Source organism: Spinacia oleracea, chromosome 6 (assembly GCF_020520425.1).
Source record: "Spinacia oleracea cultivar Varoflay chromosome 6, BTI_SOV_V1, whole genome shotgun sequence".
Classification (NCBI taxonomy): Eukaryota; Viridiplantae; Streptophyta; class Magnoliopsida; order Caryophyllales; family Amaranthaceae; genus Spinacia; species Spinacia oleracea.
In genome coordinates this window covers 60622659-60694747 of record NC_079492.1, presented here as the reverse complement: position 1 = coordinate 60694747, position 72089 = coordinate 60622659, and the positions used below count along the sequence as shown (strand labels likewise).

Genomic DNA, 72089 nt, shown 5'->3' with positions numbered 1-72089 from the left:
AGTCTAACCTCAAGATCACAAGATTGGGATTGTCCTCCCATAAATCGGGATGAGATGCCGAAAGTTGTACAAGGCCACTCGGAGAACTAGAAACTGTAAAATGTATGGCCGTGCTCAGATGAATCATAGGCTATGATTATTTGATCAGTTGAACTCTGTCACCGAGAAATACCTCTGGACATAATAAGGATGACTACTCTTACCTTATGTTCATGAGCAGGCATCAAGCGACAAAAGAATTAGGAAATGCACACTTGTCCCTAAGGACAAGCGGGAGATTGAAGGAAATAATGCCCTTGGTCCAAGTTTGCATTTAATGCATTTAATGTTAAGTCTAATAAATGCGATTCAAAATTAATTAAACAAGTTAATAATTCAGTGAGATCAAGTGATATGATTTCCTGGCTAGAGGTTGCTTCAGTTCAAGTGGAATTAATAATATTAATCCACAACCTACTCTTGACTGAACCCGTAGGGTCACACAAATAGTGCGTAAACGGATCAAGTATTTAAGTGAATATAATATTCATTAAGTACTCTATGTATGGTCATTCAGAAATGATGGATCTTGGTTCCAGTGGGAGCTAAAATCATCAAAAGGCAAAGAAAAAATATTTCCCGGAAAAGGAAATATGGTTCATAACGGAAATATAAATATTATCCATGACAAATATATTGCCGGAAATGGAAATATGGGTTGTATCGGAAAATATTACCGGAAATAGAAATATTGCCGAAATCGGAAATATTGACGGAAATAGAAATATTACCGGAATCGGAAATATTGTCTGAATCGGAAATATTGTTCAAATCGGAAATAAATTATGGAATCGGAAAACGAATTGGAAGCACGACGAGCGACTGCTCGACGAGAAAGCCCGCGAGACGCAAGGCCCAGCGCAAGCGCAATGCCCAGCGCCCACCATTCTTGTGCGCGCCATGCAGCGCCCAGCGATGGGCCGTGTGCTACGACTGGGGCGGCAAGCCAGAAGCAACATCATGGGCCTCAAGCCACGCGTGCCACAACGCTGGCCTAGTCCGCGCGCATGGCTTGTGCGCCAAGCAAGCTTAGGCGCCAAGTCTACTTGCGCGAAAAGTAGCTTGGTACTCAAGCCTTGTTTCCCTAATCCTACAATTGTTGGAGTTATATTCTAGTATAATTAGAGTTTATTTATTTCTAGAATTCTAAAGAGTTTGCGTTTAACTAAAAGCCTAAAAGCTTTAGTTATTCGATTCCTAGTAGGATTGTAATTCCATATTTCCCAATTTTTATGATGGTTTTAATCACATGATCCAATTAAATTATCAAATAATTATGAAAATCAAAACAAAATCTAAATTATTTGAAATTCAACAAATTAATTAGGAAAATTTGGTAATATTAATCCAACCTTTGACCGATTTTCTTTTATTAAGCCCACCTACGACATATTTTTTAATAATCCCACCTTTATTACCTAACAACTTTTATTGGGCCCAACAGGTCATAAAACTGTTGTAAGCGACATTATTTCTCTACATGGCAGTACTCTCTCTCGATATATTCAGTCATCATCATCAATTCATCACCATCTCGTTGACTTTTTCACCGATTACCGGCCACTTAGGCCCAATAAAAGTCGTCGGGTAGTAAAGGTGGAATTATTAAAAAATATGTCGTAGGTGAGATTAATAAAAGAAAATCGGCCAAAGGTTGGATTAATATTACCAAATTTTCCAATTAATTATAATCACAAATTAGGTTGTATAATTAACAAATTTAGACCTTAAAATTGTTAAACATATACAGTAGGTCAATTATAAATTCAAGATTTACATACAAGATTCTCAAATATTTAATTTAACATCATAAAAATTACAAATTTTGCATTCGAAAAACTAAAACTTCCGAAACGTCATAGGTAGACTTCGAATTTGGGATTTTTGGGTTCGGCCACAAATCTTTGTTTTTTGTCAAAATTTTAAAACGTCGTTTACATGCGAAATTCACTATAAAAACATAAGATTTCGACCAATAATGACAAAACTGCCGAAAGTCCTGCAAACATATAATTAAATAATCGCACGAATGTGCAATTAATTACAATCACGAAATTAATCACCCCTTAAATTCATTGCAAATTTATAAAATTTAATCCATGTTAACTATAATTGATTATGGAATTAATTAGAGGCTCGTGATACCATTGTTAGGTTATGAACAATATAATTCATGCGGAAAAACCATAAAAGCCAGAAATCTAAATTAATTGTCACATAGGCAATCACCATAATTTAGTATATAGACTATGTGATGCGTGCCTTCCCTAACTGCTCCCGAACCGAACAAGAACTAGTAAAGGACTCCAAGTGTTTTCCCTCCGTAGCAAATCCACAGCATGTCCGGATCCGCCTTAGATTAAACCGACTAGAATATTCTCTAAGGTTTTTGTGCACCCGGGAAACTCACAAATGTAATAGGAAAATATTAAACTCTCCCTTGAATTTAATGTATTGTATGTGATGAATAAATTGTGATCATGAACCACATATTTATAGGGTGGGAAATAGAGAAATGTAATCCTACTAGGAATCAAATAACTAAACCTATTAGGATTCTAGTTACCTATTTCTATTAGAATTCTAGGAATAATTAAATACCTAGAAGTCTAATTGTTGTAGGATTAGGAAAACAACTTACTTACGGCCCAAGTAACTCGGCGCCTAAGTAAAGCGTGTGGGCAATAGGCCTTGACACGCAAGCCATGCCTGCCGCCCACGTTCCCTTGCAAGCGCGTTGTAGGCCACGCTTGGGCTTAGCCCATCGCTGCTTGTCGTTGGCCCATTGCCAGCCTCGCTGCCTTTGCTACGCGCTGGGTCTAGCGCTGGCGCTGGGCTTCGTGTTCGGTGCTGGCGTTGGTCTTTGTGCCTGGAGCTGGCTCGCGGGCCTTGATCATCGAGCGATGGGTTGACTCGCTTGACGACCTATCGCTCGTCGTGTTCCCGATTCGTTTTCCAATTCCGGAATTTATTTCCGATTCGAACAATATTTACGGTTCCGTTAATATTTCCGTTTCCGATAATATTTTCCGTTTTTGACAACATTTATGATTCCGGTAATATTTCCGTTTCCAGCAATATTTCCGATAATATTTTCCGATACGAACCATATTTCCGTTTCCGGCAATATTTTCGACTTGGAAAATATTTATATTTCCGTCATGAACCATATTTCCGTTTCCGGTAATATTTTTATTTTCAGTAATACCCTTTCTTTGCCTTGTGATGATTTTAGCTCCCACTGGAATTAGAATACTTAATGAATATTGGACGCTTCTGTAAAGGTCGTCGACTAATGACGACTAACTAATCACATAAAATCTGAACCGTTAAATGTTTAAACCAAATCTAAACCATCCAAATTTTAAAAAATAAAATTATTTTACGAGGGGACTGTTTGTTTGCCTAGTAACTTAAAACTTATAGTAATTTCTTTTAAGGCACTCCTCCACTTCCGAAATTTATTCCGAAGTACCCGTGAATAATCGATGAATTGACAGAGTCTTTTGAATCATCTACCCTAAAATATCATCCCGCTCAATAATGTGATTCTTTTGTGGTTATGTTCTCTGTTATCCCACTTTATTGGACTAACCACATAACTGCTTTGACGTCTGATATTGTCGTGCCATCCAGGTATCATCATGTCGCAGGTGGCGTCGTGTCAAGTGAGCCTGTCAAGTGAGGCGACAGACGACAAAGCCTGGGCGACGTAAGACCAGCGACAGGGCTCTGGCGACAAGAGAAGATAGGTCAAGTTCCAAGCCCAGAAGCCCAACATGGGCCACGCCGTCATAAGATGGGAAAAGGTCCAAGCTTTGACCGAAGACTAGGGAGTTTGTTGAAGACGTGAGCAACGGCCAAGGAGGAATCCCTATCTTCCAGGGATCTTCCCAACCAATAGAACCGTTAGCATTTGGCATATAAAAGCATAAAGAACGGCATGATGAAGGGACACGTTCACTCAAGCACTCAAACTCTTAAGCTATCAACTGTCTTTAGCGTTCATTATTGTACTTTAGATTTTCAATATCAATTCTCAGAAAAGAAGAGCATAAACAATCATATAGAATACTTAGTGGATTGATAGCCTCATAGCTATCCGCGGTTTTTTACCTTATTCCTGGGTTTTCCGCGTCAACACTTCTCTGTGTCGTGTCTCCTTTATTTGTGTTATTAATTCTTTGCTTAGTTAGTGCCGATCCTAGCCGAAAGTCGCCTCCATACGAATTTTGGCATAAACAGTTTGGCGCCGTCTGTGGGGACATTAACTAGGTTTTACACAAAAGCACCCCTTTCACCATGGCTACTGGAGAGATGACGATCGCAGAGATGAAAGCGGCTTACGAGAAAGCCCAAGCCGAGCTAGCCCAAGAGAGGGCATCCAATGAAACCCTCCAGAAAGAGCTCGAATCTGTGAAGAGCAACAAGCACCAGTCCCGCTACAAAGTGTTAGGTTATGATACATATGACATTTACATAAATCATGCGGAAACAACCATTAACCCAGGAATCATATTATTTACACATAATCATATAGCATAATTAGATGCATACTCTTTGTTGCGTGCCCTCCCTAGCTGCGCCCGAACCGAACAAGAACAAGTCTTTTAGGACTCCAAGTGTCGTCCCTCCGTAGATAGTCCACAGCACGTCCGGATCCGCCTTAAGATTGACCAACTAGAATCGCCCTTAAGGTACTAGAAAATTTCGGCACTTTTGAGCAAGATGTGTGTTTGATTTTCTCTCAAAAAACTCACTTTTGAATACTTTGAAACTTGTATATAAATTATGACCCCTAGGCCTTTATTTATAGAGTTATGGAAAAGGAATCGTAATCCTAGTAGGATGCGAATTAATTGGAATTAGAATCCTACATGAATTCTATTTAATTAATTTATCCAATTAGGAATAGACATTTAATCATACACTGACTCTTGCAGATTCAGGAATCACGCATGAGCACAAACTCACACACACACGGCAGCCACAAGGACTGCCCATGCGTGCGAGCTGCAGCCCACGCAGCAAGGCCCACGCATCCGTGGCCTTGGCGCGCGCTGGGCTTGTGACGTGCGTGCTTGCTGGGCGACGGCCTGGCTTCGTGCTGGGCCTTCGTCCGGCAGGCCTCGTCCGATGCTAATTCGTACGATACGCTTCCGATTAAATTTCCATTTCCGGAATCTATTTCCGATACGAACAATATTTAATATTTCCGATTCCGGAATTAATTTCCGTTTCGAACAAATATTTAATATTTCCGTTTCCGGAATTATTTTCCGATTCCGGCAATATTTCCGATTCTGACAATATTTCCGTTTCCGGCAATATTTCCGATTCTGGTAATATTTCCATTTCCAATAATATTTTCCGATACGTACCATGTTTCCGTTTCCGGCAACATCTACGACTTGGATAATATTCATATTTCCGATACGATCCATATTTCCGTTTCCGGCAATATCATCGTTTCCGGAGTATTCATTTCTTGCCTGTGACGATCTTAGCTCCCACTGAAACCAAGATCCGTCGGTTCCGAATATTCATAGATGGAGTATTTAATGCTATTTAAATACTTGATCCGTTTACGTACTATTTGTGTGACCCTACGGGTTCAGTCAAGAGTAAGCTGTGGATTAATATCATTAATTCCACTTGAACTGAAGCGGCCTCTAGCTAGGCATTCAGCTCACTTGATCTCACTGAATTATTAACTTGTTAATTAATACTGAACCGCATTTATTAGACTTAACATAGAATGCATACTTGGACCAAGGGCATTATTTCCTTCAGTCTCCCACTTGTCCTTAGGGACAAGTGTGCATTTCCTAATTCCTTTGTCGCTCGATGCTTGCTCTTGAACATAAGGTAAGAGTTGTCATCCTTATTATGTCCAGAGGTGTTTCTCGGTTTCAGAGTTCAACTGATCAAATAAACAGATAATCATAGCCTATGATTCATCCGAGCACGGCCATGCATTTCACAGTTTCTAGCTCTCCGAGTGGCCTTGTACAACTTTTAAGCATCTCATCCCGATTTATGGGAGGACAATCCCAATCTTGCGATCTTGAGATTAGACTTCGTTTGATAGGTGATTACCTGAGCGTTGCCTTTATAGCCTCCTTTTACGGTGCGACGGTTGGTCAACGTCAAAGCAACCAGTTCTCAAACAAGTAATCTCAAATCACTCAGGTATTGAGGATTTAGTGTCTAATAATTTAATGAAATTTACTTATGACAGACTTTCATCTCTTACAGTAAAGTTTCATAGGTCTTGTCCGATACTAGTCTTCCCAAAGTAAGTATCTATGCAAATGATTATGACATTGCCATGTCCACATAGTTCAAGAAACAGAACTACTAGTCATCTTGCATTCTAATCGTCTAACGTTTTCTATGCGTCCAATTTTATAGAAAACTCCGATTAGGGACCATTTTCAACCTTTGACATTCAAGTTCACTTGATAGACATTTCTTAGTCACAGGACTGGTCCTGACAGTCTATCTTGAATATATCGTCAAGTTGAAGGGACTCATCATTTAATAAACCACGAATTAAATGGAAAAACGAATTCCTTTCATTTATTGTGAATGATTAACCAATAATGTTTTACAAAGATTTAAACTCTAAAACTTTAAAACATTAAACAGAGACATCAAAGCCATTCTCCAATATGCTTGATTCCCAAAGCTGCAGTGTGCGAGTTGTGCTTCGCTTGCGGCAGAGGTTTAGTTAATGGATCTGATATGTTGTCATCAGTTCCAATTTTGCTTATCTCGACTTCTTTTCTTTCAACGAACTCTCGTAGAAGGTGAAATCTACGAAGTACATGCTTGACTCTCTGGTGGTGTCTAGGCTCTTTTGCCTGTGCAATAGCTCCGTTATTATCACAATACAGGGCTATTGGTCCTTTAATGGAGGGGACTACACCAAGTTCTCCTATGAACTTCCTTAGCCATATAGCTTCCTTTGCTGCTTCATGTGCAGCAATGTACTCCGCTTCAGTTGTAGAATCCGCAATGGTGCTTTGCTTAGCACTTTTCCAGCTTACTGCTCCTCCGTTGAGGCAGAAGACAAACCCAGACTGTGATCTGAAATCATCTTTGTCGGTTTGGAAACTTGCGTCCGTATAGCCTTTAACAATTAATTCATCATCTCCACCATAGACCAGGAAGTCATCTTTGTGCCTTTTCAGGTACTTCAGAATATTCTTGGCAGCAGTCCAATGCGCCTCTCCTAGGTCTGACTGGTATCTGCTCGTAGCACTGAGTGCGTACGCAACATCCGGGCGTGTACATATCATAGCATACATTATTGAACCAATCAATGATGCATATGGAATCCCATTCATTCGTCTACGCTCATCAAGTGTTTTTGGGCACTGAGTCTTGCTTAGAGTCATTCCATGAGACATGGGTAGGTAGCCTCGCTTGGAGTCCGCCATCTTGAACCTATCAAGCACCTTATTGATATAAGTGCTTTGACTAAGTCCAATCATCTTTTTAGATCTATCTCTGTAAATCTTGATGCCCAATATGTACTGTGCTTCTCCTAGATCCTTCATCGAAAAACATTTCCCAAGCCAAATCTTGACAGAGTTCAACATAGGAATGTCATTTCCGATAAGCAATATGTCGTCGACATATAATACTAGGAAAGCAATTTTGCTCCCACTGACCTTCTTGTATACACAAGATTCGTCCGCGTTCTTGATGAAACCAAAGTCACTGACTGCTTCATCAAAACGTATATTCCAGCTCCTGGATGCCTGCTTCAATCCGTAGATTGATTTCTTTAGCTTGCATACCTTTTTAGCATTCTTTGGATCCTCAAAACCTTCAGGCTGTGTCATAAACACAGTTTCTGTTAAAACGCCGTTTAAGAAAGCAGTTTTGACATCCATCTGCCATATTTCGTAATCGTAATATGCAGCGATTGCTAACATTATTCGAATAGACTTTAGCATTGCAACTGGTGAAAAGGTTTCATCGTAATCCACACCGTGGACTTGCCTGTAACCTTTTGCAACCAATCTAGCTTTGAAAACTTCAAGTTTCCCATCCTTGTCCTTTTTCAGTTTGAAAACCCATTTGCTTCCAATGGCTTGGTAGCCATCTGGCAAATCGACCAAATCCCATACTTGGTTTTCAGACATGGAGTCTAATTCAGATTGCATGGCTTCTTGCCACTGCTTGGAGCTAGGGCTCGTCATAGCTTGCTTGTAAGTCGCAGGTTCATCACTTTCAAGTAATAGAACGTCATAGCTCTCGTTCGTCAAAATACCTAAGTACCTTTCCGGTTGAGATCTATATCTTTGCGATCTACGCGGGGTAACATTTCTAGATTGACCATGATTCTCACCAGATTCTTCTAAAGATCTCTGAGTTTCATCCTGAATGTCATCTTGAGCATTCTCTAGAGTTTGTTGTTCGACTCGAATTTCTTCGAGGTCTACTTTTCTCCCACTTGTCATTTTGGAAATGTGATCCTTCTCCAAAAAGACACCATCTCGAGCAACAAACACTTTGTTCTCAGATGTATTGTAGAAGTAATACCCCTTTGTTTCCTTTGGATAGCCCACAAGGATACATTTGTCAGATTTTGGATGAAGTTTGTCTGAAATTAATCGTTTGACGTATACTTCACATCCCCAAATCTTAAGAAAAGACACATTTGGAGGTTTTCCAAACCATAATTCGTATGGAGTCTTTTCGACAGCTTTAGACGGAGCTCTATTTATAGTGAGTGCAGCTGTATTTAGTGCATGTCCCCAAAATTCTAATGGAAGTTCGGCCTGACCCATCATTGACCTGACCATGTCTAGCAAGGTTCTGTTCCTCCGTTCTGACACACCGTTCCATTGTGGTGTTCCAGGAGGAGTCAATTCTGATAGAATTCCACATTCTTTCAGATGGTCATCAAATTCATAGCTCAGATATTCACCGCCTCTATCAGACCGCAGTGCCTTAATCTTCTTGCCTAATTGATTCTCTACTTCACTCTGAAATTCCTTGAATTTGTCAAAGGATTCAGACTTATGCTTCATTAGGTAGACATAACCATACCTACTGAAGTCATCAGTGAAAGTGATAAAGTAGCTGAAACCACCTCTAGCATTTGTACTCATTGGTCCACATACATCTGTATGGATTAAACCCAATAGTTCATTTGCTCTTTCTCCAACTTTAGAGAAAGGTTGCTTTGTCATTTTGCCAAGTAAACATGATTCGCATTTACCATAATCCTCTAAGTCAAATGGTTCTAGAATTCCTTCCCTTTGAAGTCTTTCTAAGCGTTTCAAGTTTATATGGCCTAATCGACAATGCCACAGATAGGTGAGATCTGAATCATCCTTTTTGGCCTTTTTGGTATTTATGTTATATACTTGTTTGTCGTGATCTAATAAATAAAGTCCATTGACTAATCTAGCAGATCCATAAAACATCTCTTTAAAATAAAACGAACAACTATTGTCTTTTATTATAAAGGAAAATCCCTTAGCATCTAAGCAAGAAACTGAAATGATGTTTTTAGTAAGACTTGGAACGTGGAAACATTCTTCCAGTTCCAAAACTAGCCCGGAGGGCAACGACAAATAGTAAGTTCCTACAGCTAATGCAGCAATCCGTGCTCCATTTCCCACTCGTAGGTCGACTTCTCCCTTGCTTAACTTTCTACTTCTTCTTAGTCCCTGTGGATTGGAACATAAGTGTGAGCCACAACCTGTATCTAATACCCAAGAAGTTGAATTAGCAAGTATACAGTCTATAACGAAAATACCTGAAGATGGAACGACTGTTCCGTTCTTCTGATCTTCCTTTAGCTTTGGACATTCTCTTTTGTAATGGCCTATTCCATCACAATAAAGACAGCTTGATGTGGACTTGTCCTGCTTTGATTTAGCATTGCCCTTGGACTTTCCACCTTTCTTGAATGGTCTCTTTCTAGCCTTGAGTAAATCTTTGGCTTCACAGTCCAGTACTATTTCAGCCTTTCTGACAAGGTGAATAAATTCTGCAACTGTTTCTTCTCTTGGTTCACTTAGGTATTGTTGCTTGAAGCGACCAAACCCACTGTGTAGTGAATTGAGCAAGACAGAGACTGCCATCCTTTCGCTTATTGGTGTTCCTAGTAGACTTAGGCGATCAAAATATGAACACATAAGATCCACATGGAACCTCAGTGGGACGCCTACCCTCTGTTTAGTGCGAAGGAGCTGAACATGTGTTTCTTGGACCTCCATCCTATAACACCTGTTGGGAGAACTAACCTTTAGCCCAGACATTGATTCAATCAACTCATGGACGTTCAGGTCCCTGTCCTCCGTACTTCCACGACAGATATCCCTCAGATTCTTGATGAGCGTAAAAGGTTCATAGGCTACAAACCTTCTAGCCCAATCATCAGGGATATTGTTCAGCATGAGACTCATAACCTTTTTGAGATCCGCATCCCAGGCGTAAAATCTCTCAGGGGTCATGTCTCTGGCATAGTAGCTTGGCATGGGATGTGATAGTACATACTCAAGTCCATTGAGTTTGACTATTTCAACTAGCTTAGCTTCCCATTCAAGAAAATTTGTCAGGTTCAGCTTGACCATAAGCTCAGAACCCATGATGATGTTTTGATTGTTGTTTGCCATATTAAAACTACAATTGAAAAGAATAAACAAATAAATAACCATTCACAGTTTCTCTTAATAAACTTAAATTCTAGCATACATGCATAATTCAATGTTTATTAAGCATTTTATTCAAGTTATGTGTTCCGGCAGGTGTGAATAAAATGATTCCAAGATCCTAAAATCATTGAAGAACTAAGCACAGTTTGTCGACTTAATCCTAGAACATCTTAGGTAAGCAAAAGCCTTTTGCTAATAGTCTAGAAACTATTCTTGGTTGATAGGTACGTCTAAGAACTTATTAGGTAAACCTATCGAATTTGCCACGACATAAAAGGACTCCTTACTTATATCGTTGAGTTTCACCAAAACTAACATGTACTCACAATTATTTGTGTACCTTGCCCCTTTAGGACCAATAAGTAACACCTCGCTGAGCGAAAACTATTACTAGATTGATGTAAAGGATATCCAAGCAAGTGTATATTTTGGCATGGCACCTTTTAACTCAATTTTTAAGTTTGGAACTTAAGGCTCTTACTATGTTGGTTAGATTTTAAGTGAACTAAAATCCTTAATCATGCAACATAATCAAGCTTTTGATCTCATGCATTTTAAGACATATTTAAAACAATAAATAACTTAAAACATGCATAAGATATTTGTGATCTAGTATGGCCCGACTTCATCTTGAAGCTTTGACTTCAAAGTCCGTCTTGAAAATCTCCGTGGGAGGCACCATTTTCTTCAAATAGGATAAGCTATAACTAATTACAACTATTTGATGGTACGCAGACCATATTTGAATTGAAAAATAACTTTGGTGCTTTAGACCAATTACATTCAAATTAATGGTACGCAGACCATATTTTCTATCCTATTTGGGTCATACTAGTCACTTCATAACCTGCATAACAGTACATATACAATATATACCATTCACCCATTCATTATCATGAATGGCCCACATAGCTGGTTAGTAAAACACATTATGCATCACGTAAACATTTGCAGCAATTAATCAAGGGCACCAATAATCTACCAATTATTCAGTCCTTATTAATTCTAATCGAGTTGTTTTAACCTTAAGGATTTGTAGACCTAATCAAGAGTTTATGACTAAAAAGCGCTCCCACTCAAACCAATAAATTCATATGCTTTACTAATTTTAAACATAAAATTGTATTTCTAGTCTAACCGGAAACATACAAATTTAATTAAAATTTAAAGCTCATATAAATTTATAATTGAATCCAAAAATTTAATTTAATTTCAGTCGCATTTAAATTAATTCATGATTTTAATTTTAGTAAAATAATTAGAATAAATTTCATTTATTATAATTATAATATTCAAAATTAAAATCCAAGAAATTAATTCAAATTATTAATTTTAAAATTAATTAAAATTTCGTGAACTGAAATTTTCAAATTAAACATTCAAAACGATCTAATCGTAACGCAAACACCCTACGCGTTGCATGCCCATGGGCCGCACGCACACAGCCATTGCTGGCCATGTGCGCGCAGCCCATGCGCTCGTAGCATAGCTGCTGCTGTCCCAACGCAAGCCTCCGCATAGCGCCCATCGCACGCGAGCTATCGCTCGCAGCGCGCGCGCGCGACATCGCTCGCTGGCGCGCGAGATCGCTCGCTGGGCGCGCAAGCTCGCTCGCTGCGCGCGCGAGCCATCGCTCGCTGGGGCGCGAGATCGCTTGCTGCGCGCGCGCGCGAGCCATCGCTCGCTGGTGCGCGACATCGCTCGCTGGGCGGGCGACATCGCGCGCTGTGCGCGCGAGTGATGCTGTGCGCAGCGCTCGTGGCACGCGAGCTTGCGCTCGCTGCGCGCGAGGCTGCGCGCACTTGTGCGAGGCAGCGCGCGTTGTGGCGCAGCTCGCTTGCTGCCCACACGCGACTGCCTTGGCTCGCCCTTCGCCCATGCCCATTCGTTCATTGCTCGTGGCACACGACACAAGGCAGGGCTGCTGCCTTGCGCTCGTGCACTACGCCCTTGCTCATTGCATTCGTGCCGCACGGGCGACGAGCTCCCTTGCTCGTCGTCGCATGCCCGCATTATACAACACCCCTTAAGGGTAACACGAAGCGTCCATTGCTTCGTGCGTGCAAGTTATTTGAACGAATCGCATAAAAATTTAAAATTTATATTTAAAATTAATGACAAATTAATAAATATTATTAATTTCATAATTTTAGGGCGAAAAATCGAAAATTTATTATCCAATTGATTTCCGATTGATATGGATTCAAGTCTAGGTCATAAAAATTTAAAATTTATCGTAAATTTACAATTTTTATGGTGGTTTTTAATCATATGTTTCTAATTAAATTACAATTAATTATGAAAATCAAATTAATTCTAAATTATTCTAATTTTCAACAAATTAATCATAATTACAAATTAGATTGCATAATTAACAAGACTAGGCATTCAAACTTGTTAAACATATGCAGTAGGTCAATCAAAAATTCAAGATTTATCAACAGGAATAGCAAATATTTAATTTAACATCTTAAATTTACGAAATTTTGCATTCGAAAAACTAAAACCTTCGAAAAGTCATAGTTAGGCTTCGAATTTGAGAATTCTGGGTTCGGCAGAAAAATACTATTTTTGTCAAAATTTTAGAATGCCTTTTACATGCGGAATTGACACAAAAATCACTCAATTCGGATGAGTAACGAAGAAACTGCCGAAAAACTGCGTACATATAATTAAATAAACGCAATTTGCAATTAATTAACAATTACGAAAATTAATCACCCCTTTTAATTCTTGCAAATTTGTAATATTTAACCATGTTCATGCAATTTAGATTATGAAAATAATAAGGGGCTCGTGATACCACTGTTAGGTTATGATTCATATGACATTTACATAAATCATGCGGAAACAACCATTAACCCAGGAATCATATTATTTACACATAATCATATAGCATAATTAGATGCATACTCTTTGTTGCGTGCCCTCCCTAGCTGCGCCCGAACCGAACAAGAACAAGTCTTTTAGGACTCCAAGTGTCGTCCCTCCGTAGATAGTCCACAGCACGTCCGGATCCGCCTTAAGATTGACCAACTAGAATCGCCCTTAAGGTACTAGAAAATTTCGGCACTTTTGAGCAAGATGTGTGTTTGATTTTCTCTCAAAAAACTCACTTTTGAATACTTTGAAACTTGTATATAAATTATGACCCCTAGGCCTTTATTTATAGAGTTATGGAAAAGGAATCGTAATCCTAGTAGGATGCGAATTAATTGGAATTAGAATCCTACATGAATTCTATTTAATTAATTTATCCAATTAGGAATAGACATTTAATCATACACTGACTCTTGCAGATTCAGGAATCACGCATGAGCACAAACTCACACACACACGGCAGCCACAAGGACTGCCCATGCGTGCGAGCTGCAGCCCACGCAGCAAGGCCCACGCATCCGTGGCCTTGGCGCGCGCTGGGCTTGTGACGTGCGTGCTTGCTGGGCGACGGCCTGGCTTCGTGCTGGGCCTTCGTCCGGCAGGCCTCGTCCGATGCTAATTCGTACGATACGCTTCCGATTAAATTTCCATTTCCGGAATCTATTTCCGATACGAACAATATTTAATATTTCCGATTCCGGAATTAATTTCCGTTTCGAACAAATATTTAATATTTCCGTTTCCGGAATTATTTTCCGATTCCGGCAATATTTCCGATTCTGACAATATTTCCGTTTCCGGCAATATTTCCGATTCTGGTAATATTTCCATTTCCAATAATATTTTCCGATACGTACCATGTTTCCGTTTCCGGCAACATCTACGACTTGGATAATATTCATATTTCCGATACGATCCATATTTCCGTTTCCGGCAATATCATCGTTTCCGGAGTATTCATTTCTTGCCTGTGACGATCTTAGCTCCCACTGAAACCAAGATCCGTCGGTTCCGAATATTCATAGATGGAGTATTTAATGCTATTTAAATACTTGATCCGTTTACGTACTATTTGTGTGACCCTACGGGTTCAGTCAAGAGTAAGCTGTGGATTAATATCATTAATTCCACTTGAACTGAAGCGGCCTCTAGCTAGGCATTCAGCTCACTTGATCTCACTGAATTATTAACTTGTTAATTAATACTGAACCGCATTTATTAGACTTAACATAGAATGCATACTTGGACCAAGGGCATTATTTCCTTCACAAAGGTGGGAAGCCAAAAAAGCTAACGTTCGAGATGCCCGATGACTTTGAAGATGTGACCGACGATGAGGAGGAGACCCGTGAGGAAGAAGACAAAGAAGCTCCCGATCCGGTGACCCAACGCCTGAACAAGATGGATGCACGCATGACGAAGCACTATTCCCGCCTGATGAAGTTGATGACCAGGTTCCCCGGGGCACCTACACCAGTGGAGACCGAGCCGACCGACGGGTATGCAGCGTCGCCGTTCTGCGAAGCGATCGCTAGAGTGACAGTTCCGCACACACTCCGGCTCCCAATCTGGACCACCCTGTACGACGGGACATCCGACCCCTATAGGCACGTCAACTTCTACAAGCAGTGCATGTGGCAGATCGGGATTCCGCACGACCTAGTGGAACCTGTTATGTGCAAATCTTTCGGCGGCACCCTTGATGGAGCAGCTTTGGAATGGCTCACGAACGTCCCCCCCAGATCCATCTCCTGTTTGTCCGATCTCATCAACGCCTTCTACCAACAATTCGCCAGCAGTCGCCAGTTAGAAAAGCAAACCAGTGATCTCTATCGGTTGGTTCAAGGGCCAACCGAGTCGGTACGCGATTATTTTAACCGTTTTAATTGTGAAAAAATTGGTATAAAAAATTGTGATGTCAGGACTGCTATTGAGGCGTTGAAGAGAGGCCTCATCCCCAATTCGGAGCTATACCGGGAAATAACCAAATACCCCTGTGCAACTTTCGAAGAGGTGCGATCAAGGGCCACCGCCTAGATGCGAATCGAAGACGACGAGGTTATCCGAACAGCATCTCAACGATCGATAGGGGGCAGCAGCGACAGAAGATCGTACACCCCGAGGAACAACAATTGGCGACACTAACCATATGTTCGGCAAAACCAGGTACAAAGTGTCAATCAGTATTATGATACTAACAATGTTTACAGGAACGAGCGGGTCGAACACCCTAACATCTCCGACTACGGCTTCAACGTCGACATTGGAGGTGTGGTGAACGCCCTTCAAAATGTAGGTGGAACAGTCAGATGGCCCCGGAAGAACGACAGACCGGACTCCATGAAGGACATGAGCAAATGGTGCGACTTCCACCGCGACAACGGACACACAACCGAGGAGTGCATCTCCCTCAAAAAGGAAGTCGCATACCTCCTGAAACGGGGGCATCTAAAAGAACTGTTGAGCGACAAGGGAAAAGAAACATTTTCCAAAGAGCAAACCACCCTGCCCGGCCCAACGACAAGCAGCGAGCGACCAGACCCACCACCATTCAATAAAGTGGTAAATGTTATTTCCGGTGGTTCAGATATTTGTGGACTAACCTCTTCTGCAGCTAAAAAAATTAACAGGGGAGAATCTGAGACCGTAGAAGAGGGACAAACCGAAGACGAGGTCGCACTACACAGGTCCCTGACCGCAATGGCTATCACTTTCGACGACTCAGATTCTGTAGATACACAGCGGGAGCACCACGACGGGTTGGTAATATCGCTCCCAATAGGGAACGCATTGATCAAAAGGATACTGGTCGACAACGGAAGCTCAGCCAACGTACTGTTCTTGGAAGCACTACAAGAAATGGGATTAGAAGAGAAAAACATTGTAAGGAGATCAACAGTTCTGGTAGGGTTCAGTGGAGAAGCACTACGGACGGTAGGAGAGATATCGCTGCCTACATACGCAGAAGGCGTCAACATGATGACCAAGTTCAACGTCGTCGATTGTCCATCAGCATACAACGTCATCCTAGGACGACCATGGATCCACAAAATGAAGGCAGTGCCATCAACATATCACCAATCAATCAAGTTTCCAACCAAGTGGGGGGTCATGGAAATCAAAGGGCAGCAAAGAGATGCGAAGAAATGTTATGAGACAGCACTGAAGCCATCCAAGTCACCCATCTAGCAATTACAACCAGGGTCGACATCAGACGACCCCGACGACCAACAAATCGACGAGATAGTACTAGACCAGACAAAGCCAGACCAAGTCGTAAGGATCGGAGCCTCACTGCCTGACAACATCAAAAGTCAGATAGTGTCGTTTCTAAGAGAAAACTCAGACTGTTTCGCTTGGTCGCACGAGGACATGACAGGAATCAGCCCAGACGTGATCACCCACAAGCTCAACGTCGACCCCAGCTTCAGACCGGTAAAACAGAAACGACGTAAGTTCGCTCCCGAAAGGAATAAAATCATAGACGAAGAAGTCCAAAACTTGATAGATTCAGGGAAGATCAGAGAGGTCAAATATCCAGACTGGTTAGCAAACGTCGTCGTCGTCAGTAAAAAAAACGGAAAATGGAGAGTCTGCATCGACTTCACAAATATCAACAAAGCTTGCCCCAAGGACCCATTCCCTCTGCCGCACATCGACGCCCTGGTCGACGCCACAGCCGGACACGAGCTACTCACATTCATGGACGCCTACTCAGGATACACCCAAATCCTTATGCACCCAGACGACCAGGAAAAAACGTCTTTTGTAACGGATAGAGGAATTTATTGTTATAAAGTCATGCCTTTTGGTCTTAAAAATGCAGGTGCGACATACCAAAGATTAGTCAACAAGATGTTTAAAGACCAACTCGGAGACACAATGGAAGTATACATTGACGACATGCTGGTGAAATCGAGGAAGGCTGACGATCACGTGGAACACTTACGACAATCCTTCGACATACTAAAAAAGTACGGTATGAAACTTAACCCGACTAAATGTTCTTTCGGAGTGTCCGCAGGAAAATTCTTAGGTTACATCGTCACCCAACGAGGAATCGAGGCCAGCCCCGACCAAGTGCGCGCGATCATCAACATTCAATCCCCCAGGAACATAAAAGAGGTACAGCGCTTGACAGGAAGAGTGGCGGCACTAAACCGTTTTATATCACGGTCGTCGGACAAGTGTCGATTATTTTACGACGTCTTGCGCAAAAACAAAGGGTTTAACTGGTCCGACGACCACGAAGCAGCCTTGCAAAACCTCAAAAAATACATGATGTCGCCACCCCTCCTATCCAAGCCAAAAGAAGGAGAAGTCTTACAACTCTATTTAGCCGTTAGCTCGACGGCAGTCAGCGCGGTCCTAGCTCGAGAAGACGAAGCACAACAACTACCCATTTATTACATCAATAAGTCACTACTGGAAGCAGAGACCAGGTATTCCTCCCTCGAAAAACTCGTTTTAGCACTCGTTACCGCAGCCAAAAAACTAGGGCATTATTTTGAAACTCACCAAATAGTGGTGATGACTAACTATCCAATCAAGTCTGTGATGCGTAGGCCAGAACTGACAGGTCGAATGGAGAAGTGGACAATGGCACTAGGAAGGTTCGACATCAAGTATCAACCAAGGACGGCTATAAAATCGCAGGCCCTAGCAGATTTTGTGGCAGACTTCAGCCCCGACTTAGAGAGAATAGCAGACGACGAAGTCAAACTCATCAACAACATAGAAGGAATATGGACACTCTTCGTCGACGGCTCATCTAACTTTCGTGGTTCAGGTTTAGGCGTCGTACTGAAGTCACCACAAGGGGACATGATAGCACAGGCAATCTGCTGCGATTTCAAGGCAACTAACAACGAAGCAGAATACGAGGCGCTAATCGCCGGAATGAAATTAGCTATGGAATTAGGGGCAAGCGGACTCAACATCTTCAGCGACTCACAACTAATCGTCAACCAGATTAACGGCGACTACGAAGCTAAAGACTTAAAAATGACCTTGTATCTCGAGAAAGCAAAAGAATTAACTTCCAAATTCAAACCCTTCTCCATCAAACAAGTCCCAAGAGACCTAAACACACAAGCCGACGCCCTTGCCAACCTAGGATCCGCACTCAGAAAATCACCATTCTCGACCATACCTCTAGTACACCTACTGTCACCCGCCGTCGAAAAAGACATACCACAAGACGCCAGCCTCGTCCTATCAACCTTAAACACAGACAGTTGGACCAAACCCATCTTCGATTACCTAAAGCACGAAACTCTACCCGACGACAAGCTAGAAGCCAGAAAGATACTTTTCAAAGCTTCACGATATGTTATTTTGCAGGACGTACTGTTTAAGCGATCAGCAAACGGAATGTTGATGCGATGTGCCGAAGAAATCGAATGGGAAATACTATTGAAACAATACCATTAAGGAGAATGCGGAGGACACGAAGGAGAACGAAGCTTATCAACCAGAATCAAAAGAAATGGATACTATTGGCCAGCAATGCTTAAGGACGCCACGAGGTACGTATCCAAGTGCGACAAGTGCCAACGACACGCAGGTATGACGCATAAACCATCTGAATTCTTGCACCCAACCCTAACCCCGTGACCTTTCATGAAATGGGGGATGGACATCGTTGGCAAACTGCCCGTCGCCCCAGGACAAAAGGTCTTCATGTTAGCCCTAACAGATTATTTTTCCAAGTGGATAGAAGCAGGTGCATTCCAACAAGTAAGGGACAAAGAGGTATGCTCGTTCATATGGACTAACATAATATGCAGGTTCGGAATACCGTCAGAAATCATCTGCGACAACGGATCACAATTCATCAGCGACAAGACAAGAGCTTTCTGCAAAACATGGAACATCGAGCTAAAGACGTCGACGCCCAGATATCCCCAAGCAAACGGACAGGCGGAATCCAGCAACAAAACGATCATCGCGTCGCTGAAAAAGCGGTTGGACAACAAGAAGGGGCGATGGGCGGAAGAACTGCCGTCCATCCTATGGGCCAACAGGACGACGCCTAGGACGGCGACGGGACAAACTCCCTTCTCACTCGTTTACGGGTGCGAAGCAGTACTTCCCCCTGAAGTGACGCTGCCCAGTGCACGATATGGACTCATGACGCCGGAGCAAAACGACGTAGAACTCAGCGAAAACCTCGACAACACAGAAGATCTCAGGGAAGCAGCGTTGATAAGAATGGCGTCACAACAACAGATCGTGGCAAAATGTTTCAACAAAAATGTCAAAGTGAAAATGTTCAAAGAAGGAGATTGGGTACTGCGCAAAGTATTTCAAAACACGAAAGAATTAAACGCAGGTAAATTAGCACCAGCTTGGGAAGGACCGTACTTGATCGACAAAATCGTCGGAAAGGGGGCATACAGACTCATTACCAAAGATGGCAAGACGGTCCCCCGAAGCTGGAACGCAACACATCTTAAACTCTACCATTTTTGAAACCTCGTCGTAACCAATTTTATCAGTTATCGCATTATCGTCTTTATCTTCCTTTATCATTTTACTTTCGTTTAAAAACCATTACTGACTTAAGCATCGGAGGGCCGTTGGCATCCCCAACGGCCAATCCTCCTAGCGACCCATGTTTTCTTTTGCAGAGTGCAAGACGCACGACGAATGATAGCCAGAAGCAACAACGTACGACGCAGGACGAGATCGCAAGAAACAACGAACAAACAGCGCAGGTATGATTTTACACATCAGTCGATCCAATACTTATTACTTGACAGCTCCACTTGGTTGCAAAGCATCTACTACACGACGAGGTAACCATAAGGAACAAACGACTAAGGAAAAGAAAAACAAACTTATCATACACAACACACAACGCGCGACTCCAAAGGACACGACTTCCACATCACCAAGCGAAAGCACAAACACACAAAATATCCAAACACCTCGCCGCCGCCATCGACGACGAGTAAAAACATCCAAAATAAAAAAACAGAAAATAAAATATCCATACCACTAACTATGACATAAACATCAACCAGCCATTACATATGTTCGTCTGGAAGGGGGGTCGAGGCAACTTGATCCAGTATCGGGGGCATGTCAACGTTGACCGTCGCGTCTGCCAAAGCCACGTCTGGAGGGGCGACGACGGAAACATCTCCCTCGCCTTGCTCCATGGGCACTTCCCCCTCTCGATCAACGGGAGAAACGTCCTCGACCAGAGGAGCGACGTCGGCGTCAGCTCCGTTGGTACCAGCAGTGTCGGCTTCCATCGCCAACTCATCCGCGTCCACCACCGGCACCGACAACTCCTCAAGGGTACCACCATTAGCAAGGTAGTCATCCACCTCTTTTTGGCATGGCCAGAGGCTGACCTCCCCCTTCAAACACGAGAACATCATCTGCGCCCTCGTCCTCCACACAGCCAAAGCCTCGCAATCCTTAAACTCCTCCTGCAAAGCGTCGTATAAAATCCTTAACCCTTGCATTTCTTCCACGGTCGACGCCAACTCCCCCTTTTGTTAGGTTATGATACATATGACATTACATAGATCATGCGGAAACAACCATTAACCCAGGACAACATATTATTTACACATAATCATATAACATAATTTAGATGCATACTCTTTGTTGCGTGCCCTCCCTAGCTGCGCCCGAACCGAACAAGAACAAGTCTTTAGGACTCCAAGTGTCGTCCCTCCGTAGATAGTCCACAGCACGTCCGGATCCGCCTTAAGATTGACCAACTAGAATCGCCCTTAAGGTACTAGAAAATTTCGGCACTTTTATGAGCAAGATGTGTGTTTTAATTTTCTCTCAAAAAACTCACTTTTGAATACTTTTAAACTTGTTATAAATTGTGAGCCCTAGCCTCATATTTATAGGGGTATGGAAAGGGAATCGAAATCCTATTCAGATACAAATTAATTAAACCTAGAATCCTACAAGAACTCTAATTTAATTAATTTATCAAATAGAATTAGGAATTTAATCATTAACCGAATTCTGCATGTTTTAGGAAACGTGCACGAACACAAACACTTGCACACACACGCACGGCTGCCACGATGGGCCCCATGCGTGCGCGCGAGCAGCAGCCCACGCAGCGCCCGCGCGCGCTGCGCGCTACGCGTGCTGTGCGCGCTGTGCGCGCTGCGCAGCCTGCTGGGCCTGGCCTTGCGCTGGGCCTGGCGTGGCTGTTTGTGCGGCGCGCTTGGCTTGCTGGGCGATGGCCTGGCTTCATGCTGGGCCTCGTCCGGCAGGCCTCGTCCGATGCTTATTCGTACGATGCGCTTCCGATTAAATTTTCCGATTCCGGAATTCATTTCCGATACGAACAATATTTAATATTTCCGATTCCGGAATTAATTTCCGTTTCGAACAAATATTTAATATTTCCGTTTCCGGAATTATTTTCCGATTCCGGTAATATTTCCGATTCTGACAATATTTCCGTTTCCGGCAATATTTCCGATTCTGGCAATATTTCCATTTCCGATAATATTTTCCGATACGTACCATGTTTCCGTTTCCGGCAACATCTACGACTTGGATAATATTTATATTTCCGATACGATCCATATTTCCGTTTCCGGCAATATCATCGTTTCCGGAGTATTCATTTTCTTGCCTGTGACGATCTTAGCTCCCACTGAAACCAAGATCCGTCGGTTCCGAATATTCATAGATGGAGTATTTAATGCCATTAAATACTTGATCCGTTTACGTACTATTTGTGTGACCCTACGGGTTCAGTCAAGAGTAAGCTGTGGATTAATATCATTAATTCCACTTGAACTGAAGCGGCCTCTAGCTAGGCATTCAGCTCACTTGATCTCACTGAATTATTAACTTGTTAATTAATACTGAACCGCATTTATTAGACTTAACATAGAATGCATACTTGGACCAAGGGCATTATTTCCTTCACCTTTACCCTTTCCAACTCCTTCGACGCGTCAGCAATCTGGTCGTCCTTGCCCTTTAATTGTTCGTCTTTTGACTTAACCACCGCAGCAAGATCGACCAACTTCTTCTCAGAAGCCACCCACTTACCTTCCCAAGAAGCCGCCGCCTTCTTCGCCATAGCCACTTGGTTCTTTGAGGAAATAAGCTCGTCGCACAACAAGGAGCACTGCCTACGCACGGCCAAAGCAGCAATGTACTCCGCTTCAGTTGTAGAATCCGCAATGGTGCTTTGCTTAGCACTTTTCCAGCTTACTGCTCCTCCGTTGAGGCAGAAGACAAACCCAGACTGTGATCTAAAATCATCTTTGTCGGTTTGGAAACTTGCGTCCGTATAGCCTTTAACAATTAATTCATCATCTCCACCATAGACCAGGAAGTCATCTTTGTGCGTTTTCAGGTACTTCAGAATGTTCTTGGCAGCAGTCCAATGCGCCTCTCCTGGGTCTGACTGGTATCTGCTCGTAGCACTGAGTGCGTACGCAACATCCGGGCGTGTACATATCATAGCATACATTATTGAACCAATCAATGATGCATATGGAATCCCATTCATTCGTCTACGCTCATCAAGTGTTTTTGGGCACTGAGTCTTGCTTAGAGTCATTCCATGAGACATGGGTAGGTAGCCTCGCTTGGAGTCCGCCATCTTGAACCTATCAAGCACCTTATTGATATAAGTGCTTTGACTAAGTCCAATCATCTTTTTAGATCTATCTCTGTAAATCTTGATGCCCAATATGTACTGTGCTTCTCCTAGATCCTTCATCGAAAAACATTTCCCAAGCCAAATCTTGACAGAGTTCAACATAGGAATGTCATTTTCGATAAGCAATATGTCGTCGACATATAATACTAGGAAAGCAATTTTGCTCCCACTGACCTTCTTGTATACACAAGATTCGTCCGCGTTCTTGATGAAACCAAAGTCACTGACTGCTTCATCAAAACGTATATTCCAGCTCCTGGATGCCTGCTTCAATCCGTAGATTGACTTCTTTAGCTTGCATACCTTTTTAGCATTCTTTGGATCCTCAAAACCTTCAGGCTGTGTCATAAACACAGTTTCTGTTAAAACGCCGTTTAAGAAAGCAGTTTTGACATCCATCTGCCATATTTCGTAATCGTAATATGCAGCGATTGCTAACATTATTCGAATAGACTTTAGCATTGCAACTGGTGAAAAGGTTTCATCGTAATCCACACCGTGGACTTGCCTGTAACCTTTTGCGACCAATCTAGCATTGAAAACTTCAAGTTTCCCATCCTTGTCCTTTTTCAGTTTGAAAACCCATTTGCTTCCAATGGCTTGGTAGCCATCTGGCAAATCGACCAAATCCCATACTTGGTTTTCAGATATGGAGTCTAATTCAGATTGCATGGCTTCTTGCCATTGCTTGGAGCTAGGGCTCGTCATAGCTTGTTTGTAAGTCGCAGGTTCATCACTTTCAAGTAATAGAACGTCATAGCTCTCGTTCGTCAAAATACCTAAGTACCTTTCCGGTTGAGATCTATATCTTTGCGATCTACGCGGGGTAACATTACTAGATTGACCATGATTCTCACCAGATTCTTCTAAAGATCTCTGAGTTTCATCCTGAATGTCATCTTGAGCATTCTCTAGAGTTTGTTGTTCGACTCGAATTTCTTCGAGGTCTACTTTTCTCCCACTTGTCATTTTGGAAATGTGATCCTTCTCCAAAAAGACACCATCTCGAGCAACAAACACTTTGTTCTCAGATGTATTGTAGAAGTAATACCCCTTTGTTTCCTTTGGATAGCCCACAAGGATACATTTGTCAGATTTTGGATGAAGTTTGTCTGAAATTAATCGTTTGACGTATACTTCACATCCCCAAATCTTAAGAAAAGACACATTTGGAGGCTTTCCAAACCATAATTCGTATGGAGTCTTTTCGACAGCTTTAGACGGAGCTCTATTTATAGTGAGTGCAGCTGTATTTAGTGCATGTCCCCAAAATTCTAATGGAAGTTCGGCCTGACCCATCATTGACCTGACCATGTCTAGCAAGGTTCTGTTCCTCCGTTCTGACACACCGTTCCATTGTGGTGTTCCAGGAGGAGTTAATTCTGATAGAATTCCACATTCTTTCAGATGGTCATCAAATTCATAGCTCAGATATTCACCGCCTCTATCAGACCGCAGTGCCTTAATCTTCTTGCCTAATTGATTCTCTACTTCACTCTGAAATTCCTTGAATTTGTCAAAGGATTCAGACTTATGCTTCATTAGGTAGACATAACCATACCTACTGAAGTCATCAGTGAAAGTGATAAAGTAGCTGAAACCACCTCTAGCATTTGTACTCATTGGTCCACATACATCTGTATGGATTAAACCCAATAGTTCATTTGCTCTTTCTCCAACTTTAGAGAAAGGTTGCTTTGTCATTTTGCCAAGTAAACATGATTCGCATTTACCATAATTCTCTAAGTCAAATGGTTCTAGAATTCCTTCCCTTTGAAGTCTTTCTAAGCGTTTCAAGTTTATATGGCCTAATCGACAATGCCACAGATAGGTGAGATCTGAATCATCCTTTTTGGCCTTTTTGGTATTTATGTTATATACTTGTTTGTCGTGATCTAATAAATAAAGTCCATTGACTAGTCTAGCAGATCCATAAAACATCTCTTTAAAATAAAACGAACAACTATTGTCTTTTATTATAAAGGAAAATCCCTTAGCATCTAAGCAAGAAACTGAAATGATGTTTTTAGTAAGACTTGGAACATGGAAACATTCTTTCAGTTCCAAAACTAGCCCGGAGGGCAACGACAAATAGTAAGTTCCTACGGCTAATGCAGCAATCCGTGCTCCATTTCCCACTCGTAGGTCGACTTCACCCTTGCTTAACTTTCTACTTCTTCTTAGTCCTTGTGGATTGGAACATAAGTGTGAGCCACAACCTGTATCTAATACCCAAGAAGTTGAATTAGCAAGTATACAGTCTATAACGAAAATACCTGAAGATGGAACGACTGTTCCGTTCTTCTGATCTTCCTTTAGCTTCAAGCAATCTCTCTTCCAATTCCCCTTCTTCTTGCAGTAGAAGCATTCGGATTCAGAAGTGGGTTGACTGACCTTCCTCTTTGCAGATTTGGCGCCAGTTTGCTTAGTTGGGCTGGCCTTGTTGCCACCTTTCTTAGCATTCCTCTTCTTTCCAGATTTCTTGAACTTGCCCCCACGCACCATAAGCACATCCTGCTTATCACTTTTGAGCGTCTTTTCAGCGGTCTTCAGCATACCGTGAAGCTCAGTGAGCGTTTTGTCCAGACTATTCATACTGTAGTTCAGTTTGAACTGATCATACCCGCTATGAAGAGAATGGAGGATGGTGTCTATAGCCATTTCCTGAGAAAATTGCTGATCCAGCCGACTCATATTCTCAATGAGTCCAATCATTTTGAGAACATGTGGACTTACGGGCTCGCCTTTCTGAAGCTTGGTCTCAAGAATTTGCCTATGAGTCTCGAATCTTTCGACTCGAGCCAGATCTTGGAACATGTTCTTCAACTCACTGATGATTGTGAAAGCATCTGAGTTGATGAACGTTTTCTGCAGATCCGCACTCATGGTGGCGAGCATTAGACATTTCACATCCTTGTTGGCATCAATCCAACGATTGAGGGCTGCCTGAGTGACCCCGTCGCCTGCAGCTTCGGGCATCGCCTCATCTAGGACATACTCCTTTTCTTCCTGCATAAGAACTATTTGCAAGTTCCTTTGCCAGTCAAGGAAGTTTTTCCCGTTCAACTTCTCCTTTTCGAGAATTGATCGAATGTTGAATGAATTGTTGTTTGCCATATTAAAAACTACAATTGAAAAGAATAAACAAATAAATAACCATTCACAGTTTCTCTTAATAAACTTAAATTCTAGCATACATGCATAATTCAATGTTTATTAAGCATTTTATTCAAATTATGTGTTCCGTCAGGTGTGAATAAAATGATTCCAAGATCCTAAAATCATTGAAGAACTAAGCACAGTTTGTCGACTTAATCCTAGAACATCTTAGGTAAGCAAAAGCCTTTTGCTAATAGTCTAGAAACTATTCTTGGTTGATAGGTACGTCTAAGAACTTATTAGGTAAACCTATCGAATTTGCCACGACATAAAAGGACTCCTTACTTATATCGTTGAGTTTCACCAAAACTAACATGTACTCACAATTATTTGTGTACCTTGCCCCTTTAGGACCAATAAGTAACACCTCGCTGAGCGAAAACTATTACTAGATTGATGTAAAGGATATCCAAGCAAGTGTATATTTTGGCATGGCACCTTTTAACTCAATTTTTAAGTTTGGAACTTAAGGCTCTTACTATGTTGGTTAGATTTTAAGTGAACTAAAATCCTTAATCATGCAACATAATCAAGCTTTTGATCTCATGCATTTTAAGACATATTTAAAACAATAAATAACTTAAAGCACGCATAAGATAAATGTGATCTAGTATGGCCCGACTTCATCTTGAAGCTTTGACTTCAAAGTCCGTCTTGAAAATCTCCGTGGGAGGCACCATTTTCTTCAAATAGGATAAGCTATAACTAATTACAACTATTTGATGGTTCGCAGACCATATTTGAATTGAAAAACAACTTTGGTACTTTAGACCAATTACATTCAAATTAATGGTACGCAGACCATATTTTCTATCCTATTTGGGCCATACTAGTCACTTCATAACCTGCAAAACAGTACATATACAATATATACCATTCACCCATTCATTATCATGAATGGCCCACATAGCTGGTTAGTAAAACACATTATGCATCACGTAAACATTTGCAGCAATTAATCAAGGGCACCAATAATCTACCAATTATTCAGTCCTTATTAATTCTAATCAAGTTGTTTTAACCTTAAGGATTTGTAGACCTAATCAAGAGTTTATGACTAAAAAGCGCTCCCACTTAAACCAATAAATTTATATGCTTTACTAATTTTAAACATAAAAATGTATTTCTAGTCTAACCGGAAACATACAAATTTAATTAAAATTTAAAGCTCATATAAATTTATAATTGAATCCAAAAATTTAATTTAATTTCAGTCGTATTTAAATTAATTCATGATTTTAATTTTAGTAAAATAATTAGAATAAATAAAATTTATTATAATTACAATATTCAAAATTAAAATCCAAGAAAATAATTTAAATTATTAATTTTAAAATTAATTAAAATTACGTGAACTGGAATTTTCAAATTAAACATTCAAAACGATCTTTAATCGTAACGCAAACACCCTACGCGTTGCACGCCCATGGGCCGCACGCACACAGCCATTGCTGGCCATGTGTGCGCAGCCCATGCGCTCGTCGCATAGCTGCTGCATCCCCATCGCAAGCCTCCGCACGCATTGGTGCTCGCTGCGCGCGCCAGCGCTCATCGCACGCGAGCTATCGCTCGCAGTGCGCGCGCGACATCGCTCGCTGGGCGCGCGACATCGCTCGCTGGGCGCGCGAGCCATCGCTCGCTGGGCGCGCGACATCGCTCGCTGGGCGGGCGACATCGCTCGCTGTGCGCGCGAGCAATGCTGGGCGCAGCGCTCGTGGCACGCGAGCTTGCGCTCGCTGCGCGCGAGGCTGCGCGCTCTTGTGCGAGGCAGCGCGCGTTGTGGCGCAGCTCGCTTGCTGCCCACACGCGACTGCCTTGGCTCGCCCTTCGCCCATGCCCATTCGTCCATTGCTCGTGGCACACGACACAAGGCAGGGCTGCTGCCTTGTGCTCGTGCACTACGCCCTTGCTCATTGCATTCGTGCCGCACGGGCGACGAGCTCCCTTGCTCGTCGTCGCATGCCCGCATTATACAACACCCCTTAAGGGTAACACGAAGCGTCCATTGCTTCGTGCGTGCAAGTTTTATGAACGAATCGCATAAAAATTTAAAATTTATATTTAAAATTAATGACAAATTAATAAATAATATTAATTTCATAATTTTAGGGCGAAAAAATCGAAAATTTATTATCCAATTGATTTCCGATTGTTATGGATTCAAGTCTAGGTCATAAAAGTTTAAAATTTATCATAAATTTACAATTTTTATGGTGGTTTTTAATCATAGGTTTCTAATTAAATTACAATTAATTATGAAAATCAAATTAATTCTAAATTATTCTAATTTTCAACAAATTAATCATAATTACAAATTAGATTGCATAATTAACAAGACTAGGCATTCAAACTTGTTAAACATATGCAGTAGGTCAATCAAAAATTCAAGATTTATCAACAAGAATCGCAAATATTTAATTTAACATCTTAAATTTACGAAATTTTGCATTCGAAAAACTAAAACCTTCGAAAAGTCATAGTTAGGCTTCGAATTTGAGAATTCTGGGTTCGGCAGAAAAATACTATTTTTGTCAAAATTTTAGAATGCCTTTTACATGCGGAATTGACACAAAAATCACTCAATTCGGATGAGTAACGAAGAAACTGACGAAAAACTGCGTACGTATAATTAAATAAACGCAATTTGCAATTAATTAACAATTACGAAAATTAATCACCCCTTTTAATTTTTGCAAATTTGTAATATTTAACCATGTTCATGCAATTTAGATTATGAAAATAATAAGGGGCTCGTGATACCACTGTTAGGTTATGATACATATGACATTACATAGATCATGCGGAAACAACCATTAACCCAGGACAACATATTATTTACACATAATCATATAGCATAATTTAGATGCATACTCTTTGTTGCGTGCCCTCCCTAGCTGCGCCCGAACCGAACAAGAACAAGTCTTTAGGACTCCAAGTGTCGTCCCTCCGTAGATAGTCCACAGCACGTCCGGATCCGCCTTAAGATTGACCAACTAGAATCGCCCTTAAGGTACTAGAAAATTTCGGCACTTTTATGAGCAAGATGTGTGTTTTAATTTTCTCTCAAAAAACTCACTTTTGAATACTTTTAAACTTGTTATAAATTGTGAGCCCTAGCCTCATATTTATAGGGGTATGGAAAGGGAATCGAAATCCTATTCAGATACAAATTAATTAAACCTAGAATCCTACAAGAACTCTAATTTAATTAATTTATCAAATAGAATTAGGAATTTAATCATTAACCGAACTCTGCATGTTTTAGGAAACGTGCACGAACACAAACACTTGCACACACACGCACGGCTGCCACGATGGGCCCCATGCGTGCGCGCGAGCAGCAGCCCACGCAGCGCCCGCGCGCGCTGCGCGCTACGCGTGCTGTGCGCGCTGTGCGCGCTGCGCAGCCTGCTGGGCCTGGCCTTGCGCTGGGCCTGGCGTGGCTGTTTGTGCGGCGCGCTTGGCTTGCTGGGCGATGGCCTGGCTTCGTGCTGGGCCTCGTCCGATGCTTATTCGTACGATGCGCTTCCGATTAAATTTTCCGATTCCGGAATTCATTTCCGATACGAACAATATTTAATATTTCCGATTCCGGAATTAATTTCCGTTTCGAACAAATATTTAATATTTCCGTTTCCGGAATTATTTTCCGATTCCGGTAATATTTCCGATTCTGACAATATTTCCGTTTCCGGCAATATTTCCGATTCTGGCAATATTTCCATTTCCGATAATATTTTCCGATACGTACCATGTTTCCGTTTCCGGCAACATCTACGACTTGGATAATATTTATATTTCCGATACGATCCATATTTCCGTTTCCGGCAATATCATCGTTTCCGGAGTATTCATTTTCTTGCCTGTGACGATCTTAGCTCCCACTGAAACCAAGATCCGTCGGTTCCGAATATTCATAGATGGAGTATTTAATGCCATTAAATACTTGATCCGTTTACGTACTATTTGTGTGACCCTACGGGTTCAGTCAAGAGTAAGCTGTGGATTAATATCATTAATTCCACTTGAACTGAAGCGGCCTCTAGCTAGGCATTCAGCTCACTTGATCTCACTGAATTATTAACTTGTTAATTAATACTGAACCGCATTTATTAGACTTAACATAGAATGCATACTTGGACCAAGGGCATTATTTCCTTCACCTTTACCCTTTCCAACTCCTTCGACGCGTCAGCAATCTGGTCGTCCTTGCCCTTTAATTGTTCGTCTTTTGACTTAACCACCGCAGCAAGATCGACCAACTTCTTCTCAGAAGCCACCCACTTACCTTCCCAAGAAGCCGCCGCCTTCTTCGCCATAGCCACTTGGTTCTTTGAGGAAATAAGCTCGTCGCACAACAAGGAGCACTGCCTACGCACGGCCAAAGCAGCCTGTGACGCCTGTAAAGAAAAACATGTCACAAAAGCGACACACGACGCGCTTACAAATACCATGAACTGAATAAAATAACATAAATACACTTACCCGCAGGCTTAGTTCAGCAGCGTCCGACGCGACAGAAAGAGGCACGACCTCGTGATAACGCTGATACGTCGAAGGCAATATCAATCGGTCTGCATGCGGCCAAACAACGGCATCTGCACTGTCGCCCAAGAAGTTCGGGGGCAGAGTGACAACAGTATCCTCGACGGAACTTTTGTCAGCAGGACGCTTCTTGGCCGACGCAGCAGGGGGCCTAGTCGCAGCAACAGCAGTCGACGACACCTGAAACGGCCTCGGCGGCGACGACGACGATAGAGGATGAAAACCTTCACCCCCTATAACAACGGGCGTCTCAGGCGACGCACCTATCTTAGAATAACGAGGCACGAGAGGCATCGCCTGACCACCCTGCCCACCAGCGTTACTGTTCGACCTCAACCGCTTCCTCGCTCGTTCCATCATCTCGCTCTGTGACATCCTCGACACTGGCTTAGACGACAGCGTATTCTCTTCAACAAACAAAGCGAGAAACCATCAAAAACACACCCCGCAGATAAACCAGGCATATAAGAAACCAAACCAAAAATACCTGATGTGTTAGCCATCTCAAACTCTTCCTCTGATGCAGACGACGAATTCGCAACGACTTCCTCGCGTAAGTCCAACCTCCGTCGACGACGAACTAAGCAAATCGTCTCGTCTTCAGTCTCTTCCTCGTCAACGTCACCAGCTTGACTCCCCTCTTGACTTCCCAAACGACCTCCGTCACGGCTGAACGATCTCTCCACGACAGAACAACCCAGAAACCTCAAACACTTATCGTGAGAGTCAGAGTTCAAACCAGCTAACGACGTATCAACAACTGCAAGACAAAGCCAAGTAAGACAACGTTCAGTAAAACATCATAAATCAAAAGTACAGAAACATAAAGTACCTTCCGTCGTCCACCCTTCCACTAAGAAGTTTCCTACTTCTCCCAGAGACGCCTTATTCACATAAACAAAACGACTTTGCCAACCCCTATCATTTACAACTAACCCGACACACAAATTCTTCTTCTTTTTCTTCGTCACCAAAGTATACCGACAACACTCCTTCAAGGATAAATCATAAACATGCATCAGATCAGCCAAGTCAAACGGTGTTCGCCAACCCGAAGTAACCCTATGCACTACAGTAAAAATACGCCAGATCTGGGGCATCAATTGGCCAGGGCTTAAATGGAACACCTCGACAAAAGATCTAGCCAAGGGTGTAAAAGGAAACAAAAACCCCAGAATAAAAGGGTACTCATACATAACCACATAACCCTCCGGGCAATCCTTGGCCTCGTCCTCTTGACCAGGAATCCTCACTTCAGCCGACGGCGGCAGACCGGCGAGAGTTATAAAAGCCGCTGGATCCTCAACAGTAGAGTAGATCGGGTTGAGTGACTTGGCCCGACTAACCCCAACATCTTCCTTATCCTTAACCACGGTCGGCCTAGTTTTTGCCATCGCTCTACTAAAATCTACAAGAAAATCGAAGGAAATGATCGAAATTTTACCTGGGTGTGGCTAAATCGAAGCAACGAAAGCAATTCCTCCCTTCCTTTTCTCTCTCTTGTTTTCAGATCTGGAAACTTTCTTCGAAAAATTCTAAGACGCTTTATTGCATGTCGCGAAAAATTGGCATTTATTACTTCGAGAATCGGAACGGTTCCGTCCCACGAACTGGACGGTTGTAGACGGTTTACTTTTTGAATTTTGAATTGTTTCTTTTGCTTTGTATACACTCCGCAAACTCACAATTGGGGGCAAACTGTTATCCCACTTTATTGGACTAACTACATAACTGCTTTGACGTCTGATATTGTCGTGCCATCCAGGTATCATCATGTCGCAGGTGGCGTCGTGTCAAGTGAGCCTGTCAAGTGAGGCGACAGACGACAAAGCCTGGGCGACGTAAGACCAGCGACAGGGCTCTGGCGACAAGAGAAGATAGGTCAAGTTCCAAGCCCAGAAGCCCAACATGGGCCACGCCGTCATAAGATGGGAAAAGGTCCAAGCTTTGACCGAAGACTAGGGAGTTTGTTGAAGACGTGAGCAACGGCCAAGGAGGAATCCCTATCTTCCAGGGATCTTCCCAACCAATAGAACCGTTAGCATTTGGCATATAAAAGCATAAAGAACGGCATGATGAAGGGACACGTTCACTCAAGCACTCAAACTCTTAAGCTATCAACTGTCTTTAGCGTTCATTATTGTACTTTAGATTTTCAATATCAATTCTCAGAAAAGAAGAGCATAAACAATCATATAGAATACTTAGTGGATTGATAGCCTCATAGCTATCCGCGGTTTTTTACCTTATTCCTGGGTTTTCCGCGTCAACACTTCTCTGTCTCGTGTCTCCTTTATTTGTGTTATTAATTCTTTGCTTAGTTAGTGCCGATCCTAGCCGAAAGTCGCCTCCATACGAATTTTGGCATAAACATTCTCCAACCCTAGCCGATCGATTTCCCATTTCCTTCGTACCGCACTATTATTGTTCGTCGGCAAGGAACTAAGGTACGTTAATCTTTTTGCCTAATTGTGTTGATTTAAGCGTTATATATTTTGAATTTCTTTGTTTTGGACTTTGCAAGTTGATTATGGAGAGTAATTTTAATGCATACTACGTATATTGCTATTTTTTCATTTGGAATGCAAATTCTTGGCATTTAGAGTGAATTTGTTTATCCATATCTGTGCCAATGATAATTGAAGAAGCAAATGAAATGATGGAAATTAAATAATTAGGTTAGTTTTTTTTTTTATTCAAATGAGAAGAGGGGATATTGCATATGGAACTTTATGAGATTTTTATTTTGGAATTTAAACGTACTATAAAGAACCAATAAAGGAACAAAAAATGTGGACAATTGAAAAAGCTTCTTGACACTAATAAATGAGTAAAATTTTTATGCTTCATTTTCTCATAAAAATTTAAACGTCTAGTTGTTAGTAAATTTGTCGAACATATTTTCCATTGTGTTGCTTGTTTATGTGATTTACAGTTGCCGCAAACAGGTGTCGACATAAAGCTAAGGATGATTAGGAAAAGCGAAGAAGCCGAGTTAGCACGTTTTTTGTAATTGTTTTGTGGGAGGGGTATATTAGTTTGGTATGCCCAATATTTATTACTTCTTATGGGTAAGGAAAAATATAGTCGTGTTAGGGTCTTGTTTGATTCGTCTCAAAATATTAACTTTTTATAATTTTTACAAATACAAAATTAGAGATATTAATGTCCAAATATTTACATCGACAAGCGTGAAAAAGTAAATTGTCCCCATTATATCAAGGGAAAACTATTGCGTAACTTAATTCGAAGTCTTTTAACTAATCATTATGGGGCTAAGGCTTGGCTTTTACAGGTTAGATACTTTGTTAAGGAAATTCTAATTGCTATGAGACACCAACTAAGGATAAAAACGGTCAGGAGGGGGAGGGGGAGGGGGAGAGGGAGATAAGATTCAATCAACTGGAAACAAGGCAGCACTATAGGCATATTACTAAGTAAACGAAATGAGAAGATAGGTGGCAAAGAGATAGAAGAGTCCAAAGCCCAGTGGCGGTGCTAGTAAGGGTTCAGTGGAGCGAAAAAAAAAATCAGGCAGATTTAAAGGAAAAAAAAAATCGGGTTAAGTAATAGTGAAAGCCCAATATGACACAAACATCACTGGTGCTGCAGCGGTTTTTGCTTAAGTTATTAAATCAAAGGTCAGGGGTTCGACTCCCTATACCCTTTTTTCGGCTCTCCTGTTGAATTGTTATTTTTTTTTTTTTTTGGTTTCTAAAGCAGGCAAGCAGCCCACGAGTCCACGACACTCACACTCTCACAGTAACAACCCCCAATTCAAATCTAAAACCCTAACTCTCCTCTCCCCTCCCCTCAGCTCCTCTCCTCTCCTCTCTTATCGGTGGCTCGGGCTTCGGTCGAGGCGGCTGCGCAGCGGAAACCCGGGCAAGGTGGTCTGTGGACTGTGGTCACTGGTCAGCGCCGGCGGCAACTCGGGCAGTCGGCTACTCGGCTTCTCTCGTCTCCCCCCCAAAGGTATAAAGTATAAACTAATAAACTCTACTCATTAATAATTAATTTCCTTACTTATGCAAATTAAAATTGTTTGAACAATTCAACAATAAATGAATGCGTGAAATGAATTTATGAATGTTCAATTTCAATGTTCAATTCGTGAATAGATGAATTAAGTTAGGGTTTGAACTTTAAATATTGTGTAATTGTGTTGTAATAATGTAATTGCTAAATTGAAATATATGATTTTGAATTATAGGTTGATTTTGTTGATACAAGATGAAGGGTATAGAACATTTTTGGAAAAATCATATTTCAAAGTCACAAAAATCATCTGCTTGTTCATCCCCAAATTCAAGGCCACTTGACAGTTTAGTAACATTTATTGAGTGACAGTTTAGTAACATTTATTGAATGATAGTTTAGTAACATTTATTGAGAAAGATCTTTTTTTTCTAGTTAAGGATGATGATGTAATAGATAGCTTTCAAAATATGAAAACTCGTCGAGTTCAATTGTAATTTTTTTTAATATTATTGTAAAAGAATATAGGCCCCACGAATTATTAGTTGTAATTTGAATTTTGGATTTTGGATTAATATTTTATTATATGCGTCAGAGGATTTCGAACCCTTAATGAGAAAATTCTGGCACCGCCACTGCCAAAGCCTACATATCAACCAAGCCTTTCTAGTTTGTTCAACTAGCAGTTAAGAAATAAAACAGTAGCAAAGGCTATTTTCTTTCCATCGGGCAATTCTTTTTTTTTTTGGGAAAGAGCGTAAAGGAAATGGTTAGAAAGTTAGAAGTGCTTCAAACTGTAAGTAGCATAGGAAAACAATTCCTTGCCTAGGTTCTAAATAATCTACTTATTTATCAGGTTCGGTTAACTTAGAACAACAATGAGTTGCATCTTTATTCATTACAAGAAATATTTGTTCTTACTATTATTAACAGAATCTTAAAAAAAGAGCAAATTAACTACTGTGTGGGAGGTGAATACCTGAGCCACCAAAGCATCATTTCTTGGCTTGGTTGTTGTGGAAGCTGAATCACTTTGCTTTATTGGCTTTAGAGCAATCTGTGATAAAAGTCACAGAACACGTCAACTTGGTCACTCTCTACAGCCATATACAGAACAACAGAAAATACAGAAGAAACAAACAAGTAACCTTCTTAGGGGGTGGTACTGGTGGCTATCACATAGTGAATTCAGAGTACTAGAATTATTCAGATAAAAATAGCAGCCTGGTTAAAGACAGTCACCCTTGAAGGCACCTGAGATGACATCAGAAAAACTGGGCATGCGCCCCTGCAAAGGAAAAGGTAAAGTTGACAACCATGACCAGGTCAGCTTCTAATGCATTATTTTCTCTCAATCAAACATTTCAGAAAGGCAGAGACAGCAGAATAGAGATAGATATTATGCACAATTATGAGAGCCTCAGTGCAACTATTTCGAGTCAAAAGATTACAACATTCCACAAGGCCCATGCCATACAAAGAAGCGATATGACACCAATTACAAAATTGGAATGATCACGGCCTCACAGGCTTAGTATTTTAATACAAGGAAAAATAATAGTCTCCTTCTCATTATAGGGAGAAGCATGCGAACTGTTTCACAAAAGAGGAACACGGAAATATCCAACCAGGTGGCACTTTTCAACAAAAATAACAGGACACGGATGTGTTATTTTGTAAACTCGATGTATGCATATGCAGATAGTATAATCTGAGATGACAGAATAAATTTTAGAAACACAATAAGCTCATATCATCTTATCAAGTTAACATGTATGACACCCTAGTTAAATTTTATATTTCTTCACAAGCAAGAATTCATTGTTTTCCCATTTCGAAGATCTAACTTTCAACTATATCCAAAACCATTCAAAATTAAACACCTAGATCATTAACATTAACCCATCTTTTCTTAACCGATTCTAGGTAGCACAGGTGCAACCATATATTGACATAATAACAAGATAATTCAAAAGAATAACTTAAATTTCAGAAAATCAAATTTTAATTTGTTGAATAATAAGGACCAGAACCAGCAATTCAAATTTGCTCCCGCTACCAAGTTGACTTCCGGGCACTACCAAGTTCACTTCCGGGCACCACCAAGACTCACAGCCCTGCAGACACACCAAGTAAACTGAACATTTACAGAACAGCAAGCGGCACCTGCTTCAGACCTGCAAACAAGCTCAACCAAGACTGTCTCCACTGCACAACAGAACTGATTTCTATGTGTTGTTACGTAGGTGATTTCAATTTCTACGCCTTGGGATAAAATGTCAATTAAATTGAATTTAAAAAAAGTTAAATAGGGGTTATAACCATTATCCAACCCCTCTCTCCAAGTATGAGGATGTTGTTTCTAATCCTCAACTTTTTACGACAACCACTTCAGAAACTTCATGCTGCTACTGGAACTAAGCTCATGTAACCCCTGCTCGGCTGCTCTGCACTTTTTTACCCTAATCCATGTGTATTATGTAGTCGCATGTTCTGGAAATATTATTTGGTTGTAAATCATAAATGAATATAAATGCGACCTTTTTATAAAATCTAAGAGAGATATCAAACTGTTTTGAGGCACCTAGCTTTCTTGATTTAGTAAATTTTGGAACTTTTAAGTTTTAATTCCAAAATACATGACAGTGAAGCTATAATACTATATATGTCAAGGAATCAAGTGAGGTTATGGTATGCATATTATTGCGGTTACTAATGCTGAATATATTAATAAGCAACTCTCATGAAAGAACACAGTAACTAGCATATCAAGCAGGCATTTCAATGAGATAACACATTTTCACTCAATCATCTCAGGACACAAAAAATGCAGCTCAGCAACAATTTTAGCATCTTACTTCTTCAATGCTAGTACTATATATGATCAATCATGAGCTGCAATTCAGTCAGTTTCATGGCTGGAAATTCATCATCCACATGCTCGACTTCTCAGTTCTCACCACTAGCTGCACATTCCTCGACAATGCCTTCTGTACTAAACCCACATTCTGACTAAAACACATCCAAGCATATTTGAAGTTTGAATAAATTTAAATTGCTATGAAGAACCTACAAGCCTGTGTATATATGTTTGTACATTGTAATTTGCACACAGACGATTTAAAAAGTGAAAAAAATAATAGACCCAGCCAAAATAAACAAACAAAAGAGTAAAAAAGCAAAGTCAATCCTTGAAACTAGTTTGGTAGATGAAGCATTCAAGCATCCCTTGTGGTTTGACTTGGTTTATTCAAATTATCATCCCCATGGGTCTGGTGACTTTTTATTTTTGATTGAACACGGGTCTGGTGATTGAGATCAATTAGAAATAGGCTTTCCTTATAGGGGATTAAGTTCTGAATATCTGAGTGAACCATTTCCCATTGCTCAGACTGAGGATCATAAACAGCCAAATCCCTACGTAAATGTACAGGAAACAACAACCTGCCGCGGACATCAATTCCGAAAAGTGTAGGGTGGAATCTTAGCCACTTCTTTGGGCCATCATCCCTTATACACACATGAAGCAAAGAGGTCCAAGAAACTGACTTGCAAGACTCCTGCATGCCCCATACTTGAATGGTATAAGATCCCTAGCTTTAAACTATTAATGCAGGTGGACCAAATGGAGAGCATATCCTTGTAAATACATAAAATGTGTATGGTCTTCCAGTGGGAAGATAAAAACAAACAACCCCATTGAACGAATCAATAATTTTGGAATCTATAAAAAGAAGAGATTTTTCTTTACTTATAATCGTGCCCTCAGAGACATTTTTAGGACTACAATTAAAGGATTCATCATGAAGACATACTCTACCTGTATGTGGACGAGGAAAAGGTGATTCAAGGGAAACCCAACGACAGCCTCTGCCTCAACATGACGGGACTTAAAGTCTGTGTCATGGGTGATAACGGAGTTCCACAGTTTACAAACGCTCCGGAACCTGACCAAGGATTTTGTTGGTAATCTACTCAGAATTTCATAGACTACTATATCTTCTGGAATACAAGGAATATCCTCAGAATTTCTCCCAACTACTGTCTTCTTCTTCTTCTTCTTCTTACCTCTTCTTATCACCATCGGTTTCCCAATCTTCTCTGATCTTGAAGACATTCTCTTCATGACTCTGAAATATAATGTACACAGTATATGTTCAATTAGACCCTAATTTATAAGACACGAACTAACCAAATCCGAATTGACCAGAGATAAAAGAAATACGGGAACGCTTGTATTTGACAACTCGCCGGACAACTCCAGCAGTTGAGAGCAATGGATTGTGTTGCGTATATTTGTAAAACCAGTAGCATAATTTGCAAGTTATAGGGGAAAAAACCCAATTCTAATCAAACTCGGAATCCTGGATTTAGACTATTTATGCAGTATTATATGTTGGTAATTATAATGCAATACGGACCTTTTAACGTGATAATGCTTGTGGGCCCGTTTCAGTGTTTGTCGTGGGTTATTGGTTTTGGAGTATTGTTTGGGAGTTGCGGTTTATACCAGATTCCTTATAAATACTCCTTTATTTATTCTAAGACAAATACACAGATACGCACAGAGAAACGACATAAACCCTAAACAAATATTATCTTTGTCATTATTGTCAAATATAGATCTGAGCAGTTCTTGAAGTAATTCCAGCCTTCCAATCGGGGTACAGAGTTGGAAGGTAGTTGTGTTACCCTTGGGGAGGAATCGTCACTGATAACCTTGTACCGTTGGTGGCGAAATACGCTTCTAGGGCAGGCGTAAAACCCGTCACAGCTTTTGAGATCAATTATTGAGTATTGTGTTCTTCCCTATTATTTTATTTTTAATTTAATGGTTACAACGCATTATTTCCAATAATCTAGAAGTGTATTTTATGTTGTTACCATGGTTAGCATCTTACCGATCGATTTTGTTTCATACGTGATATGTGATTTGATTTCGATTGCGACAAGATAATTACTCATGGGTCTTAATAAGGGCTAGAGTTCCAATACATAATAATAGCAAATCGTTTGATTGTTGGTTCAGATTATGTAATTGGGAATCTTTTATTGATTTGATGCATCAATTAATAATGCCCATTGAACCCCAAAGGATAGAAAATCTTCAATCAAATTGTCTCAAAGGCCGAATCAGCAGTCAATAATGGAGAATTATGCTATTCGTTCAGTTTCCATGTCGATTTACTGTTCAAGAGAGTGCATCCACGAAGTAATTTTCCCCGAAACTTCCAATCGTCAACGACGACGATATTTCGCAGAGGAGTACAATGAGTTGGAGGAAATATATTATGATGGAAGGTTGATTCCTAAACCAAAGTACTGGGGTGGATATCGGCTTAAACCAGTAGCTTTCGAGTTAAACATGGAATTCCCAACTCCTTTTACCACTGGGCCAGCAATCATATTCTATCTGCATTGTAAAAGCATATTGGTGTTGTCATTTGTACAACTTTCTACTGTGGTAGCCTCAATCTAGTATAGTGGGTACGCTATAATAGTTAACTGTTAAGGGTCAAAACTGATCACAACCAACCCGTAGCAAAGAAGACATGCCACATCCAGGCCGTGGAGTAGGCTGCCCCATGATATATTTGCATGAAAATACAAGCAAAACCCGCTTTACAAACATGAGATAAAGTCATTGGTTGAGGAGGGTCAAGTTCGTATATCTGACCTTTGCATTCCAACAAGTTTGTGCGGTAAAAAGGGAGTTCCTTCTTTTAATTTACCTTTGTAGAACTTTAACTTATTTTCATAATTTATTTTATGTACCCTTTTGTGCAAAAGTGGACATTGTGAGGGTTGAAGTTAAAGTTTGAAAACTAACGAGTGAGTTAGTTGTAGTTTGCAGTTGGTCACTAGCAAGGTTGTGCAGGTTCATTATACTTGGATGCATATCTAACGTGAATACCTGTTTGCAGAGCTAGCAATAAAAATGAGGACGCTTGTATACTACTTTGGAAAACACGAACACTAATGATAGTATATCTATCGTGCATGTTAGGGAAGTTTCTTCTCTACACTTTATTATGGAAAACTCTAACTTATTACATAATATGTAGTTATGTTCCCTCCATTGATGTTTGGTATGCTATTAGTTGATACTTTGATGGTCAATGTTGGGGTGTGAGTTAGTATTTGTGGCCAATGGGCTAGTCTTACTAGAAATGGGGAGTATGTTGGAAAACAAAAACTTAAGCAATGATATGAGTAGTTTTATTAAACTAATTTCATGCTACTGGCCTTATTATATATGAGCGTGTCTAATGCATATATGATATATGTATTCATGTATATGATATTGGCTTTAATCGATTGTGTTCATATTTGTGTGAATCACATATATATGTTGTTACGTCGTACACATGTTAAGATGAGACTAAAAGTCTCTATCTTCTCAATCCAAGTTAAGAGTCAAGCTTAAACAAATGGGTCGGTAAAGGTGTGTCCTAACTACGTACGAGTTTGTAGAAGATTTACTTGGTAACTTCCAATTTCTTGTTGAGTGGTCATAATATTGTCGCATATATGATCGTAGCTTATTGTCATCCAAATCTATGTAGAAAGAGTTTCTCATAAATTGAATATGCTAACATGCTTGAAGCTCTAATATTGTATGATTGATTTATGACTTGATGATGCTTGTGATGTAAGCATACTTTGTAGGTAATCCTGTATTGTACAGGTAGAGAGCGTGAAAGTAATCTTCATAATTCACCGAAAGGTACAATGGGAAGAGGATCAAACGAATAGGTTTGAGATGCCCATTGAGTAACAATTATGAGCCTGATATGAAGTTTATGGTCAATATCATTGGATCCTACAAGTCAAGATGCATACAATTAGAAAAGGCTATTGGATGATGGCTCATTGTGGGGGTAAGTAATTTTATCGCATTTCTTTATACTGTTATTCACTAGCTACTGTATGTGTGAGTTGCCAGGTACAATGAGTTCATTGGCAAAGTGAGACACATTCGTGAAATTTAGACACGAGAAGATACAGTTATTTGTGAATGTGTTACCTTCCTTGAGTATGTGAGATTAAAGAGAAAATATTCTTTAAGTAAGGTCTTGGCACGAGTTGGTGTCAAACTAGTTAAGGGGAAGGGATTTTAAAATCTATATTGTGTTCAATTTCTACGGAAAACACTTGTTAGGATGAGCTTAAGCTCTTAATGAATCTATATCCCGAATTTGGGTGGTTCCATGAGAGGACTTGATGGATTCACCGTTTTGTGTATGGTTGAGTATTTTACTCTTAATGTATCTAGCCTTATGGTCTCCTAGAATGGGTGGTACTACAAGAAGCCTTGATAGATACACCACTTTATGATTGGGAAGGTTAATCCATGTTTCTCTTATGAGTCCATAGTCCTATTGTGTGGATGGTTCTTATTGTTTAACTTGATGGATTTGAGATTAAAGTATCTAGCCTCACTGACTTCACTTACTAAGTGATTTCATGAGAAGACATGATAGATACATTGTGAAATTTACGAGGATGAACAATATGTTCTTAATATATCCATAGATCATTTGAGTGGTCCTAATAGAGCGGACTTGATGGATATGCCGATGGGTAAGGTTGGACGTTTAAAGTTCTTAATGTCTTCATATCCCTTTTGGGTGGTTTATGTGGTAAAATAGACTTGATGAGACACCTATGTGAGTAAGAGGGGATGGCATCCTTCTATGAAAAATATGTTTGTTATTTTTCTAATAATACTCACTAGAATCCAAGGGAATGTTGGCCTCGTATGACGTTTCATGCGGTCGCGGAATTTTTCAAGCTTCTAAAGGTGAAACGTGTGGTGTTGGGTTTCTTCAATAGTCGTAGAGTTCAATCTTCGGATACTTTATTGGTTGTTGAATACCTTACTCCACTAATGTGTTAGTTCAAGTCTTTAGACACTAACATTTATACGCTAAACCTTTCATTTACTGCTCAGGTATCAAGATCTCGTGTCCGTATGCATTAGTGGGGGATTGTTGGTAATTATAATGCAATACGGACCTTTTAACGTGATAATGCTTGTGGGCCCGTTTCAATGTTTGTCGTGGGTTATTGGTTTTGAAGTATTGTTTGGGAGTTGCGGTTTATACCAGATTCCTTATAAATACTCCTTTATTTATTCCAAGACAAATACTCAGATACACACAGAGAAATGACATAAACCCTAAACAAATATTATCTTTGTCATTATTGTCAAATAGAGATCTGAGCAGTTCTTGAAGTAATTCCAGCCTTCCAATCGGGGTACAGAGTTGGAAGGTAGTTGTGTTACCCTTGGGGAGCAATCGTCACTGATAACCTTGTACCGGTGGTGGCGAAATACGCTTCTAGGGCAGGCGTAAAACCCGTCACAGCTTTTGAGATCAATTATTGAGTATTGTGTTCTTCCCTATTATTTTATTTTTAATTTAATGGTTACAACGCATTATTTCCAACATTATACTGATGCAATTCAAATTCCGATTTCTTTTTCTCCTAATTTTAATCGAACTCCTAACCCCAGAATAATAATCCTCGAATAAATCAATAGCCTTTTATCCCTTTATCCATTTTTTTTTATTTATTCTCTAACTCAATTCTAAAAAAATATACCATTTTCCTCCATAATATTAATAACAAGTATACTGACTGAGTCGTAGAATTTTTCTCACCAAAAATTTTTCAAAGTAAAAATACTAGAAATTGATTAATTTAAATTTAATGATTTAAATGTTTACATAAACAGGCTGAAACAAGAGTAGAGAGAAAATTACCAGAGGCTTTCGGGGAAATTGGGACCAATGTCAAAATGCGCAAAACCATTTCTGTGTATTTGTGTTCTTCAAATTTAAGAAGACATTAGGCATGTTGCAGAATGTCCCCGAATTAGCAGTTCACAGGAGAGAGACCAATGTTCCTGAATTCTGCATCATAGGCGGCATCTTAAAAACTCATCGTCGTCGAGTCGTCGACCAATACTACAGTTGCCGCAGCCTACGACTCTGGTCTTTATTTCTTTGCCACTTTTCTTAGATTCTCTCAGATTTATCTTTCCCCCGAACAAAAGCTACAAGCCCAATTAAATCTACTCCGTATATCCTATTGGGGAACCGGGGTGAAAATTAAGAAAATTAGAATCTTATAATAATTTGGTGTAAAAATAATGACCGTATGTAAGAAAAATAATAAAGAAATGAAGAAAAGTACTCCCTTCGTTGTTGAGTGAAGTGGTGTAAGAAAAGAAAAATAAAAAAATAAATTGGGTGGAAAGTTACGAGTAAAAAATGAATATAAAAGTAGATTAAGTGGAATGTTGTAAGTAAAGTGGGAAAAAAGTAGTGTGAATTGACTAAGGGGCCGTTTGGTTCGCAAGGGGTAAACGGAATGGAATCAAGAATGAGATTGAAGGGTAATGAAAATCATTCCCTTTGATATAAAAAATTGTTTGGGAGGCATATATTTATTTTCATTCATATTCCTTCTCGCCCCTTTTACTGTGGCCAACCACCTTCACCTCCCCACCGCCGTCGTCGCCCCTCCTCCGCCCCCTCCTCCTCCGTCTCCTTCTCCCTCTATCGCGCCGCCCCTCCCCCGCCCCCGCCCCCGCCCCCTCCATCTCCTTCTCTCCTCTTCACCGCCCCCTCCCTCTCCTTCTCCCTCTGTCGTCGCCGCCCCTCCCCCGCCCCCTCCGTCTCCTTCTCCCTCTATCGTCGTCGTCCCTCCCCCGCCCCCGCCCCCTTCGTCTCCTTCTCTCCTCTTCGCCGCGCCTCCCTCTCCTTCTCCCTCTATCGTCCTCGCCCCTCTCCCACCCCTCCGTCTCCTTCTCTCATCTTCGTCACCATCCTCTCATTCTCCCTCTGTCGCCGACCCCGCCCCCTCCGTCCCCCTCACCCCTCTGTCGCAGTTCTGTGGTGGTTTGGTAATTTAACGGTGGTGATAGGGTTGCGATGTTGCTTTTATAATGGTAGCGGTGATAGAGAGATGTCGGTGAGGGTGGCGGCATGCTCGCAGTGTAGCTACGCCGGTGAGGGTGACATCGGTGGTTGATCTGGTGGTTGAGTGTTGTGATGTCCGTGTGACCGTGTGGGGGTGGTGCAGGAGGCTAGGTGGTGGTTCAGGTGTTATAAGGTTGGTCAAGGTTACTTGAATGGTGGTGGGGGAATGGGAATGGAAAAGTCTAGGGGGGGTGGGGTGGGGAATCAGGGTAGAAGGTTTTGGGGGTAACCCAAAAATGAAATTGGGTAAAGGGAATGGTGAAACATGTCAAACAAACGACAACAAAGGGAATGATATCAGTCCATTCCCTTTCCCTTTCCTGAATACCCCCAACCAAACGCCCCTTAAATAGAATAAAGCACATTGTCCCTACGGTCCTCGTTATTTCGAAACGGTGTGAGTAATAAAGAAATGAAGGAAAAATGATATTTTCATATATACTATATATTAAAAGTCATTTCTACAAACGTCTACATGTCACGTGTCGCTCTCCCCTCAATCCATAAGTCTATGCCGTCAATACAGTTTCATTTAAAAATAAGAAATATCTTTTGTATAAAATTCGAACCTGCGACCTCCAGTTTCAAACACAAGAGCTTTATCCAATAATCTTTTTCATGTTATCTTTGCAAAATTATTATTAATATTATATTAAATAATTATCTTGTGAAAAAGAATTCAAACATAATTTCTCTAAAGAATATAATCGTTAATTGGTATACACATAATAATATAGGGCATCGTTCGGGCCTGAATACTAGTTAAAGTAATAAAAAAAAAAGTCGTGGGTGAATGGAAAAATGTGAATGAATTAAAATAAGAGACGGTGGGAAAATTTATGGTAGAATATGTAAAGATTCTTAGGTATTTTTGGTAATTAAAAAGATAAAGAAGGATATTTGGGTAAAAAATCATGTCCAAAAAAAGAAACAGGAATATTAAATAGGAACGCAATTTATAAAAACAAGAAGATAAAAAAGGAACGGATGGACCATTTAATAGCAGGGAAGTTGGAGAGCCATGTGCAGCGATTTCCTTCAATATTGCATAAAGATCCAATAATTCCCAAAATACGTTACTTTCTAACTTAATTCCCACCATACCTTCCACGTCAGCAAGAAGTCCGGTCTAATTTTTTTTAATCAATCGGCACAAAACCGCTAACTGAAATAACGGTTGACGTAAAGAAACCGTTATCTCAATTGGAAGTTTATACTTAATGAACCGTTGTTTCACTTGGTGGTTTAGCTTTTCCCTAAATCAAAACTTACAGTTAGCGTACTTTTAAAAAAAACTTACAGGGAGCGATTTTCAAAATATCAAGATCCCGCTCTGGCTCTCCGGCGTTGGAGCACCAAACACAACCCCGTTCCTGCCTGTTCGCGGCCGGCAAGCCACCGACGTCGGGGAAAACCACCGGCCGGCTTCCCGTGTTGCTTCCTCCTCGTGCTGCTTCTTCCGCTGTATCTCCTTCCGCCGTCGCTCCTTCTCTTAGGTAATTCCCTAATTATTATTTTGAATTATTATATTCGAATTTAATTATTAATTGATTAAAAATTGATACTATGTTTAGGTTAGTTTGATGATGTTATTATGATGAAGATTATGCTTAGATTTGTTTGATGGGGTTTTGATCATGATTATCATGAATTGTAATTTTTTTGTTTGTTAATGTATTTGAAACCGCTAATTGATATAGCGATGTTATTATTCATATTATTTTAAAATTTTCCATGAAATTTATAATTGAATTTAGATTCTAGTATGATAAACAAATTGAATTATAAGGGACTAGAATATGGTCAATTAGTAGTGTCATATTTTTTTTTATTTTTATGGTTAAGTATGTCATGTTTAAGAATATGAACAATTTGTGTGTTGATTATATGTTTTTTGTTTAGAATATGGAGTTGCCAAACTATCCAATTTATTGTCATTGGGGAGGGGAATTTTGCAAAGTAGCGGTGATGTTACATATAAAGGAGGAGAGCGAAAATTTTGGTTTGTCAATTCTCAAATGAGTTATGATGAGGTTTTGAGTAAGGTTTATGATCTTATGAGATGTGACTCGAGATATGTGGAGTTGAAGCTACTAATGAGGTATCCAATGATGTCCGGTTCATATGTAGCCATTCCTTTGGATGATGACCATTCTTTAAAAGCAATGTTGATTGCTATGTTTCAAACACAATCAACCACAATGCATTTTTTCATCGAGCAACTTCCAAAGCAACCCGAAACTCAAACACACTTGGAATCCTTTCATGAAATGGATTCATGGGCGAGTTAATTTCCCTACTTGCCCTTGACAAATCAAAGTGGGGTAACGGGTTCATTTACAAGAATGCTTACTAATGAACAATATGCTAGTGAACATATGTTAGAGCTCACTTCTCCAACTTAAACACCATATGTAGAAGCTACAAATGGTCCATCAATGATAGTTTTCGATTCTCTAGATCAAATATGTGTTGATTTTTTTGGAGATGAAGGGGTTGGGGTGGATAGTGATGTTGATGAAGATGAAGCTACACAAGATGCTAATGAAAAAGCTATAAGAGAAATTGCTTCATCTCAAGTTTTCAGCAATGTTGCAGAGTTGGATCCGATTTGCTTGATTCTTGGAGGACTTGGTCCAACAACGACTCTTTCAGTGGTGAATTTTCTATTGGGCAAGAGTGTGATTCGTTGGCGCAATTGAAAGACATACTCAAAGCTTATTCCATAGCTAGAAATCATTCATTTAAGGTGTTGGAGAGTGAGCCCACAAAATACGTAGTTGCGTGTAAAAGAAAGAGTTCATGCAAATGCTCATGGAGGTTACGTGAAATCAAGGATCCTTATCTTGCCTCATTCAGAATTATGAGGTATAATGGCCCACATGCAAGTAATTATTTGGGTGACATAAACTCAATCCATCATACTCTTCTCTCCTCTGATTTTGTATGCAATGAGATAAAAGATCTTATTCGTTCCGATCCTTCTTTGAAAATCCGTGTTATTGTGTGATGAGTGACATTTATGTCACTCTTAAGATAGTACTTTGCCTCTTTTTATTCTTGTTTTTTTCGTTTTCTTCCCCTTTTGTGCTTATTTTAGCCCCCTTTGCTTTTCCTTGCTTAGTTGACTCGGTTTTTCCTAATTATATACCGTCCTTTTCCTTATTTTTCTCATCTTTTGTCAAGCTTTTGCTTTTCACGGGTTTGTTAATGTGTAGGAAAACAGGTAAAGCGGACGGAAAAGTCAATGGAAGTCAACATCATCCCAAGGAAAGGTCGAAGTGAAAAAAGGAGTCAAGAAGTCAAGAGCTCAAGATGTTCGGCCGAACTTCTGAAGTGTTCGGCCGAACCAAAGCAGAAATTTTGAAGCAAACAAGCCCAGAAGTTCGGCCGAACAAAGCTGAAGGTTCGGCCGAACTCCTTTAGGTTCGTCCGAACTCCCTTAGGTTCGACCGAACTTCCCTAAAAGTTCGGCCGAACCTCATTGTGAGAAAAGTTCCTAATTCCCCTCAAGTCCGGACGAACCTGATGCTGGTTCGGCCGAACCTACCTCTTGGTTCGGCCGAACTTCTTTGTTGTTCGGTTGAACCTGCTGTCAGCGCTGGAATTTTTTCAGGACTATTTAATCCTTGTTTATCGCTTTAATCGTTTAGTTTGAATTCTCCTTTTCGACAACCAACCCTATTTCAAACTAGCTTATATTAGCATTTCTAGCTAGGAAACTCGCAATTCTCTGTGGATATCGACCCTTGCTTGCCACTCTACTTGTTTCTAGTGGCTAGTTTAGGTATTTGGATTGATTTAGGTCTAAGACTAGCAACGACCTAGTTTTTCCCTCGATCATTGTGCAAGCGGTGAAAGACAAGTTTATGTATGCCATCACTTACAAGAGTGCTTGGTCAGTGAAACAAAGGCTATTGCAATCATTTTCGGTGATTGGGAGAAATATTACGAAGAGTTTCCCAGTTACATGCAAGCATTGAAAAAGTCTAATACAGAAACCGTCGTGGAATGGTGTACGTTGGCTTCTAATGAAGATCCTTTCGTTCACATTTTTATGAGAATGTTTTGGGCATTCAAACCTTCTATTGATGGTTTTAAGCATTGTCGACCCCTAATCACCATAGATGGAACTCATCCGTACGGTTAGTACAAGGGCACGTTACTCATAGCCATGGGTACAAATGCGAATTTTCAATTATTCCCTCTTGCTTTTTCTATTGTTGAAAGTGAAAATGGTGAGAGTTGGAAATGGTTCATGAAATGCATTCGGCATTTAGTTACTCAGAGGGAAGGTTTGTGTGTCATTTTTGATAGACATGCAGGGATTTTTCAAACAATGAATGAGGTCAATAGTAGGGGGGAGGAGCCGCGTGCCCACCATCGATTTTGTACTCGTCACCTTGCCTCTAATATCAACAATCGGTTCAAGAATGCTTATGTGAAGAACCTTTTCGGAAAAGCCGCAGATGCCCGACAAAGAAAGAAGTATTATACTACTTGCGATAAAGTGGGAAAAGAGTAGTGTGAATTGACTAAGGGGTCGTTTGGTTCGCAAGGGGTAAACGGAATGGAATCAAGAATGAGATTGAAGGGTAATGGAAATCTTTCCCTTTGATATAAAATTTTTTTTGGGAGGCATGTATTTATTTTCATTCATATTCCTTCTCACCCCTTTTACTGTGGCCAACCACTTTCACCTCCCCACCGTCGCCGTCGCCCCTCCTCCGCCCCCGCCCCCTCCGTCTCCTTCTCCCTCTGTCGCGCCGCCCCTCCCCCGCCCCCGCCCCCTCCGTCTACTTCTCTCCTCTTCGCCGCCCCCTCCCTCTCCTTCTCCCTCTGTCGCCGCCACCCCTTGGTCCAAGTATGCATTTAATGTTACAGTCTAATAAATGCGGTTCAGTGTTAATTGACAAGTTAATAATTCAGTGAGATCAAGTGAGCTGAATGCCTAGCTAGAAGCCGCTTCAGTTCAAGTGGAATTAATGATATTAATCCACAGCTTACTCTTGACTGAACCCGTAGGGTCACACAAATAGTACGTAAACGGATCAAGTATTTAATGGAATTAAATACTCCATCTATGGATATTCGGAATCGACGGATCATGGTTTCAGTGGGAGCTTAGATCGTCACAAGCAAGAAATGAATACTCCGGAAACGATGATATTGCCGGAAACGGAAATATGGATCGTATCGGAAATATAAATATTATCCAAGTCGTAGATGTTGTCGGAAACAGAAACATGGTACGTATCGGAAAATATTATTGGAAATGGAAATATTACCGGGATTGGAAATATTGCCGGAAGCGGAAATATTGTCAGAATCGGAAATATTATCGGAATCGGAAAATAGTTCCAGAAACGGAAATATTAAATATTTGTTCGAAACGGAAATTAATTCCGGAATCGGAAATATTAAATATTGTTCGTATCGGAAATGAATTCCGGAACCGGGAATTTAATCGGAAGCGCATCGTACGAATTAGCATCGGACGAGGCTTGCTATACGAAGGCCCAACACGAAGCCAGGCCCGCGCCCAGCAAGCCAAGCGCCCAACACGAAGGCCACAGCCTCGCCTGGCCCAGCGCAAGGCCAGGCCCAGCAAGGCCGTAGGCGCGCGCGGAGCAGGTGCTCGTGGGCTGCGAGCAGCGACTGCTCGTGTGGGCCGCAAGGCCTGCGCGGGTGGTGCGATGCTCGTAGTCGTGCAACACTCGTGTTCGTAACGAATCCTAATCCTATTGGAATTCGTGCATTGATTAAATCCTAATTCTAAAAGATTAAATTTCTTATTTAGAGTTCTAATAGGATTCTAATTAATAAATCCATATCCTAGTAGGATTACGAATCCTTTTCCATATCTCTATAAATAGGTGCCTAGGGTCACAATTTATAGATACAATTGAATTATTCTAAAGGTAAGATTTTGAAGCAAAAATCAGCCAAACACTTGCAACCTATTAGCCGAAAATCCTAGTAACCTTAATGAAGGAAATAATGCCCTTGGTCCAAGTATGCATATAATATTAAGTGTAATAAATGCGGTTCAGTATTAATTAACAAGTTAATAATTCAGTGAGATCAAGTGAGCTGAATGCCTAGCTAGAGGCCGCTTCAGTTCAAGTGGAATTAATGATATTAATCCACAGCTTACTCTTGACTGAACCCGTAGGGTCACACAAATAGTACGTAAACGGATCAAGTATTTAATGGCATTAAATACTCCATCTATGGATATTCGGAATCGACGGATCTTGGTTTCAGTGGGAGCTGAGATCGTCATAAGCAAGAAATGAATACTCTGGGAAAGATGATATTGCCGGAAACGGAAATATGGATCGTATCGGAAATATAAATATTATCCAAGTCGTAGATGTTGCCGGAAACGGAAACATGGTACGTATCGGAAAATATTATTGGAAATGGAAATATTACCGGAATCGGAAATATTGCCGGAAACGGAAATATTGTCAGAATCGGAAATATTATCGGAATCGGAAAATAATTCCGGAAATGGAAATATTAAATATTTGTTCGAAACGGAAATCAACTCCGAAATCGGAAATATTAAATATTGTTCGTATCGGAAATGAATTCCGGAACCGGAAATTTAATCGGAAGCGCATCGTACGAATTAGCATCGGACAAGGCTTGCTAGACGAAGGCCCAACACGAAGCCAGGCCCGCGCCCAGCAAGCCAAGCGCCCAACACGAAGGCCACATCCTCGCCAGGCCCAGCGCAAGGCCAGGCCCAGCAAGGCCGTAGGCGCGCGCGGAGCAGGTGCTCGTGGGCTGCGAGCAGCGACTGCTCGTGTGGGCCGCAAGGCCTGCGCGGGTGGTGCGATGCTCGTAGTCGTGCAACACTCGTGTTCGTAACGAATCCTAATCCTATAGGAATTCGTGCATTGATTAAATCCTAATCCTAAAAGATTAAATTTATTATTTAGTGTTCTAATAGGATTCTAATTAATAAATCCATATCCTAGTAGGATATAGTTCCTTTCCATAAAATCTATAAATAGGTGCCTAGGGTCACATATTTACATAGAGATTTGATGTATTCTAAAGGTAAGATTTTGAAGCAAAAATCAGCCAAACACTTGCAACCTATTAGCCGAAAATCCTAGTAACCTTAAGGGTGATTCTAGTTGGTCAAGCTTAAGGCGGATCCGGACGTGCTGTGGACTATCTGCGGAGGGACGACACTTGGAGTCCTAAAGACTTGTTCTTGTTCGGTTCGGGCGCAGCTAGGGAGGGCACGCTACAAAGTGTATGCATCTAAATTATGCTAAATGATTATGTGTAAATAATATGTTTCCTGGCTTTATGGTTTTTCCGCATGATTTATGTTTATTCATATGTATCATAACCTAACAGTGGTATCAAGAGCCTCTTATTATTTTCATAATCTAAATTGCATAAACATGGTTAAATATTACAAATTTGCAAGGAATTAAAAGGGGTGATTAATTTTCGTAATTGTTAATTAATTGCAAATTGAGTTTATTTAATTATATGTACGCAGTTTTGTTCGTTACTCAACCAAATCGAGTGATTTTTGTGTCAATTCCGCATGTAAAAGACATTCTAAAATTTTGACAAAAGTACTATTTTTCGCCGAAATCCAGAATTCCCAAATTCGAAGCCTAACTATGACTTTTCAGAGGTTTTAGTTTTTCGAACGCAAAAGTTTGTAAATTTAAGATGTTAAATTGAATATTTGCCATTCTTGTTGATAAATCTTGAATCTTTGATTGACCTACTGTATATGTTTAACAAGTTTGAATGCCTAGCCTTGTTAATTATACAACCTAATTTGTAATTATGATTAATTTGTTGAAATTCGAATAATTTAGAATTGATTTGATTTTCATAATTAATGAATAATTTAATTAGGTACCAATGATTAAAAACCACCATAAAAATTGTTAATTTGTGTTAAAATTTAAATTTTTATGACCTAGATTTGAATCCATGTTAATCGAAAATTAATTCATTAATAAATTTTCAATTTTTCGCCCCAAAATTATGAAATTAATATGATTTATTAATTTGTCATTAATTTTGGAAATAAAAGTTTTAATTTTTATGCAATTTGCTCATAAAACTTGCACGCACAAAGCAATGGACGCTACGTGTTACCCTTAAGGGGTGTTGTATAGTGCGGGCATGCGACGACGAGCAAAGGAGCTCGTCGCCCATGCGGTACGATGCAACGAGCAAGGGCCATGGCACACGAGCACAAGGCAGCACGCTGCCCTGTGTCGAGTGTTGTGCGCATGTGGGCGAGTTGGCAAGGGCGAAGGGCAAGGCGCAGGCCAGTGGCAGACGCGTGTGGCAGCAAGCGTGCTGCGCCACAGCGCGCGCTGCCACGCCCATCAAGCAAGCAGACGCAATGCGACGAGCAAGCGGGCGCGGGCAGCGTGGCCTGCAGTGCTGCATTGCGTGTGGCCTGCAGGCGCGACGAGCGAGCAAGCGCGCGCGCAGCGTGGCCTGCAGTGTTGCGTTGCATGTGGTTGCTTGCGTGTTGCTGTACGAACAATCAAGGGGCGCTAAGCCTCGTGCACTCGATGGGGCTTGGGGCGCAAGCCCAAGTGCCTCGTCGTGTCTCGATTGAGTCGTTTCAAATTTAATTTTGAATTTTCAGTTCGAAAATAATTTTAATTAATTTTAAAATTAATAATTTAAATTGTTTTCTTGGATTTTAATTTTGAATATTATAATTATTATAAATTTTATTTATACTAATTATTTTACTAAAATTAAACCTTGAATTAATTTAAATTCGTTTAATTCAACTGAAATAAATTAAATTAATGGATTCGATTGTAAATTTTATATGAGCTTTAAATTTTAAATAAATTTGTATGTTTCCGGTTAGACTAGAAATACATTTTTATGTTTAAAATTAGTAAAGCAAATGAATTTATTGGTTTAAGTGGGAGCCTTTTAGTCATAAACTCTTGATTAGGTATACAAATCTTTTAAGGTTAAACAACTTGATTAGAATTAATAAGGACTGAATAATTGGTAGATTATTTGGTGCCCTTGATTAATTGCTGCAAATATTTATGTGATGCACTAACCAGCTATGTGGGCCATTCATGATAATGAATGGATGAATGGTATATATTGTATATGTATTGTTTTGCAGGTTATGGAGTGACTAGTATGGCCCAAATAGGATAGAAAATATGGTCTGCGCACCATTAATTTGAATGTAATTGGTCTAATGCACCAAATTTGTTTTTCAATTTAAATATGGTCTGCGTACCATCAAATAGTTGTAATTAGTTTAATTATAGCTTATCCTATTTAAAGAGAATGGCGCCTCCCACGATGAAATTCAAGACGGAGTTTTCAATCCATTTTCATGACGGACTTTGAAGTTGAAGCTTCAAGATGAAGTCGGGCCATACTAGATCACATTTATCTTATACATGCTTTAAGTTATTTATTGCTTTAAATATGTCTTAATTATGCATGAGATTGTGGCTTGATTATGTTGCATGATTAAGGATTTTAGTTCACTTAAAATCTAACCAACATAGTGTAGACACCTACTTTTGTCCCCATTCCCGAAAGGAAAGGTTCGATGATGAGAACATAAATCCCCACTTGACAACGCATCTCCTATAAAATAACGAATCTCAATTCCCCTTTTCATTTCACCCGAAACCTGCTATTTATAGAAACCTGCTATTTATGGAAACCTGCTAAAAATAGTAACTGCCGTAATGGGTAGTTGTTAAAAGTGGCAAGTCATAAAAGATAGAAACGTGTCAGAATTAGGTGTTGCACTCCAACATAAATCCTATTCCTAATACGATTCGAAAATAAGAGTTACGTATTAATTAAAATCCTAACGAGCCTAGAGTTCGTAACGGGCCCAGACGCATTCCGTCATAAAATTAATACACACTAAAAGACTCGATTAAGTCTCATACACTCCGGATTCTAAGAGTCCGAATCTGACAAAGAAACGGCCCAGACCCTATTTTCAACGCCTGGCTCTGGGCGCCGAAATCTGGGCGCTGAAATTACCTTGGACGTGTTCTTTCCTAATTCCTCGTGGATTAGAGTTCTACAATTCTATCTTTCCACGAACTCTTTTCTATAAATATGGCCCCAAGTTCGACGTGAAAGGAACACACAATTCATATTCTTAGTATTGACTCTAAACCCCTAAGCCTAAGCCTCACGCTGCGAAATTGATCACACGTTCTGTCGCAATCGATCCAAAAATCGAACAGAACGTATCCTGTCCCCTAATTTGAGATTCGTTAAATAAAAGGAGAAATAGCAAAGTCAAAGTGGTTAGTTTTCTGAGAACCGTGACGCACCTCTCAAGGGTGCGTCGTAATGTGTCCCTTTTCCATGGTTTAATTGCTTTCCTCGCCCTTTTATGAACTGTTAAACTAATTAAATATGATTGTTCTACCACGCTTAATAAAGATAATATTTTTGGGAAATTGGATTATCATGCTAGGTCCCTTAATACAACCTAAATCAGATAATCGCGCTCGATCTAGTATTATATGTTGCATATTGTTAAAATCAACTCAGATTAGTTTAATAGTTAACGCATGTCCCTTCAATTATTTATGCTGAGCTAGTAAGGATATCCTGCCTCTGGAGTTATCGAAGAGAGAGTACTCCTCTCGGTAGTTACAGACCCCCGAACCCTCAATCTCTACCTTGCGGGTGTATGTTGAGAGATCCCCACACCAGGGATCACAAGGGAACCTACGGCCGTCGTGGTCAAACATAATTGCACTCCCTTTATGTCACGATAACCGGGTTTTGTCAGTTTTTCTCATTGTCGTTAAAAACTGAATGTCGACTCCTATATTACTAGTCAATTGGGTGTAAACTCACAGGAAATCCAATTACACTTGATTTGACAAAAAGAAACGTCACACCCATGAGGGACGAGGTCACGCATTAGCCTCGCGCTTTTTCGACCCCCTCACAGTGGCGACTCCACTGGGGATAGTGAAGGAAATACTCGTGCTTGTAGGTAATCAAAATAGCCGAAGGGTGAAACGATCCTACCCCGCGTTTATTTCCCCATCAAGTTGGGACGACCTGAAAATCAGCATATTAATGTGAACGGGCAGAACCGCATAACGAATCTTGGCTCCCTCAGGGAGTAGGGACTAAGGATACCCATCACCAACCGGGGGGTGCATACGCTTCGAATGTTGTCCACTCGACACTTTCTCTAGTAGTACACCCGTCCCAAACCCAATCGCTCGCCCATTAGGTCCCTCTCATTGGTGCATGCCCCCTTGGCTTACATCGTGATTGGCCTCTTGGGCGAAATTCGTCTGTTGAAGGCACTACCTCGGCCGGGGCATGTGTTGGATCTGCGATAGAAGCGGTACCAAGCCAGGCGCAAATACTACCCATAGGAGCCTATCATAAACTACATGACATATTATTATTGCCTCACGATGTAATGTTAGTTATGTGTAGCGAAATATGTGGTTGTGTGTGACAAACGACGTTAGAAAACCAACGACCTTAAAAATTGCCCAAACATTCATAAACCAATTGGCAAAAGAGTTATACCAAGATACGTGTTCCGCAAACCCGAACAATCGCCACAAAAATAAGCGACGCTCGGGATGGCCCGTAACGAATCCCACAAACGCTGCACAACGCGTAAAGGACGTTATTAGGCAAGCGCGCAAAATCAAAGTCGCATAAACAAAAAATATACGCAAACAGAAAACGAGAACCAGTCAGGGACGCATTTTCAGCGCCCCCGACTGGGCGCCAATATTTCTCACGCCCACCGCTGGGCGCCGAAGTTGCTGCCTGGCCTTTTGGTCAGGCACAACAGCCTCGGTGCCCGCGCATAAAAAATACGTAGCAAAAAAAAAAACATTTCGTGAAAATTGTTGCGGGGGCGTATGAAAAGGCACTCGATTCTAAAAGCGACTTATAATATAAATAAATAAGTCTTTGTGTCGTTGTTAGGCCTCCTATGACGACAATGTTCGGCTCCAAAATCGAGCACGCTAATTGAAATAACCTTAAATGTCACATGGGCAAAGTATTCAAAAAATAATGTTCAAATAGAGTCTTCAAGGAAAAATAATGTTCGAATAAAAAATAACCCCGACTCTAGACTAGGCTATGCCAAAGTACAATCTAAATCCTAAGTCTTAGTTGTCTTATCCATAGAATCGGTCCTAATGCTTGGTGTCGGACTGCAAATTAAAAGGTTAAACCATATTGAGTCTCCCTCCCTAACATTTAAATCAATAAGCACCCATATGTAATTGTCATCCCTTGCTAAGAATCTACGGCCTCAATACTCTCTCTCACCAATAAAAATAATATATTATAGTATTTGCAAAATGGAAACAGTCACATTCTGAAAATCATTCCCCCATAGTCGCACAACCCCCAAAGTGAACCTAAGGTATCAATACCATTGGCAAAAAATTATTAATGGCCTCAAGGCTTATGATCACATTGGGTCACGACTATCATAGTCCTCTCGAGCCACTCGCTCCTTTAAATACTACTAAGTACGGACTAAAAGATTTTCCATGAATGCAACATGACCAACCATGAAAATACCCAAATCGGCATACCATAAGGCTACCATTGGGGTAAAGCAATACACACTAAGAGGGAAGCCGCACTAATGATTCTAGTCTTGCAAAAATAAAAATTCGATCTCCCCAACTAACTACCTTGCCAACATTAAGCAAAATGGCGCATGACAAATGAACACCCAAGGGTTAAAATCTAAAGTGTCAACCAACGGAAGTTATGGTCCAATTAGCCTAAGTCTGAGAGTTGCTTGGTCAAGTATTATAGGCTTACGCCACGTCATTATTTTGAGTCTAGGCCACCTCCTTGTATTCATACACGGGTTATAATCAGAGAGATTAATGAAAGTTTGAGTCTAAATCACAACTTCCAATTAAATCCTGAAAACTGTAAAAAATTATTTTCGATGTAATTCTTTCGTTAAATTTCAATAAGGTAAAAACAACATTTTGAATCTACGCTATTTGCACATTTTAAGAAACGACTAAATACGCTTGCAAAGTAAGACAATTTAAAGGTCCACCCTAGGCCTACTAAAACTAAAGGTCCACCCTAGGCCTACTAAAATTAGAGGTCCCTTATAGGCCTACCAAACGAGGCTCACTCAGTCTCACCTCGTGACTCAAAGACCATAACCATCTACCTTTTAGCCCAAATAAAAAAAATTTGAAGGATTTATGTTGGGAGAAATCCCAAGCAAAAATAAAAAAGAGAAAGAGAAAAGGGAGAGCGAAAAGAGCGAGCCATGAAGTACTTAGCCCGTACCTCCCAAAGTGCTAAATTTACCCAAGTAAATGAAGGGAAAGAATTGAGTTAGCCCGTACCTCCCAAAGTGCGGAATTTACCCAAACAGACGAAGGAAAAGAATTGAGTCAACCAATCCAAATCATGCCACAAAAGCTACATAAAGTTCTACGATGTCTACCCTTTCCAATCCTTATGTTCTTAGACGCCTTCGCTCTGGGGCCCCTGTTCAGCTCATTTAACCCATCCATGTTCTCATTGCCATAACCCAAGAAACCATTACCTCGATCCTTGTTCTTGTTGTCAACTGCAAACCACGTACGTCCATTGACACGTGCGTCATACCCATTATTACACCACCGTTAGCATAATGACCATATACCTTGTTTGGATACATCCTGTTGATATACCCTTGAACCGTCCCCATGCTACTCATTGGCCTTGGTTGATGTAAGCTCATGACCCTAGCTTGAGGCTGCAAATTGTGAGTCCTAGCAGATGTAATCCTCATGCTTGACCAATACAAATTATCATATCAAACCGTCTTGAGTCGCGAATAAAAAAGAAGACAAATGAAAAGTACAAAAATAATGAATAATAAAAAAGCAAACTTTGCAAAGCGCCTTTAAAAGTTCGTCTAAAAAGAAAAAGAAGCATTTAGCGCACCAAAAAAGAACCGCCCAAAAGTCATTTTCAGCGCCCATAGCTGGGCGCCGAAATCTTTAGCGCCCCAGCCTGGGCGCTGAATCTCTCTGCTTGCTAAAATTTGTCCAGAAGTGCTCGTCATTTTATCCGCACATACACGAAACAATAACGAACACTTGGGGGGGTACAACACGTATTCAGATATACGTACCACCAAAGAAATACATGTACTCAAAAAATATATAAAACAAATTTACGGCTTACGGCAGATTAAAATAAATTTCACCCTCTTTCAAACATTACGATTCCACTTGAACGTACTTGTTTAAAATCGGCATTCTAAAAAACCATTTTCTAGGCTAAGAACTACGCAAGGCCTGATTCCAAATTAAATCTATTTAAGGCGGATACGTAGGCAATCCATGATTCGGTCCAACCAATTTGCAAAAATATTAAAGCCTATAGAAAAACAAGAATAAAAAATAGAGTCCTTTATTGAAATTTAATTACTTGCAATCCAAGTCGAAAGAAAAATTTAAGTCAAAGGAAGAATCCAAGTCATCAAGATGCCAAAATGAGCACACATCGAAAAATAATAAGGGCACGTACCCTTGCCAGAAGGAGCACTCACACTCCTAGGCACTTAGCCAAGACTCAAAAGATCGCTTTGCCTCAATTGAATGGGGGCTAGCGCAAGCGTCCATGACCTCTAAAGTACTTGACTTGACCCTCCCTAAAGCGAACTAATTCACTTAAAAACCTTCTTTCACCACCAGACATAGCCGTTCGCTTAAAGACCTTCTTTCACCACTAGACACAGTCATAATCGCCAACAAGTAGTAAAGGCAGTAAGCTTGCAATAAAGAGGATTGTTCTACGGCGTCGCCCCATCGTTCCTTCGAACTCAGGGCACCTGTTCATGGTAATTCAATTTCTTGCGAATCCCCTTTGAAAAAAAATCAGACATTGTCAATAGGACTTGACACTTAACCAAGGCTCACCCTACTCAGACATATGACACGGGCATCTAAAAGCGAAATCTAAAAGCATCATTAATGGGAAGACATAATAGAAACTGGGGGCTAAAAAAATTGAAATGAAAGAGCTAGGGAAAGAACTAAGTATACCTTGACCTTTTGTGCAGACATACACCAAGTAAATCTAAGTCAATTAGAAAACGGTTTATATTCCCGCAACTCTGGAAAAGATGGTCCTGAAAGCCTAAAGCATATGCCGAACGGGCACAAGTATATCTTGACGCGTGCACCCTGGCTTCCAGCAAATCCTTAGATAGCATTCCAAAAATCGTAACAGTATTTTGATTCACTCACGTAATTCTGTACGAACCCTTCTATAAGTCAACCTACTTTGGACACCCTGGATTGTACACAGTAGGACTCGGATTTCAAATGATTTTCAAAGACTTCTTCATAACAAAGTGTCGTTGGTTTAAGCTAAGTATGCGTTTATCTCGGTGTTGCAAGTGAGTCAAAAGGATTTCTAAATATGATTATGGGTAACGAAAGGAACCTAACTTTTGGTCAAGGCACACTTTAACATGTGACTACCTTGACCATAGCAATGTCGCACAATACGACATTTGCAAGAGAAGTAGCAAATCACTACTCGAACATACCTCGCACTAAACGAGTCTGGTTCAAACTATTCATGATCCGTGTCACCATGAATGCATAAAAACGTATGCCAAGCATTATAGCACCAAGCCAATCCCGTAGCTACAATTGGGTGCTTGAGAAAAACACTCTAAAAATGCTCGAAATGACGATTTTATCGCAAATTCTCGATGCTAATGCTATACCCACGTCATAGGGGCACAATCCTAAGCTTTAATCGTGTAAAACGAACCTTAGAATGGCTACAACCCCTCCCAAATTCTAAGCACTACTTAGGATATACAAAGTCACCCCACTAACAAGGGTAACTGAAAATCGCGAGTCACCAAAACTCCGATCCAACTACTGCACATAACGATCGCCCTACAAGCGCCCGTTACACAGTCTACGTCGTTCCAAAGCAAAAGCGAAAGAAAAATCAAAGATAAAAACTGTCTGCCCAGAAATCATTTTCAACGCCCAGAGCTAGGCGCCGATATCTTTAACGCCCCAGCCTGGGCGCTGAATCTCTTTGCTTGCCAAATTTCGCCCAGATATGAAAACAAGAAAGAAACACCTATGAATCCTCGCATCGAACGAAGTAATAAGCTGTGCACACCCACGCAGAAGGTGCTACACTTGTTCGAGCACCTGAACGAGGCGTGATGAAGTACTCCAATGCAAAAAATAATAATGATATCCCAACACTTGGAGGAATGTTCTAAGACACGCCGTTAGGCCACACAAGCCTACGTCGCACCATAAGTTCAACCGTCCCACAGTACAAGTCTAAAAAAAGTGGAAGGCATATCGCACTAATGCGGGCACGACCAAGAGCATGTGTAAAAGAGGCAAAGACTATTTATCGCCCAAATTCAAAATGCAAGCCCCGCGACTCCTACATTGAGGATTAAAGGTAGCGAAATATTACCACGGAAGGGATAGCTCGCACCTACACGAGCGGAACCCCAAGGCATCTTTCTCGAAAGAACCTACAAAAATCGTACGCCAAAAGGAAGCATCCCAACATGCATACTTGGGGGCTCCAAGCTATGAAACAACCATAGCAAAATAAAAAATCTCGAAGCAAATGTTTGAACAATCGAAAGGGCACACTTCATGAATGGGCCTGAACCCTATCAAGCTTCTAAGCAAACTATTCAAAATTAGTCATTGCTCAAAAAAAAAAAAAAAATGATTCAAGCAAACTGATTAATGGACCGCACACAACGACCATTCTATGAACGCTGAACGAACAAGAGGCCAACTGTGTCATCAAGAAACCTCACCAGAAATTATTTTCAGCGCCCAGCGCTGGGCGCCGAAATCTTTAACGCCCAGGCATGGGCGCCGAAAATGATCCCAGACCCAAAAAACCAGCTCTGACTTCTATAAGGCCCTGCTATATTCATTCGACTTGAAAATTGCCGATTTCTTTACTAAAAGTCGCACCTCACGGCTTTGTTAAGAGTAGCACACCACTATAAAGATCACTCGCACTTACGAGCACGATCCTGAACACGATCAAGGACATTACAAAATGCGTATCCCCAAGGAACCTCTTTGACAAGAAATGACCGTCAAGCACGAGTCCTTGGGGGCTCGAAAGAAAATATATATTATGCAAAGGTAAAACAATATTGCCAGACTATGCTGTACGAAGTCCCGTGTCTGGATGTCTCAAAAAATAAAACCGGATTACGACCTCAAGACAAAGGTCGCCATTGATACTTATACATAGTCCCCTAATCAAGGACCCAGGTAATGGAAAAATTGAGCCATAAAGACTAGCTCAAGACTATGAAGGAAGATGACCACAAAACAATGTTCCGTCTAAGCACGTTGTCAACCCACATTCAGGTTACAACTAAATCCGAGCATCCCTCGAAAGAATTCGCTCTTACAAGAATGAATAAAAGAAATTCTCCAAAGAAATCACGATAGGGACTTTCCCACCTCAATCGGGCAAGATCGCGCCACGAACCACGCGAGTTCCAAATCAAGAAAAAACGAATTCAGGGACGTCCACCCTCAGCGGACAGGGCTCGCCCACCTTCAGCGGGCGGGGTCTGCGTCACTAGCCGTGCAGGTCCCCAGTTTTCGAAAAATAAAATCTTCAAATTCAAAACAGGCTCGCCATCTTTAGCCGGCGGGGTCTACGTCACAAACCACGTAGGTCCTTATTTTCAAAAACCACAAACAAATTTCAAAATAGATTCGTCCACTTCTATCGGACGGGGTGTGTAGACACCTACTTTTGTCCCCATTCCCGAAAGGGAAGGTTCGATGATGAAAACATAAATCTCCACTTGACAACGCATCTCCGATAAAATAACGAATCTCAATTCCCCTTTTTATTTCACCCAAAACCTGCTATTTATAGAAACCTGCTAAAAATGGTAACTGCTGTAATAGGTAGTTGTTAAAAGTGGCAAGTCATAAAAGAAAGAAACCTGTCAGAATTAGGTGTTGCACTCCAACATAAATCCTAAATGAGATAGAAATTGCGAGAGAATCCTATTCCTAATACGATTCGAAAATAAGAGTCACGTATTGATTGAAATCCTAACGAGCCTACAGTTCGTAACGGGCCCAGACGCATTCCGTCATAAAATTAATACGCACTAAAAGAATCGATTAAGTCTCATACGCTCCGGATTCTAAGAGTCCGAATCTGACAAAGAAACGGCCAAAACATCAATTTCAACGCCCAGCAATGGGCGCTGAAATTGCCCAGATCCTATTTTCAACGCCAGGCTCTGGGCGCCGAAATCTTCGGCGCCTTGGCCTGGGCGCTGAAAATACCTGGTACGTGTTTTTTTCCTAATTCCTCGTGGATTAGAGTTATGCAATTCTATCTTTCCACGAACTCTTTTTTATAAATAGGGCCTTAAGTTCGACGTGAAAAACACACAACACACAATTATATTCTGAGTATTGACTCTAAACCTCTAAGCCTAAGCCTCACGCTGCAAAACTGATCACGCGTTCTGTCGCAATCGATCCATAAATCGAACAGAACGTATCCCGTCCCATAATTTGAGATTCGTTAAATAAAAGGAGAAATAGCAAAGTCAAAGTGGTTAATTTTTTGAGAACCGTGACGCACCTCTCAAGGGTGCGTCGTAATGTGTCCCTTTTCCATGGTTTAATTGCTTTCCTCGCCCTTTTATGAACTGTTAAACTAACTAAAATCTTATTGTTCGATCACGCTTAATAAATATGTTATTTTTGGGAAATTGGATTATCATGCTAGGTCCCTTAAAAAATCTAAATCAGATAATCGCGTTCGATCTAGTACCATATGTTGCATATTGATAAAATCAACTCAGATTAGTTTAATAGTTAACGCATGTCCCTTCAATTATTTATGCTGAGCTAGTAAGGATATCCTGCCTCTGGAGTTATCGAAGAGCGAGTACTCCTCTCGGTAGTTACAGTCCCCCGAACCCTCAATCTCTACCCTGCGGGTGTACGTTGAGCGATCCCCACCACCAGGGATCACAAGGGAACCTACGGCCGTCGTGGTCAAACATAATTGCACTCCCTTTATGTCACGATAACCGGGTTTTGTCAGTTTTTCTCATTGTCGTTAAAAACTGAATGGCGACTCCTATATTACTAGTCAATTTGGTGTAAACTCACAGGAAATCCAATTACACTTGATTTTACAAAAAGAAGCGTCACACCCACGAGGGACGAGGTCACGCATTAGCCTCGTGCTTTTTCGACCCCCTCATAGTGGCGACTCCACTGGGGATAGTGAAGGAAATACTCGTGCTCGTAGGTAATCAAAATAGCCGAAGGGTGAAACGATCCTACCCCGCGTTTATTTCCCCATCAAGTTGGGACGACCTGAAAATTAGCATATTAATGTGAACGGGCAGAACCGCATAACGAATCTCGGCTCCCTCGGGAGTTGGGACTAAGGATACCTTTTTTCGCCAATAGGGGGGTGCACACGCCGCGCATGTTGCCCACTCGGTACTTGTGCAGGTAGTACACCTATCCCGAACCCAATCGCTCGCTCATTAGGTCCCTCTCGCCTGCATGCCCCCTTGGCTTGCACTTGCGGGTTGGCCTTCTGGGACGAAATTCGTCTGTTGAAGACACTACCTCGACCGGGGCATGTGTTGGATCTGCGATAGAAGCGGTACCAAGCCAGGCGCAAATAACTACCCATAGAAGCCTATCATAAACTACATGACATATTATTATTGCCTCATGATGGAATGTTAGTTATGTGTAGCGAAATATATGATTGTGTGTGATAAACTATCCTAGAAAAACCAACGACCTTAAAAATTGCCCAAACATTCATAAACCAATTTGCCAAAGAGTTATACCGAAATACGTGTTCCGCAAACCCGAACGATCGCCACAAAAATAAGCGACGCTCGGGATGGCCTGTAACGAATCCCACAAACGCTGCACGACGCGTAAAGGACGTTATTAGGCAAGCACGCAAAATCGAAGTCGCATAAACAAAAGTAGACGCAAACAGAAAACGAGAACTAGCTAGGGACGCATTTTCAACGCCCCTGGCTGGGCGCCAGAATTTCTCACGCCCGACGCTGGGCGCTGAAGTTGCTGCTTGGCCTTCTGGTCAGGCGCAACAGCCTCGGTGCCCGCGCAAAAGGAAAATACGTAGCACAAAAAAAACGTTCGTAAAAAGAATTGCTACGAGGGCGTAAGAAAAGCACTCGATTCTAAAAGTGACTCATAAAAAAAATAACTCTTTGCGTCGTTGTTAGGCCTCTTACGACGACAATGCTCGGCATCAAAACCGAACATGCTAATAATTATGAATGTCACATGGGCAAAGTATTCAAAAATAATGTTCAAATGAAGTTTTTTAAAAAATAATGTTCGAATAAAAGTAAATCCGAGTCTAGACTAGGCTATGCCAAAGTACAATCTGAATCCTAAAGTCTTAGTTGTCTTATCCATAGAATCGGTCCTAATGCTTGGTGTCGTTCTGCAAGTTAAAAGGTTAAACCATATTGAGTCTCCCTTCCTAACATTTAAATCAATAAGCACCCATATGTAATTGTCATCCCTTGCTAAGAATCTACGGTCTCAATACTCTCTCCCACCAATAAAAATAATATATTATAGTATTTGTAAAATGGAAACGGTCACATTCTGAAAATCATTCCCCCATAGTCGCACAACCCCCAAAGTGAACCTAAGGTGTCAATACCATTGACAACAGAAAAATTAATGGCCTCAAGGCTTATGATCACATTGGGTCACGACCATCATAGTCCTGTCGAGCCACTCGCTCCTTGAAATACTCCTAAGTACGGACTAAAAGATTTTCCATGAATGCAACATGACCAACCATGAAAATACCCAAATCGGCATACCATAAGGCTACCATTGGGGTAAAGCAATACATACTAAGAGAGAAGCCGCACTAATGATTCTAGCCTTGTAAAAATGGAAATTCGATCTCCCCAATTAACTACCTTGCCAACATTAAGCAAAATGGCGCATGACAAATTAACACCCAAGGGTTAAAATCTAAAGTGTCAACCAACGAAAGTTATGGTCCAATTAACCTAAGTCTGAGAGTCGCTTGGTCAAGTATTATAGGCTTACTCCATGTCATTATTTTGAGTCTAGGCCACCTCCTTGTATTCATACACGGGTTATAATCAGAAAGATTAATGAATGTTTGAGTCTAAATCACAACTTCCAATTAAATCCCAGAAACTGGAATCTGAAAAGAAGCAAAAAATTATTTTCGATGTAATTCTTTCGTTAAAATTCAATAAGGTAAAAACAACATTTTGAATCTACGCTATTTGCACATTTTAAGAAACGACTAAATACGCTTGCAAAGTAAGACAATTTAAAGGTCCACCCTAGGCCTACTAAAATCAAAAGGTCCACTATAGGCCTACCAAACGAGGCTCACTCAGTCTCGCCTCGTGACTCAAAGACCACAACCATCTACCTTTTAGCCCAAATTGATTGAAGGAATTATGTTGGGGAGAAATCCCGAGCGAAAAGAAAAAAATAGAAAGAGAAAAGGGAGAGCGAAAAGAGAGAGCCATGAAATACTTAGCCCGTACCTCCCAAAGTGCAAAATTTACCCAAGTAGACGAAGGAAAAGAATTGAGTCAACCAATCCAAATCACGCCACAAAGACTACATAAAGTTCTACGATGTCTACCCTTTCCAATCCTTATGTTCTTAGACGCCTTCGCTCTGGGGCCCCTGTTCAGCTCATTTAACCCATCCATGTTCTCATTGCCATAACCCAAGAAACCATTACCTCGACTCTTGTTCTTGAACTTATTGTCAACCGCAAACCACGCACGGCCATTGACACGTGCGTCATACCCATTATTTCCCAAACCTGTTCTTACGCCACCATTAGCATAATGACCATATAACTTGTGTGGATACATCCTATACCCTTGAGCTGTCCCCATGCTATTCATTGGCCTTGGTTGATGTAATCCTCGTGCTCGACTAATACCTATACAACTTATCCTATCTCATTCAACCCGTCTTTCAAACCGTCTTGAGTCACGAATAAAAAAAAGAAGACAAATGAAAAGTACAAAAAAGTAATAAATAATAAAAAAGGAACTTTGCAAATCGCCTCTAAAGTTAGTCTAAAAGAAAAAGGAGCATTTAGCGCACCAAAAAAAAGATCCGCCCAGAAATAATTTTCAGCGCCAACAGCTGGGCGCCGAAATCTTTAACGCCCCAGCCTGGGCGCTGAATCTCTTTGCTTGCTAAAATTTGTCCAGAAGTGCTCGTCATTTTATCCGCACATACACGGAACAATAACGAACACTTGGGGGGGGGGGGGGGGGTACAACACGTATTCAGACATACGTACCACCAAAAAATACATGTACTCAAAAAATATATAAAACAAATTTTTGGCTTACGGCAAGGCAGCAGATTAACATAATTATAAACTTCACTTAATTCTACCGTTTCAAATAATATGTTTGGAAAAAATAAGACATTGTCAATAGGACTTGGCACTTAACCGAGGCTCACCCTACTCAGACATGTGACACGGGCATCTAAAATCGAAATCTGAAAGCATTATTAATGGGAAGACATAACAACAACTGGGGGCTAAAAATTGAAATGAAAGAGCTAGGGAAAGAACTAAGTATACCTTGACCTTTTGTGCATACATACACCAAGTAAATCTAAGTCAATTTGAAAACGGTTTATATTCCCGCAATTCTGGAAAAGATGGCCCTAAAATCCTATAGCATATACCAAACGGGCACAAGTGTATCTTGACGCCTGCACCCTGACCTCCAGCAAATCCTTAGACAGCATTCCAAACAGTATTTTGATTCACTCATGTAATCCTGTACGAACCCTTCTATAAGTCAACCTACTTAGGACACTTAGGATTGTACACAGTAGGACTCGGATTTCAAATAATTTTCAAAGACTTCTTCGAACATAATAAAGTGTTGTTGGTTTAATCTAAGTATGCGTTTATCTCGACGTTGCAAGTGAATCAAAATATTTCTAAATATGATTATGGGTAAAGAAAGGCACCTAGCTTTTAGTCAAGGCACATTTCAGCGTGTGACTACCTTGACCATGGCAATGTCGCACAATACGACATTTATAGGAAAAGTAGCAAATTACTACTCGAACATACCTCGCACTAAACGAGTCTGGTTCAAACTATTCATGATCCATGTCAACATGAATGCATGAAAACGTATGCCAAGCATTATAGCACCAAGCCAATCCCGTAGCTACAATTGGGGGCTTGAGAAAAACACTCTAAAACTGCTCGAAATGACGATTTTATCGCAAATTCTCGACGCTAATGCTATACACACGTCCTAGGGGCACAATCCTAAGGTCAATCGTGTAAAACGAACCTTAGAATGTCTACAACCCCTCCCAAATTCTAAGCACCACTTAGAATATATAAAGTCACGCCACTAACAAGGGTAACTGAAAATCGCGAGTCACCAAAACTCTGATCAAACTACTGCACATAACGCTCGCCCTACAAGCGCCCGTTACACAGCCTAAGTCGTTCCAAAGCAAAAGCGAAAGAAAAAATCAAGAAAGAAAAAACTGTCAAAATTCTGCCCAGAAATCAATTTCAACGCCCAGAGCTGGGCGCCGATATCTTTAACGCCCCGGCCTGGGCGTTGAATCTTTCTGCTAGCCATGTTTTTCCCAGATATAAAAATAAGAAAGAAACACCTATGAATCCTCGCATCGAACGAAGTAATAGGCCATGCAAACCCACACAGAAGGTGCTACACTTGTTCGAGCACCTGAACGAGGCGTGATGAAGTACTCCAATGCAAAAAATAATAATGATATCCCAACACCTGGAGAAATGTTCTAATACATGCGGTTAGGCCACACAAGCCTACGTCGCACCATAAGTTCAACTATCCCACGGTACAAGTCTAAAAAAAGAGAGTAAGACATATTGCACTAATGCGGGCACGACCAAAGAGCATGTGTAAAAGAGGCAAAGACTACTTATCGCCCAAATTCAAAATGCAAGCCACACGACTTCTACATTAAGGATTAAAGGTAGCAAAACATTACCTACCACGGAAGGGATAGCTCGCACGCACACGAGCAGGAACCCCAAGGCATCTTTTTCGAAAGAACCTACAAAAATCGTACGCCAAAAGGAAGCATCCCAACATGCATACTTGGGGGCTCCAAGCTACGAAACGACCATAGCAAAATAAAAAAAACTCGAAGCAAATGTTTAAACGATCAAGAAGGGCACGATGCTTGAGCCCACTTCATGAATGGGCCTGAACCCCATCAAGCTTCTAAGCAAACTATTCAAAATCAGTCATTGCTCAAAAAAAAAAAAAATATGATTCAAGCAAACTGATTAATGGACCGCACACAACGGCCATTCTACGAACGCTCGTTCGCACATACATATCATCATTCTAAGTATCGAACATTCACGAACGCGTTCAAAAGGAAAATTATACAACAACAAGAGAGGTCAAAGTCTTACGCCTCAAGGTATGTTCCTCGGCCATATAGACTCGCCCAACTATCGCAATAACTGTACGCCTTAAGAGCAACAGTTCCTTAAAATAATCGCCCCAAAGCGACAGGCACCGTAGTCCACCAATCGGCTATGGCTTCTCGAGAAAATCATCACGTTCTAAAATAAAGAAAAAAACAAAAGAAAAGAGAATACATAGAACTTCCAAGTGAAATAAACGAAAAAACAAGAGGCCAACTGTGTCATCAAAAGACCGGCCCAAACAACATTTTCAACGCCCCACCTGGGCGTTAATTATTTCTGACGCCCTGGCCTGGGCGCCGAAAATGAGCCCAGGCCTAAAGAACAGCTCTGACTTCTATAGGGCCCTGCCGTATCCACTCGACTCGAAAATTGCCGATTTCTTTACTGAAAGTCGCACCTCACGGCTTTGTTAAGAGTAGCACACCACTACAAAGATCGCTCGCACTTACGAGCTCGACCCCAAACATGATTAAAAGACGTTATGAAGTATGCGAAAAATGACCACCAAAGCCCGAGTGCTTGGGGGCTCGCAAAAAGTATACTCCAACAGAGAGCGCGCGATCAAAATCACATTCCCGGGCTGCGCTATACACAAGTCCCGTGTTTGGATAATCTCAAAAAAAAAAAAAAGGAAAAAAAAAACGGTATTTTAAAAATATCGTTAACAGAAATATACTCAGTGTGGGCCCACTTATAGGACACACCTAATCAGGAAATATTGCGACCCACCAACAGGTCGTAATCACAAAAGCCCTTCCACATAGGCAGAATGAAAAGAAAGTAAGAAATTCAAAATGGGCTCGCCCACCTTCAACGGGCGGGGTCTGCGTCACTAGCCGCGCAGGTCCTAAGTTTTCGAAAAATAAAGTCTTCAAATTCAAAATAGGCTCGCCATCTTTAGCCGGCGGGGTCTACGTCACAAACCGCGTAGGTCCTTATCTTCAAAATTCAAAAACAGATTCGTCCACTTCTATCGGACGGGGTGTCCACCCTTAGCGGACAGGCTCGCCATCTTTAGCCGGCAGGGTCTGCGTCACTAACCGCGCGGGTCCTTAGTCGCTGCAGCGATAACCTTTATCGGTTTTCCCTTTTTCCAAAAATTAAAGGATCGGTTTTCCCATTTTTCCAAAAATTAAAGGATCGGTTTTCCCTTTTTCCAAAAATTAAAGGATCGGTTTTCCCTTTTTCCAAAAATTAAAGGATTGGTTTTCCGTTTTTACAAAAAAGAACGATGAGATTGGTTTTCCCTTTTTTCCAAAAATTAAAGGATTGGTTTTTCGTTTTTCCAAAAAAGAACGACGTTCTGGATTTTCCTTCGTTTTACGTCCCGTAAAAACAAGGGGGTTTTCTCGTTTAACTAGCCTTGAAAATGAGAATCTTTAAAAACATTTTTACCTCGTGGTTGGGCTTGGCCAGACCCAATTACACTTTATAGCTTTGATTTCGAAAACATCTGTAGCTACTCCAAATGACAAAGTGAGGGAGTTTTCTACACTTCTTTAGATCCTTCCAATGACAAAGTGAGGAAGTTTCTATACTATCCGTTGACAAATCCCAATGACACGTGAGGGATATGTCGACACTCCAAGTGATGACCCTTAAGTCAAATGTTATCACTCGGGGGCTCGTGAGACCCTCGCAAAAACAGGTCACCATGGCTTGTGTGGCGCACTCCGTCTAGTACTTTGACCATCGTTTTATTCCAAGACTCAGTCAAAGTGGGGGCTAACTGTAGACACCTACTTTTGTCCCCATTCCCGAAAGGGAAGGTTCGATGATGAAAACATAAATCTCCACTTGACAACGCATCTCCTATAAAATAACGAATCTCAATTCCCCTTTTCATTTCACCCGAAACCTGCTATTTATAGAAACCTATTAAAAATAGTAACTACCGTAATAGATAGTTGTTAAAAGTGGCAAGTCATAAAAGATAGAAACTTGTCAGAATTAGGTGTTGCACTCCACATAAATCCTAAATGAGATAGAAATTGCGAGAGAATCCTATTCCTAATACGATTCGAAAATAAGAGTCACGTATTGATTGAAATCCTAACGAGCCTAGAGTTCGTAACGGGCCCAGACGCATTCCGTCATAAAATTAATACGCACTAAAAGACTCGATTAAGTCTCATACGCTCCGGATTCTAAGAGTCCGAATCTGACAAAGAAACGGCCAAAACATCAATTTCAACGCCCAGCCATGGGCGCTGAAATTGCCCAGATCCTATTTTCAACGCCTGGCTCTGGGCGCTGAAAATACCTGGTACGTGTTTTTTCCTAATTCCTCGTGGATTAGAGTTCTGCAATTCTATCTTTCCACGAACTCTTTTCTATAAATAGGGCCTTAAGTTCAACGTGAAAAACAAACAACACACAATTATATTCTGAGTATTGACTCTAAACCCCTAAGCCTAAGCCTCACGCTGCAAAATTGATCACGCGTTCTGTCGCAATCGATCCATAAATCGAACAGAACGTATCCCGTCCCATAATTTGAGATTCGTTAAATAAAAGGAGAAATAGCAAAGTCAAAGTGGTTAGTTT

General features: G+C 40.9%; 3 protein-coding genes across 4 annotated transcripts; 1 reads left to right on the top strand and 2 right to left on the bottom strand.

The window, feature by feature from the left end:
* Positions 1-14903: 14903 nt before the first annotated feature.
* Positions 14904-16790, top strand: LOC130463199 (uncharacterized). The gene is made up of 3 exons (XM_056832257.1): positions 14904-15436; positions 15524-15614; positions 15768-16790. Exons 1-3 carry the CDS (start codon positions 14904-14906, stop codon positions 16788-16790), a joined length of 1647 nt encoding a protein of 548 aa, XP_056688235.1.
* Positions 16791-30965: 14175 nt separating this feature from the next.
* Positions 30966-32618, bottom strand: LOC130462835 (uncharacterized). The gene is made up of 2 exons (XM_056831788.1): positions 31460-32618; positions 30966-31379 (listed from the first exon to the last, which is right to left on the bottom strand). Exon 1 carries the CDS (start codon positions 32364-32366, stop codon positions 31773-31775), a length of 594 nt encoding a protein of 197 aa, XP_056687766.1. The 5' UTR covers positions 32367-32618; the 3' UTR covers positions 30966-31379; positions 31460-31772.
* A 3019-nt stretch (positions 32619-35637) lies between these two features.
* Positions 35638-39325, bottom strand: LOC130464307 (uncharacterized). Of its 2 annotated transcripts, XR_008924688.1 has the most exons (4): positions 39176-39325; positions 38771-39080; positions 36099-36238; positions 35638-36007 (listed from the first exon to the last, which is right to left on the bottom strand). XR_008924688.1 is itself a non-coding variant. In XM_056833818.1 (3 exons), exons 1-3 carry the CDS (start codon positions 39262-39264, stop codon positions 38169-38171), a joined length of 741 nt encoding a protein of 246 aa, XP_056689796.1. In that variant the 5' UTR covers positions 39265-39325; the 3' UTR covers positions 36558-38168. The 2 variants fall into 2 exon arrangements, 1 of the variants encoding a protein (XP_056689796.1); XM_056833818.1 differs by lacking the exons at positions 35638-36007; positions 36099-36238 and adding an exon at positions 36558-38510.
* Positions 39326-72089: the final 32764 nt, after the last annotated feature.

Excerpts from the sequence above, each read along its gene's own strand:
- LOC130463199 (XM_056832257.1), top strand. The coding sequence starts at position 14,904 with ATGCCCGATGACTTTGAAGATGTGACCGACGATGAGGAGGAGACCCGT. Across the intron at positions 15,437-15,523 it reads CAAACCAGTGATCTCTATCG|GACTGCTATTGAGGCGTTGA; the intron begins GTTGGTTCAAGG and ends TTGTGATGTCAG. Across the intron at positions 15,615-15,767 it reads CCTGTGCAACTTTCGAAGAG|GTACAAAGTGTCAATCAGTA; the intron begins GTGCGATCAAGG and ends CGGCAAAACCAG.
- LOC130462835 (XM_056831788.1), bottom strand. The coding sequence starts at position 32,366 with ATGGCAAAAACTAGGCCGACCGTGGTTAAGGATAAGGAAGATGTTGGG.
- LOC130464307 (XM_056833818.1), bottom strand. The coding sequence starts at position 39,264 with ATGCTACTGGTTTTACAAATATACGCAACACAATCCATTGCTCTCAAC. Across the intron at positions 39,081-39,175 it reads TGTCAAATACAAGCGTTCCC|AGTCATGAAGAGAATGTCTT; the intron begins GTATTTCTTTTA and ends ATTATATTTCAG. Across the intron at positions 38,511-38,770 it reads TTTTCCTCGTCCACATACAG|GAGTCTTGCAAGTCAGTTTC; the intron begins GTAGAGTATGTC and ends TGGGGCATGCAG.